Source organism: Capra hircus, chromosome 2 (assembly GCF_001704415.2).
Source record: "Capra hircus breed San Clemente chromosome 2, ASM170441v1, whole genome shotgun sequence".
NCBI lineage: Eukaryota > Metazoa > Chordata > Mammalia > Artiodactyla > Bovidae > Capra > Capra hircus.
Genome location: NC_030809.1, coordinates 3456845 through 3526159, shown reverse-complemented (window position 1 = coordinate 3526159; position 69315 = coordinate 3456845). Strand labels below are relative to the sequence as shown.

General features: G+C 52.9%; 3 protein-coding genes across 5 annotated transcripts; 1 reads left to right on the top strand and 2 right to left on the bottom strand.

The window, feature by feature from the left end:
* UBXN10 (UBX domain protein 10) lies at window positions 13202-19181 on the bottom strand. The gene is made up of 2 exons (XM_018054989.1): window positions 19116-19181; window positions 13202-14452 (listed from the first exon to the last, which is right to left on the bottom strand). Exon 2 carries the CDS (start codon window positions 14435-14437, stop codon window positions 13592-13594), a length of 846 nt encoding a protein of 281 aa, XP_017910478.1. The 5' UTR covers window positions 14438-14452; window positions 19116-19181; the 3' UTR covers window positions 13202-13591.
* Window positions 18500-44948, top strand: PLA2G2C (phospholipase A2 group IIC). 2 transcript variants are annotated; one of them, XM_005676905.3, is made up of 5 exons: window positions 18500-18886; window positions 29191-29306; window positions 32153-32297; window positions 34201-34304; window positions 44147-44948. In XM_005676905.3, exons 1-5 carry the CDS (start codon window positions 18651-18653, stop codon window positions 44311-44313), a joined length of 768 nt encoding a protein of 255 aa, XP_005676962.2. In that variant the 5' UTR covers window positions 18500-18650; the 3' UTR covers window positions 44314-44948. The 2 variants fall into 2 exon arrangements, with proteins under 2 accessions (XP_005676962.2, XP_005676963.1); XM_005676906.3 differs by lacking the exon at window positions 29191-29306 and having other exon boundaries at window positions 18729-18886.
* Window positions 56137-68895, bottom strand: PLA2G2F (phospholipase A2 group IIF). Of its 2 annotated transcripts, XM_018054978.1 has the most exons (6): window positions 68664-68895; window positions 67953-68005; window positions 64621-64765; window positions 63083-63192; window positions 59866-60038; window positions 56137-58558 (listed from the first exon to the last, which is right to left on the bottom strand). In XM_018054978.1, the coding sequence occupies exons 1-5, from the start codon at window positions 68771-68773 to the stop codon at window positions 59866-59868; spliced, it is 591 nt and encodes a 196-aa protein (XP_017910467.1). In that variant the 5' UTR covers window positions 68774-68895; the 3' UTR covers window positions 56137-58558. The 2 variants fall into 2 exon arrangements, with proteins under 2 accessions (XP_017910467.1, XP_013827873.2); XM_013972419.2 differs by having other exon boundaries at window positions 56137-60038.

Here is a 69315-nt window from a genome sequence, read left to right as displayed (position 1 = left end):
CAATTCTAGGTGCTTTGTGTGAATGTGTGTGTTAGCCATTCAGTCGTGTCTGACTCTTTGCGACCCCATGAACTGTAACCTGCCAGCCTCCTCTGCCCATGGGATTCTCCAGGCAGGAATGCTGGAGTGGGTTGCCGTGCCCTCCTCCAGGGGGATCTTCCCGACCCAGGGGTCCAATCCAGGTCTCCTGCATTGCAGGTGGACTCTTTACCATCTGAGCCACCAGGGGAGCTTCATGTGTGTTACCTGGCAATTCTCACAACCCTGGGAGCTAAGCACACAAACCACCCCAACGAGAAACACTGGCAGCTGAAGCACAGAGAGGCGAAATATTGCCCAGGTGACCTGGCCATAGGTGGGAGGCAGAGAACTGAGCTCGGGTGGCCTGACCTCCTCACAGAAAGAACTGACTTTGCTCAACAGCTTAGATACTTTTCAGGTTACCTGCAGTGGCTTGAGGGTAAAGCAGCAGCCCTGGCCTAGAGAAGAAACCACAGGAGGCTGAAGATTCCACCTCCTCGTGGATGACGGGCCTTTAGGTTGCCATTTTCAAGAAGCCCAAACCCAGTGTGCCTGGCATGTGCTCTTGGCCTGTAGGGCTTGCGTTTGCTTCTTCCCAAAATGTTTACCAGCCAGGCAGTGGGTGCCAGGGGTACAGAGAGGCAAGTTCCCAGTCCTTGTGAACTTTATACTGGGGTTGGGAAAACAGCTAGCAAGCAAATCCATAAATAAGAAAATTTCAGAAAGTAAAAGAAAAAAAAGAAAAGAATAGCAAGTTGGATCTTCCTGGTGGCCCAGATGGTAAAGAATCTGCCTTCAATGCAGGAGACCCAAGTTCAATCACTTTGCCAACAAAGGTCTGTATAGTCAAAGCTATGGTTTTTCCACTAGTTATGTACAGATATGAGAGTTGGACCATAAGGAAGGATGAGTGCCAAAGAATTGATGCTTTCAAATTGTAGTGCTGGAGGAGACTTTTGAGAATCTCTTGAACAGCAAAGAGATCAAACCTGTCAATCTTAAAGGAAATCAATCCTGAATATGCATTGGAAGGGCTGATGCTGAAGCTGAAAATCCAATACTTTGGCCACCTGATGCAAATAGCTGCCTCCTTGGAAAGACTGTCATGCTGGGAAAGATTGAGGGCAGGAGGAGAAGGGGATGACAGAGGATGAGATAGTTGAATGGCAATGGACGTGAAAGTGTGTTAGTCGCTCAGTTGTGTCCAACTCTTTGTGACCCCGTGAACTGTAGCCCGCCAGGCTCCTCTGTCCATTGGATTTCCCAGGCAAGAATACTGGAGTGGGTTGCCATTTCCTTCTCCAGGGTATCTTCTCAACCCAGGGATCGAACCCAGGTCTCCTGCACTGCAGGTGGATTCTTTACTCTGGGACATGAATTTGAGCACACTTCAGGAGTTGGTGATGGACAGGGCAGCCTGAAGTGCTGCCGTCCACGCGGTCGCAGAGTCAGACATAACTGAGCAACTGAACAACACAGCAGGTTAGTGGGATGGAGATTGAACAGTGGCTGGAGGAGGGGGAGGGGAAATAGAGTGATCAGGTCAGTGCAGTAAGATCGTCCTGCATGAAGTCTGCACCGCAGATTTTCAAGCTCTGTGATCTCCTTCCGGAGGAGGAAAGGTCATCTGACTTGGACAGCACCCTCGTATAACCACCTCTCCTGGCATAACATCAGTTTAGGCACAGGTTAAACAAGGGAAGACTTGTTTTCCAAGTGCCAGAGGTTCTGGAGCTCGGGCAGGCCGTCTGCGCACCTCACTTGCTCACCTGGCCCCAGGTGTAAATGGCGCAGAAACGCAGGCCATTTGGGCTGGGGAGCTGGCCGGGTCAGAGGGCTCTGTGGTAGTTGTTGAAGTTGAACCTCAGTTTTGAGCATTTTGCCGGAAGGAGCCTGTTCATGCTTACAGCTTGGCAGGAGTTCTCACTCTCAGCCAAATTTCCAGCTATGAGCAATAAAGATCCAGCCCCTGCGGGCTGCAGAACCAAAGAACTGAAGGACGAGTGAGAGACTGCCCAGCCTCTGCCTTCAGACAGGGAAGGTGGAAACCCTCCTGGTCCCAAGGCACTATTTCTCTTCTTGAATGTATCTAAGGGCAGAGGTCATAGAGGGCCCCCAAATGCAGTCACCCCCACCCCCCACCCCTGCCCCCGTGTCCTCAGGGTCACACTCTGTCTCCGGTTCCAGTGTTTCCATTCAGAAATGTGCTCTCCAAAAGGAACCTGAGCAAAGGTCATTAAGTACTGGATTCCTTATCTGATATCCAGCGGCTATCTCCCCTGCAGACTGAGCTTCTGTTCTTGTGAAAATGGGAAGCATTTTGAGAACAGGAACCTCCCTGTCTTCACCGCTAAGAATGTATTATCTTGATTAAGGTAATGAAGGACGTGCTCTGAAATACGTGGATGCGGGCCAAAGCAGATGGACGGAATTGATCTGTGTTTGCCAGCTCTCGCCAGCACACTGCAGGGATTTTGCAGGCCACGCCAAGCTCCTGGGGGATGGCACAATGGAGACGTGTCACTGGGAAGAGGCTGAAGGGCTTGGGTGACCCAATGACCTGAGCCAGTTCTATGCCTTTGCTGCTGAATACGTGTTTTGTTTCGAAGGCAAGATCTTTTAAGGCAGTTTCATTTCCGAGATGTTGACAGCTACCATGGGCAGCTCCATTGCTAAGCACACAGAGGAACACAGGATGTAAGCTTTGTGGGCCAGTTTTCTTTTCAACATACTTTTTTGTATCGGGGTATAGCCAATTAACAATGTTGTGATGGTTTCAGTTGAATAGCAAGAGGACTGAGCTGCTCATATCCATGTATCCACTCTCCCCCAAACTCCCATCCAGGCTGCCACATATCATTGAGCAGAGTTGCCTGTGCTATAGAGTAGGACCTTGTTGGTCATCTGTTTTAAATATAGCAGGGTGTACACGTCCACCAGTCATGGGCCAGTTTCTAAGTCAGAGAGCCCAGCTGTGCACTGGTTCTGGAACATTGCTCCTCCCTTGGCTGGTTCTCTCCTTCCGGGCCCTTGGAGCCTCCAGAAGCTTTCCCCACCCTCCATCTGTGATTCCATCGTGTCCTTCAGTGCATTCATTAACCCCCGCAAGTGCTTCCTGAGTGCCTACTGTGTGCCAGGCGCTGCTTAGATGGTCATGCTAATCCGGTGATTCGACAGTTTTTTGTGCATCGATTGGCCTTCCTCAGTGCAGCGTTGGGGGGGGGTTGGGTGGGCAGCTTCCTGAGGACTGCGAGCACATCTTCATTCTTGGGTCCCCCAGTCCCTGGAACAAAGCCGCGGCTCCGTAAATGTCTGTGGAGCAAATGAAGAGAGAAATGGCAACAGTATAAGAGGGGTACGTCCTAAAACAGAAATGAGCATTTATCTCTATTTTTATGGGTGTCAAAACATTCTCAATAAACGCTGCTTCATCTGATTCTTCACCACAGCCCCTTGAGATGCACTTGTCTTCATCTGCGGCAGGAAGGCGGCAGCTCGGGTGGAGTGTGAGCGTCTCAGCAGGAGGGGACTTTAGGTGTCAGATCCTGTGGTCTTTCTACCCCTTATGGGAGTGCTGGGGGGAGGGGAATACGGAGAGATCGCTCCCCACGGAGAACTGCAGAGAGGGCTGGGTCCAAGGCTGCAGGGGGAGGGAGGAGGAAGCCCCCTGCCAAGGTTAGGCGGCTAGTCACTGAGTCCCTGGTCTGGCCCACGGAGATGGCGCTGAAGAGAATCAGAGACCACAGGTGTTGGGAGGCACCTTGGAATGACCCAGCCAAGCAGCTTGCAGCCTGGGGACCCTTACCATTCCCTGGGGCTGCTTCTAAAAGTGTCCTTACCAGGCTGCATCCCCAGAAGATCTGGGGCTGCTGGGACCCCCTTTAAAAGTCCGTTCGCCTACTGGGCACAGCCGTAGAGTTCAAAGCCGCTTGGGAGGTGGCTGGCTGTGCTGAGTCAAAGGCTCGTTGGGGGTGGTCTGAACCGTGCCCAGACCCTGCAGCCTCTCCCAGCTGCACACCCCCTTACTCTTGGACGCACTGGGCCTCCCTCTCTTCAGACACCCAGGGGCAGGTTGCCTCTGAGTCTGTATGTCGATTTGGTCTCTCTTGAGCACTGAGCTCACCCCTGAACTTCCTGGAGGCGGAACTGAGGAATCTAGACAGGCTGGTGCCAGATGCCGTGGCTGGTGGGGTATTGAGGGGAGGATGGCAGGGGCGTAGCCCAGCATGCCCAGCCAGGACTGCATCCGGGAGCATTTCCGGCTAGTTCCTGGACTGTCCCCTCCATGGCCCCTCTCCAGGATAGACGGCAGTGGGGGCAAATGGGAGCTGGTTTCCTGCGCTCCCACACTGGCCTTTGCTGCCTCCACCCTCTTTCTAAAACCCAGATTAAAAGGAGTTAGACGACTGTGGCAGGGTGGTCACTCATGCTTTTGGCCAGGCTCCTGGGCAGCTGAACAGGGAGACCTCCTTGCAAGTGCATTAGTCACAGAATCAACAGGGATGTTTTTTGCCACTCTGGTGCTTAGTTGGTTTCAGACCACAGTCAAAGGAGATAAATGACAGGTATGATACTTACCACATGTGGTTCTTAAAAATCTACATGCCTCTTCCCACTAGGCTGGAAATTCCCTAAGAGCAAAGACACGCCTGATCCACCTCTGCGCTCCATGTCTGCTGTGTCTACATGTCCGGTCTGTTGGCTCAATGAGAAGACATGCATTTAACCAAGATTTGAGTCATAAAAACCCAACATGAATGTAGTTTAGGTCACGACTCTCTCTCCATATATAGAAAAGTACAATGTTTCTGTCATCAAAAATGCACGTATCAACAAATATGAATATTAAGAACAAATTTCTCTCTCAGACCTCCCCAATCAGTCCACACTTTCCCTGGCTGGAAGGAAGTATTGGAATAGGGAATAGTGTCCCAGATTATGACATCAAATTAACTGCACCTTGAATTTTAATTTTAACATTAAAAATATTTTGAAGGACACGTAAAAGCTGCTGCTGCTGCTGCTGCTGCTGAGTCGCTTCAGTTGTGTCTGACTCTGTGCGACCCCACAGACGGCAGCCCACCAGGCTCCCCTGTCCCTGGGATTCTCCAGGCAAGAGCACTGGAGTGGGTTGCCCTTTCCTTCTCCAATGCATGAAAGTGAAAAGTGAAAGTGAAGTCACTCAGTCGTGTCCGACTCTTAGCGACCCCATGGACTGCAGCCCACCAGGCCCCTCCGTCCATGGGATTTTCCAGGCAAGAGTCCTGGAGTGGGGTGCCATTTCTTTCTCTGGTAAAAGGTGTTAAGACTAATCAAAGACATGAAAAATATGTTTTAAAAACTTTTAGGTTCTATTTTCAGCAAAAGTAAATTCGAAAAATCAGTAACTTCAAAACTAAAGAAGCCGCAGTGAAACTGTTAGGTCCTTGTTATATAACCCTTCAAAAAGCAAAGCAGAAAAATGAAGGGTTTTTTTTGCGTATATATAACTGCATCAACCTATCCTATTCCTATCAGAGTGGCAGAAGCCTACCTATCAGGGCTTCCCTGACAGCTCAGTTGGTAAAGAATCTGCCTGCAATGCAGGAGGCCCCAGTTCGATTCCTGGGTCGGGAAGATCTGCTGGTGATGGGAAAGGCTACCCACTCCAGTGTTCTTGCGCTTTCCTGGTAGCTCAGCTGGTAAAGAATCAGCAGGTAAAGAATCTGCCCGCAATGCAGGAGACCTGGGTTTGATTCCTGGGTTGGGAAGATCCCCTGGAGAAGGGAATAGCTACCCACTCTAGTATTCTGGCCTGGAGAATTCCATGGACTGTATAGTCCATGGGGTCACAAAGAGTCAGACACGACTGAGCAATTTTCACCTTCACATCCTATTCCTGCAAATCTGTCCTAAAGAAATAATTCAAAAGCTGCAAAAAGCTACACAAAAGAAGATTCCAGCCTTGACTTCTGGATCAAAAACAAAAAAATCTGGCAAAGTGCAAATGTTCCCCCAAAAGGAAATACTTAATAATTTACAGTAGACCAACACATTGAAATCTTATTCAATCTTATAATAATTATGAAGACTATAGAAATTTGGAAAAGGAACATAGTTCTGCTGGTTTTGCTGGGTTTACAAATGTTAAAAATATGCCTGTGTGCCTACCGGCAAGAACATAATGTGCAAAATAATGTAATCTTTGAGAATGAGATAACATATACCAAAATATTAACAATGGGTATCTCTGACTGAAAGGGTGATGGATGCTTTTCAGTTTTTCCCTTCAAGTTTCCTATGTGTTTTGTTTTGGAGGGAGAGTATAATGGATTCCGGAGTCAGCCTTTTCAGCCTGGAAAAATCATTTATGGTGATGATACACTCTGAGGGTTAGCATTTACTCTACTACTATCCCGACAATAAAATCAAGTATCACCTCTTTAAAAAGTAAGCGGATTAGATACCCAGAAGCTGATTGCTTCTCACGACATCTGTGGCTACCTCTCTGGTCTCCAACGCGCACCTGGATTGTGGCCGTAACAGCTGCCACTTGATTTCCCGTCTTTTGCTCTTGTCTGGTCTCAGCACAGCAGCTGGAGCGCTGGTCTGAGTGCACACGTCAGGTCGACCCTCCCACAGCGCCCTGCGGGGACTCCCGTTGTACCCGGAGGTGCAGCGCCCTAAAGGTCCCATGGGCTCTGTCTCCCCACCCCCAGCTCTGAAAGCTCTACCCACTCCTCCCTCCGGCCACACTGACTGTCCTTCCCTCCAGCAGGCTAGAAACGTTTCCTCCTTGGGACCTGGGCATCCCCCCTGCCGCGAGCAGGCTCCCCGTCCCTGGAGTCCTCACCCCCATCCCCTGCTCCCAGGAGCATGGCTGATTCATCTCAGGTTTTCTGTTGCTCAGGCGTTGCTTTGTCTGTGAGGTCTGCCTGGACCAACCATCTCCCCCCATGCTCTCCAGATCCCCCTCACCTTGCTCTGCCTTCCATTTTCCATCACCTGTATCCTTATCTGTCACACTGCTCTATATATTATTTACTATATATATTGTTTCTTTTCTGTCTCAGGCATTAGAATGCAACCTCCCTCAAGGAAGGAAACTTGGGTTTGCTCTGTTTCCCTCATAGATTTAATACATGCCTTACAGGTGCCTATAAATATATTCTGAACTACAGCTAATTTAAATAAGATGAGTTCCTGTTAGGAGCTTCATTAAGAAGGGAAAAAGCAGACATCCCTGGTGGGACAGCATGTGAGAGTCTGCCTGCCAATGCAGGGGACGCAGGTTCGACACCTGGTCCAGGAAGATTCCACGTGCCGCAGAGCAGCTAAGCCCGTGGCCACAGCTACCCAAGCCTGCGTGCCTGGGGCCGGTGCCAGCAACGAGAAGCCGCTGCAGTGAGGCGCCTGCGCACTGGAGGGAAGAGTGGCCCCCCCGCTCGGTGCAACTGGAGAAGGGCCGCGCGGCAACAAAGACCCAGGGCAGCAGGAAACAAACAATTTAAAAAAAAAAAAAACGGCGGATAAAACCGAGCTGAGGTCCAGGCCTGAGCTGGAGAAGCTAACAAAGTCTACAGGGTTTGGATCCAGAGTCTTCAGGACAGGGCCCATGGAAGTCGGGTCTGGGTTGACCCTGCAGTATCCCTGGGCTGGAGAACAACCCTGACCAGAAGCCAATGTGCACAGGAAGGAAATGCATGAAGTTTTTTGGATAAAGTGTGTAGAGAATCTCAAAGCTATTAATTGTGTTAATTAAGAGATGCAACTAAAATGTTCGCTTCACTTAATGTACAGTTTAACTCAATTACCATCTAACTCTAGGGGTGTGATTACCGGCCAAGGTTACTTTATAAGAAATCCTTGTTTCCGTTAAATAATACATTGTTTATCTAGACCTCTTCCATGCCTCCCTCCCTTGCCTGTGTTCATTCCATTCATCCAAATCCAACGTCCGATTTGGGGTGCATTTCCTCTCAAGAGGGCAGATAAAACTACTGTCCTTGGTGCAATTAACAAAGCTCCTTGTTTCATAATTTCCACGCCCACCTGTTCTTCTGTTCTTTGCAATGAGGAGATCTGTGCTGTAAGGCCTTGGGCCAGCTGATAGCTGCCCCTCTCTGACGTCACCCTCTAGCAGAGAGGTGGGACCGTGTATCTGCTCTGGCTGGTGGGTACCACCAACAGACATCCTGCGTCTGCTCCGGCCCCAGCCCACTGTTAACAGGTGTGCCCAACCAGTTGCAGGCAGACTATTCAAAAAACAAGCATCATGGCATCTGGTCCCAACATGTCATGGAAATAGATGGGGAAACAATGGAGACAGTGACAGATTTTGTTTTCTTGGGCTCCAAAATCACTGCAGATGGTGACTGCAGCCATGAAATTAAAAGACACTTGCTCCTTGAAAGAAAAGCTATGACCAACCTAGACAGCATATTAAAAAGCAGAGACATTACTTTGCCAACATTAGTCAAAACTATGGTTTTTCCAGTAGTCATGTATGGATGTGAGACTTGGACCACAAAGAAGGCTGAGTACTGAGGAACTGATGCTTTTGAACTATGGTGTTGGAGAAGACTCTTGAGAGTCCCATGGATAGCAAGGAGATCCAACCAGTCCATCCTAAAGGAAATCAGTCCTGAATATTCATTGGAAGGACTGATGCTGAAGCTGAAGCTCCAATACTTTGGTCACCTGATGTGAAGAGCTAACTCATTAGAAATGACCCTGACGCTGGGTAAGACTGAGGGCAGGAGGAGATGGGGGTGACAGAGGATGAGATGGTTAGATGGCAACACTGACTCAATGGACATGAGTTTGAGCAAGCTCTGGGAGTTGGTGAAGGACAGGAAACCCTGGTGTGCTAAAGTCCATGGGGTTGCAAAGAAGTGGACACGACTGAGCGACTGAACAATAACAAAGTCCACTCAGGTAAATCCCAACTTGTCAAACTATCTTGTCTTTTAAGAAAATGGATTATGTATCCAGAATCCGACCATCTCTCATCAAGTCTATAACTACCACCCTGGCCCAAGCCACCACCATCTCGTCCCTGATTACTAACAACGTCCGGGAGTTGGTCTCTCCTCTTCCACCCCGATCCCTACAGTCTGCTCAACTCCACTGGACCGTGGGACTGAGGCTCGCTCCGTTGAACCTATTGGAAGCTGTCATATCAGCTGTTCACCTTCTTGAGATGAGATCTAAGTGTGTCCAAAAATACTTCCAGAGACCTGGGCCGGTGCATCAGCTGTTCAGGGTGGCTGCTGTTTCCTCAAGCGTTTGAAGACAGGGGCACACAGAGGGATGTCAGCCAGGGCTGGTGGAAACGGCCCTCATCAGGAGAGGAAAATGTCGCATCGCCAGCGTGGACACAAAATAAAACACCCAGCTTCACGTTTGTACTGTGAGCGACCGTCCTGTGCATTGATGAGCGAGTCACCAAGAGGCTGCTCCTCTCGGGTGCTAACTCCTCCGCAGTGGCCCCCCGCCCTCTCTGCTTCTCTGCTGGAGTTTGGTCGGTTCTGGTTTCAGAGCGAGGGTAAACATGCTCAAAGTCTTAACTTTATCGTGGGGTGTTGCCCCGGTGGGACTAAGAAAACAGATATGCCTGTAATTCTCAGAATGATCTCCAAACTAACGCTGAAGCAAAGTGATCTAGTTTTCTTTGAAATTCTGTTTAAGAGGCATAAAAGTAGATCCACCGACTATATAAAAGGCTCATCTTAAGTATACCTGAACCACAGAGAACTGTGCACCCTTTTATCTCAACTTATGATGAAACCCTTAGTTTAAAAATGCGTAAAGAGAAATTCTTTTGCTTCTTGGGGCAAGGTGGCTTTCTTTGCCATCAGACAAAAGGTTGTAGAGTGTGAACAAAAGCAAAGTCTAGTGTGTGGGAGGCCTTGCTTTTGTCATGCCTGGTAGTGAGAGAGATCCATCACTAGTCTTGGAAGTTTTGCACTGGAATCAAGCCTTGTTGTATTTTTTGGTGTGTGTAGGGGGTGCTCTTGCCTGGAGAATCCCAGGGACAGAGGAGCCTAGTGGGCTGCTGTCTGTGGGGTTGCACAGAGTCGGACACGACTGAAGCGACTTAGCAGCAGCAGCAGCAGCAGCAGCAGCAGCAGGGGTGGCTGCTGGCCTATGGTCGCGCTCACCTTGCCTCTTCAGCAGGACTGCCCTGGATTTGTGGCTGTGGGCTGGGTCCCTGGGTACTTTCAGGGCAAGGACTGTTGTGTCAGAACCACCTGCCATCTGTTGGTGAAAATTTTTTGGATTCTACAGGATGAGTCACTTCTTTCTCCTGCTGTTCCTTCTGCTGCCAGGATGAATTTACCTACTGGACTTTATCAGGGGATGTGCTGGAGTGGCTTGGCATGCAATGCTTTGTCCTGTGCGAAGTTCAGGTCCTTGATGAGCAATCGTCCCAGGGCCAGTGCTAGAAGAGGTGGGGAGGAGGCTCCCCTGAGTTTCAACAAGACGGAGAGATGACCAGACGCCATCCAGCCTGGCCCTCACCCCAGGGCCCTCCCAGATAGCGTGACAGCTGTTGCCTTCACCTGGCTAGAGTCCACAGTCTAAGGTGGTTCCACATTTTCTTGCCAATGCTGTCATGCTAGGGTGCCATCGTTGGCCAGCAAGCACAGCACAGGGCAAGCCCTGGGTGACTGTTGGTTAAACAAGTAACTCAGGTCTGCCAATGAGGGGGTCAACTTCAGACCTACCAGGGCCACCAAGAGTTGGGTCCTGGGCTCGGCTTAGCCCGTGGGGACAGGGCACCTGATGGGCAGTACCACCTACAGAGCCAAGAACTCTGAAATTCTGATGCAGTCTGTTCTTGACAACCTCAAGAGGAGAGTGAGTACTGGAATGGTCTGGGGGAGAAATTCAGAAGTCTCTTTCCATACAAACAAGCTTAATGCTTTGATAGGTTTCCCTGCTGGCGTAGTTGGTAAAGAATCTGCCTGCAATGCAAGAGACCCCCTGCAATGCAGGAGATCACGTATGATCCCTGGGTTGGGAAGAGCCCCTGTGGAGAAGGAAATGGCAACCAACTCCATTATTCTTGCCTGGTAAATCCCTTGGACAGAGGCACTGCGGGCTACAGTTCATGGGGTCGCAAAGAGTTGGACACGACTTAGCGGCTAAACCACCACAGTGCTCTGCCATGAGCTGAGATCAGCAGCTTCGGGAAGGGTAGACATCTGGAGTGCCTGGGAAAGAAGACTTGGAACTCACAGTAGAGCCAAGTGCTTTGCCAAGGAGAACACTGCAGACCGGGTCCAGGCAGCTGTCTGTTCGCGAGCCAAGTGTGGTGGCCGAAGTCTTGGGCTGAAACAAGAAGACGCACGTCTCCGCCAACTCATCTTCATGTGAACTGACTTTTATTGTTAGTACTGTCATGTCCTGTCCCCTCTCACACACACAAAAAGCTCATTAAGGAGTTTCAAATCTAGCTTTATTAACAGATCCCCAAATATACTAAAATATTTCTATGCTTTATATGTTCCAATTTTTTTCCCACCACCCCAAAATTCTAAGCTAGTAGCAGCAGCAAATCCCTAAGTGCACAACATTCTAACTCCTTTAAGCATGCTCCATTTCACTGCAGTTTGCTAAAGATTTCCTGCCTGGAGAAATTACCAAGTCCCAGGTGGGTGGGATTTTATTCTTACCACAGAGTAGGTGTGATTTCGTGGGAGGCTCTTCCTCCTATCTTCCTCGGAGATCAGAGGCAGAGTTCTGTGCTCCAGTCCCAGGTGGGAGGCGAAACTCCTGGACTGTGAGTACCAGGCACAAGTAACCTGGCCCCTGGCCCCCCTGCAGGGTCAGCGGCTGGAGGATGGGGCCAGTGGCGGGGGCCTGACCAAGGCACTGCCCGCCCTGGCTGACCTTTGCAATCAGAGGAGTGGCTAACCAAAATGGCATTAAGAAATGTTGCAAAACATTCCAAAATGGCCTATTCTAGAATGATCTGGGTGGCGTGGGATGCAGTTTGGGACAAGGCAAGCCTTCTTCAGAGAAATGATGCTGGTGTTAATCTCCGGGGCTGTGTTATTGATTTGCTGGAAGTAACATTTCCAACTGCAGGCCTTATCTACACGCAAGATGCACCTGTTTTTGGTTTTGGTTTTGCTTTTTTGGCAGCGTGTGGGATCTTAGTCCCCTGACCAGGGATTGAACCCACGCTCCCTGCATTGGAAGCCTGCAGTCTTATCTGTTGGACCACCAGAGAAGTGCTGACATGCACTTGCTGCGATACTTCTAGAAGCCCTGCCTTCTCTGTGTACCTAGCAAGCGGGGGTGCTTATCAGTACTCAGGGCTTCCTGACAGCACAGCTCTGGGAGGACAAGTGTTCCCCACTCTGAAGGGCGATTTGGCCATAAAGGGGGTCCAGATGCGACATGGGAGCCTTGCTGAGCTCACCATATGAGGAAACTTTGGCAGATTTCCACGTCAGCACTTCAGAGCTGGAAAAACAAGGCTCGGGGGTCTGCCACACAGCTGCAGGCATCATGCTGATTGACCGGACATTTACTTGGGCACGTGGTCTCAGCACAGGTGCAGCAAAGCAACACCAAACCCAGGCGCCCTCTCCCTCCAGGGGATTCTAATTCAGAGACCGCGGGCACCTGTGTTACCTCCAGGGCGCCTCTGCGCTTGAAGTTGGGAGACCCTGAAACTGGGGGATAAAACAGCGTATCCACACCTAGATCAGCCAAGGGGGCCTTTCCTACAAACTTGTGCAGACTTGTGGGCTTTTGTGTCATTTAAAAGCAAACGATACCACCACTGGCAAATGCCAAGGATGGCAGATGCTGCTGGCTTTTCTCAGTTTGGGGAAAATCTTGTGCACAGAGAGCAGCTTCCAAAAATTGTAAACCTGGTCAGACTCTGTCAAAAATATAAAGTGGCCCCTGGCTACTCGCTGCTTATGGAAGGGATTTATTTTCCAGCTCTTGGACTCTCTCAGAAATGTTGGTGTGCTGGGGGATCTGTATTAGCAAAAGACCTATTCTTTCCCCTGAAACCACCTCACACAAACGGTAATCCCCGAGAAGTCGGGCCACCCGAGACTGGCAGAGGGGCTGCTCCCCAAACAAAGTCAACTGCCTGCTTCTTAAAGATGCCTGCAAGGAACACAAATGCCGGTGCAGTACTTCCTCAACCCTGGTTATTTAACAGACCAGAATCCTCTCTGGGAAGTGTTTAATCCTGCATCAAATACAGAAAGGCGAACCGCTGGCTTCCAGCGAGTGCAAGTTCATTGCAAAGGCAACCAGGTGCTCCAGGAAGGACCTGAGCAGCAAAGGAGGGCTGGGCTCTTCAGGGAGCAGCCTCGGTCACTCGCCAGTTCACTCCAGCGCTGGAGAGAACTGAACAACAGGAAGAGAATCTTCTCAACGCATTTGGTGCGTGTGTAGATTTCACGGCTGTGAAGAAGATGCTTGGAGGGTGGGCATCCCAAGAGCCACAGGTGCAGCAGGTCTATATGGCACTTGGAAGCAAGCTGCTGGGGAGGCCGTGGCACCCATGCATGCACCTCGCTGAGACACCCAGGACCCCAGTCCGATGGCTGCAGACTCAGGACCAACCTTCCCCCTCTTCCTGGGAGATGCCCAGCACCGACTTGTTGGGGATTCCACAGTCCTGCAGAGACTTGCTGAGGTCAGAGAAACGTCTCCTGGGCACCTCCATCGTCTCAACGGCACAGTGTTGGTAGGTGGCCTTGTTCTTGTGTTCGGCCACGGCCACGACGGTCTGCAAGTCATCAGTTGGCCGGAAGTGGCGGATGAACCTTCGGCCTGAGGGTGAGCGGATGGCGAGCAGCAGCCTTGGCTCTTCATCTGATGGCTCTTTCAGGTCTCCGGCCCTGGAGGAGGTCTGTCTCTCGGTCTGCACGAGGACTCTCCTCTCTGGGGAACAGGTTTGAGCCTGGGGATCTTTTTCACCCATCTTTGTGGTGCAGGCCTCCTCCTGGGAAAGAGCCTGGGCGCTGCTGAGCTGCAGGGAGCCAGCCTTCTTAGCGACAGTCTCCAGGGCGCCCTCCTCCAGGGTCCTCCTGTTGATGGAAGGGAGGACTGGGTATTTATTGAGGGAAGAGGACGCCCCAAAGGGCGCCTGCTGCAGCAGCTCTGGGATCTCACTGGGGGCTCCCTGATCTGGAGATCTGGGGGTGCAGGCTCCAGGTTTCTGGCTGCTCGGCGACTCGCAGGGAATGGCCGGAGGTAGAGAAGCTGGGGTGCGGCCAGAACAACCCTCTGTGCCCAGGTGCTTGTACAGCCTTGGCCGAGTACGTCCCTTGGCAGACTTGGGCCTCGTGACATGCATGTTTAGTGAGTCTGGCTGCCAAAGGAAGCTGTCGGTCGCCGTGCTGCCAACAGGGCTGCATTCAGCGGGGGCTATAGTCACAGGGGCTTCGGTGGCCATAGCTTCTCAACAGCCCTAAGGAAGCAGGAGAAAAGAGGAGGCCATGGGTTAAATGTTCTGGGACTTCTGGACCTGAGCTGTCCCACTCCGCACGGGCCAGCATAAGGACCAGCCACAGTGGGGGCGGGGGAGGGGTGGTGCAGAGCAGCTTCTCTCTAGAAGCTGCAAGTCACTCATTCATTCACTCCAGGCATTGGAACGTATCAGTGAACCCAAGTCCTTGCAGCTCAAAATATTACAGTGAGAAGAGGCCTGGAAGGCCTGCAGGAGACTGCCTATGAAGCAGGAGTGCCCAGATGCTCAGCCACGTCTCACTCTCCAATCCCAGGGCCTGCAGCCGGCCAGGCTCCTCTGCCCATGGGATTCTCCAGGCAAGAATGCTGGAGTGGGCTGCCGTGCCCTTCTCCGGGGGATCTTCCCCACCCAGGGACAGAACCCAGGTCTCCCACATTGCGGGTGGATTCTTGACTGTCTGAGCCACCAGGGGCTCCCTTTGTTCCAAAGAGGGCAAGGAATCCTGTTCGGTTGCCCAGCCGGGAAACCACGCTCAGCTTCACTTAAGATTTGAAAGCTAGACCCACAAGTGGCGTGCACTCCTTACAGAGGAGGGGCCCAGTCCTCGCTGAGGAAGAGCCCCTCTCTGCCACCCCGGTTTTCCCTCCCTTTATCCTTTCCTCCCTCTTTTCCCATCTCCTCAGAGCTTCTTTTCATTCAACCTTGTGTGGCTCAGTGCACCTCACTTCATGCAATGACCCTCTGCTGCCCTCAGTCACCAGGCTAGGGGAGGAGAGGAGACCCCACTGCAGGTCCACTCACTAGCCAGAACTCAGGGAGGACTCGGCTTCCAGACCGGGGCCGGCAGTCCCTTTCCCTAAATGGCCGGAGAGTAAATATTTTCGGCTCTGTGGGCCACAGTCTGTCGCGGCTACACATCTCTGCCCGTGTAGTGTGAAAGCCACCATCGACAGTGTGGAAATGAACGGGAGTGGCTTTGCTCCAAGAAAACTGCCTTTCTGGACACTGGCATTTGAATTTCGTACCCTTTTTCATGTGGCACGGAAGAGTCTTCTATTTTTCTCAACCATTAAACATGGTTGTTAGCTCATGCTCAGTCGTGTCCGACTCTGTGCAGCCCCACGGACTGCAGGCCCGTCGTGCTCCTCTGTCCGTGGGGATTCTCCAGGCGAGGATACTGGAGTGGGCTGCCTTGCCCTCCTCCAAGGGATCTTCTCGACCCAGAACAAACTCAGGTCTCCCGCCTTGCAGGCAGATTTGTTACCGTCTGAGCCACCAGGGAAGCCCTGTTAGTTCGTGAGCCACACAGAGTGTGGGGACTCTCCCTGGTGGTCCAGTGATTACAAATCCACCTTGCAATGCAGGGGACGTGGGTTTCACCCCTGCTTGGGGATCCGTGGAGCAACTAAGCCTGCGTGCTGTAACCAGTCTGTGCACTGCATCAAAGGTCCCACGTGATGCAACTGAGACCAGACACAGCCAGATAAGTAAACAAATATTTAAAAAAACAGAAAGGAAGAGTGCTGCCCCAAGGCCATCAAGCAGCCTGAGAAACAGAACCCAGGTCCGTAACACCCAATTCTCAAGGGCCAAGCTTGGCCTCTCCCCCACCACTGATCATGTTCTGTTTTTTCAGTAGCTGTTGACATTTCTGGTACATTGCTTTCTTCATCTATAGAAGTAGCTGCATGACCTTGAAAACATTATGTAACTAGCTCTAAACCTCAGTCTCTTTGTCTGCAACAGGAGGACAGTAATATGAAGCAGAGTAGGTAAGGCCATAAAAACCAGACTTGTAAAAGCTTAGGCTTTTCTGCTTTTGGTTTCCTCTTTGTTTAGTGCTTTCAATTATTTAAGGTCCAAAAGTCTTACCAGCTGCCTCAGAGTTCTTTTCCAGGGGGTCCTGCGGTGGGTCCACTCCCAGTCACCTCTAACTAGCTGGGTGACTCACAAGCCCCATGTCTACCCCCTTCACTGCTCAGAAATGCCAGAAGGTGGACTCCAACGAGCTACTGCTTATGAAACTGTCTCCAAAAAGTGTTCTAATGTGTCCCTTCTTCTCCCACATTTTATTTATTTATTTGTGGGCATGCCACAAGGTGTGTGGGATCCTAGTTCTCTGACCACAGATCGAACCTGGGCCCTCAGCAGTGAAAGCACAGTGTCTTAACCGCTGGGCCATCAAGACGTCCTCCCAGTCCCACACTTTAATCATATACTTACCTTTCATTGACTTCCGCTAAGCTACCTTCATCACACAACCCTGAGTGATTCCCATTCTGTGCATATTACGATCCCTGCCTAATCTGAGGGTGTATGGCCTTCCTCGCTACTAAAACCACAGCTAAAACAAACATGCAACATTCCTATGTATTCCTTAAGTCCTACTCAGCTCAAAGTCTGCTCTGTCTGAACTGCAAGGCCCTGTGCGTACTCCACTCTGCTCACAGCCTGAGCCTTTCCACACTCCCAAGTTCCCACTTCGTCTTTCACACTCAATCTGGCTGCTGGGGAGTTTGGGAGCCTTCTCGGCATTTAAAAAAAAAAAAAAAAGCCTGCCCAACTTCTTGTTAATTTAATCTATTTTCTGATCAACTGTGAAGAATGTGGGGTTTTTTCCCCTTTAATTTTAAAGCCTTTCACTTGTAATTAAGCAGCTCTGCACCTGAAGTCAGGGCGGCATGGGAAGGTCAGAATTGCCCAACTGTTCTGCCAAAGAGAAGCTCAACTGGGAAGCCGACTCCCCCTCTCTGCCCACCCTCCCCCCCTCGAGGAAGGGCTATTAATTCGCCACAGCTTCTACAGAATTATCACAGACTTGGCTTCTAACTCCCACACATGCCTGGGGAAGGTTTAACTGTCAGTAAGTTTGGTAACTTAGAAACCTCTTCCTTAACAACTTTGGCGAGGAAAGTCATGTGTTCTCGCAGGCTCTCTGCTGGATTATTTTTAACAGGAAAACTTGACTGTGTGCATGCACTTTCTACACCTTTTGGTGCTATATAATTATCCATGTTCAGGGGGTGTCACAGTCAAGACACCCTGGTCATAAGATAACATGACTTTGAGCTATCTCAGAGGGGAAAAAATCCTCAATTATGACTAATTCCTCTAAGCCCACTCATGGTTATTTAGAGATTAACACCTCCTTCAGGTAAAAGCGTTCCATCGAACCTGCTTTCATAACCCTCTGCCTCCTCGCGAGTGCAGGGACCATCTGCTACGTGGAGGGAACACCAACTCTCCCCAGCTTCTCCTGCAGGGAGAGGGGAGGTGGGGGAAACAGGTGTCTGGGGACCTGGGCCAGCGGTGCCTTTCGATTCTCACCTTGGGTCTCACGCTCTACCTGGGAGGCTTCTGCCACAGCCATCGTCAACCCTGCTAGGCTCAGCTCACCACCTCTAGGCCTGGCACACTCTCAACCACAAAGTGATTTTTGACAGGATCTAGGCGTAGGCTTCTGTCAAGCTGCCAGCTGAATAGGCAAGTGGCCTGTTTACTTAAAACATAATAGCTGTACCCAGAGGCCTGCTAGGAGTAGAAAACAAACACTGATAACTGTTCCCAAGGAACCACCAAAGGACAGGTGCCCATTTCTTAGGATTAATTACCAAATCAGCTGGAAAGAAGGAGAATTTTGACTGGAGAAGCTAAAGTCATATTCCTGCTTTCCAAAGGCTCTGACCTCCCCACAGTGGGTCAAACCACCCTATATCACTCACAACCCAAATCTAAGCCTACGATAAATGCAAGAAAATAATAGCACCCACATACCATCTGCTGGTATATACCAAGGATACATACATTTGTTTTGAATTGGTCTTCTAAAAATGTTTATCAGTTAATACTCTCCCTTGCCAACCCCCACCCCTCCTTGTGAGGCTTTCAGGATGAAAACACTCAGAAGAAGCAGGAGAGGACAGCTGGCCTGAAAATGAGAACTCTTTGGTACCATTCCCAGTTCTGCCGGGGACTAATGATTAGAATACACTGTCCTGCACAGAGAGCCAAGTTCAAAAGGGGGGCGTGGAGAAACTGGACCACAAGGCCACCAAGTGATCAAAGATTTGGAAAAGGAATTGGGGATGATTCCAACAGCAGTGAGGAGCGGTGATCAGGGGTTGGTGGAGGGGAAGAGCTCAATTCTTTTCCAAATACAGGCAGCTCCAGAAGGAAGCAAGCTTGGGCAGCAGGAGCAATGTGGGAGGAGGGGCAAGAAAGAGCCTCTAGAAAGTGCCAATTGACTTGGGTGAAAGAGCACTGGTCTGGGGGAGGCTCAGAGCTGGTTCCGGCCTCTGCCAGAGTCACAGGACGTTCGCCTGTCCCTCTCAGTCTGCGTCCGGTCTGTACTGCCCAGCCAGGAGGACATGGCCCAACGGTTTCCAAGGCCCCTCGGCTTCAGCAGAGCCCGGGAACCGTCCCATTCCGGCAACGGTGAGCTCTGGCCAGCTGGGCTGGCTTTGCCCCTGGGGAGTAGCCCCTTCTCTCCTGGAACCCCAGCCTGTCTCCCGGGGTTCACCCTTGGGCTCTGCTCTGGGGAGGCCTTCCCCGGGGTGGGGGAACCGACGAGCCCTGCGGGGCTCGAGTCTGGCCCCTCCAGGCCCCCGGGGAGGCAGAGGACAGACCCTGGGGCCCGCCCAGCGGCCCAGCCGGCCGCGCTCACCTCCCCGCGCGGCTCCATCTGCTGTCGGTGGCAGGGCCCAGCCCGCGGGTAAACAGCCCGGGTCTCCGGGGCAACCACGCGGGTGGGCGGCCACGTGCTTCCGGTCTGACCGGAACAGCCAGAGCGGGTGGGGAGGGGTTGGGCGCGGTGGCGGTGAGGGGGTTGTCCCTGGGAGACTAGGGGCTGGGACCCGTGCCTGGCCTCCCCTGCCTCCTCTCTTCACTCGTCGCTTGCCTGGCTGCTCATCTCCTGCGGGGAGAGGGCACCAGGCGAGGGGAGCCCTGGCCTAGGGCTGGGAGCGGCCTCCTGCCTGCCTCAAACCCTTTTTGTGAGCAGTGGCTTAGGCCCGGACCCTCCTCAGTGTCCCGGGTTTTCAGATGAAGCTGCTGAACTGGCTGATTCTTGGGAACCCGCGAATCCCAGCCGCTGTTGTAAGGCCCTCTGTTTGGGTCTGGTGCCGCTTGTCCGCCTAATGTATGCGCCTTATCTCAGCGCAGCCTGCCAACAGCTGCCTCTTGACCTCCTTTCCCTATCAGCCTGCCACTCCCAGGCCACATCCAAAACCCTCCTGTAACTACATCTGCAGCCGGCTGACCCTCCTGACCGCTCCTTCTGCTTTGGTTAACTCCAGCCACTTCGACCATGCTTGTCTTCCAACACCTTACAGAGGCCGGTTCATCGCCTTTTCTGCTTTCTCCCCTTCAACCTGCGTCTTCCCTACCCTGTCGAATCCAAGCTCCATTGCCTCAGCTGTTCCCTCGCCAGAGCCCGCGCCCTGTGCTGCGGTCTTTCCATCGCTCCCACCGGATGAAATCCCAGCCAGTCCACCCACACCAAGGTCCTGAAGAAATCCGGACGGGGGGTGATGTCACGGACATGTGCGGCCTCCAACCTCACCCGGACCCTCAGCCTTACCACAGAAATCCTTCCAGCTCAGCTCTGACTCCGTTCTTCTCACTGGCTGTTTCAAACCTTGTCCTCTCTCCTGGAGTCTCTCACCTCTCCCTGTTCCTCCTCCTGCTCAGAAGATAACCTTTCTCCCTCTTCAGAGAGAAAATAGAAGCCGTCAGACGGAAGCTTCCTCAGCTCTCTGCCCTCAGAGCCGCAGACTCGCCTACTTCTGTCTCCTTGCTTTTCTCTCTCCCTCCGGTTCCAGTGAGAGGGGACCCATCCTCTGATTCTAAGACCAACGGCTGCTCCAGGGCTGCCCTGAAGCCTGCACCCTGTCCACGGGGCCCCACCCATCCGCAGCCTCCCCACACTCCAGACCTTCGCTCCTGCTGTCTCCTCTGCCTGGAACGTTCTTCTCCACTCTCCGCAACCCTTCATCCCCTTCCTTTGCCTCGTGCCCACCTATTCTTCAAATCCCAACTTAATAGATGAACGTATTCTTCCAAGATAGCACTAAGGGAGCCTCAGAAGGAATCCTCCCTGGACTCTAGTCTGCCAGGCCCTGTTCTAGGCTCTTGAAATTCCAAAGGAGTGACTAGCGACTGTATCATCCGAGGACTTGGTGGCTCAGACAGTAAAGAATCTGTTCGCAATGCAGGTGACCCGGGTTCGATCCCAGAGTTGGGAAGATCCCCTGGAGGAGGGCTTGGCAACCCACCCCAGTATTCTTGCCTGGGGAATTCCATGGACAGAGAAACCTGGTGGGTTACAAGCCACAGGATCACAAGGAGTCGGATACAACTGAGCAACTAACACTTTCACACAGATTGCTAGAAGATCGTGTTAGGAGACATTCAAGAGCCGTATATCATCAGAAGAAGGAGTTCAGATTCACTGTGTAGCCTGATGGCAATACATTTGCTACTGTGGCTAGCTCAGATACGTGGACCCAGGACTCTAATGGAGCACGGCCCTGACCCTCTGGCAAGGTGTTCACACTTGGCTGAGAAGACAAGTCACATAGCCATAAGGAGTTACAAAGCAGATCCTTCTCGGCACAGTCTGAGCCAAGGCTGGAAGAGCAGCGCGGGCCGATCGTGATTATGAGACAAGTGACTGGCAGGGACGGGAGGTTCTCCGGGGGCCTGAGGAAGGGGGTTGTTTCACCAGAGCTGTCTCTTCCCATCTCAGAAAAGAAGCACCTGTTCTGCGGGAGCAGCTGGAGAGGGGCCTAGGCTGGGCAGGCTTCCTGCGCGGGTCACCCCCTCACCTGCCCTGCACACCCAAGGAGGCACCTGAGGACCCACAAGGGTGCAGAAGGTGGAGGTTTTTGGAGCTGATGGTTCTGCAGCTCTGTGCTGCTGGCTTGTTTCTTGTAAATGATTCTGTCAGAAAATATCTAAGCCAGGCTCTTCAGCCCTTCAACGCCCACCCCAAAAAAGATGAAAGTGGATTCTTCATCAGCTATTTTAATATCACCTAAGGATTATGCAATCCTTTGGAAAATCAAATTGGCTTCTCACCCCGTTTGTGTGTGTGAGTGAGTGTGTTTGTGGGTGTGGATGTATCCCCATGTGGGCACACAGGGAAATGGTGCTTATGCCTGGGGTCTGTTTCATCTTTAGCGGCCTGTGCCTTTTGCTCCAAGGGGCTGTGGAATGCACAGCTCGGGGGGTGGGGTGGGGGGGGGCGGGGGAGGCTGCAGGGAAGGGAAGCAGAGGAGGCCGGCCAGCCAGTTGCTGTGTCTGCCTGCTTTTTAAAGAGAAGGCTGACTCTGTGCCTTTGTCTCGCCTCCTTCTTTGAAGAGGATGCCTTTAAAGGATGAACCCTGTAATTCCGGGTCTCTGGCACACATACAAGGTGGATTCTCAGTAAACAGGGCCATGGATCACTGCCCTGTGGGGTGCCTGTGGACTCACCTCCTTTCCAGCCCGGGGTCTCTCTGCTCCCCAGCCCTCTTCCTGGGCTCCAGCCAGCTTGTTCCCCAAATGCACCCTCAGCTTTTTCATCTTCAGAGTCTTCATGCCTGCCTGCCCGGACCTTGGTCCCTTCCTTGAAGTTAATCCAAATTCACTGATCCTTTGAGACTCTTCTTAAAAATCACCACTTTCTTGAAGCCTTTCGTGACCATACCTGCCCCCCACACAGTCCTGTGCTTTCTCTAATCCCTTTCAGTCCAGTGGAACCTGCCAGAGATGGCACTGTGGACTTTACTAGGTCAGCTCTTCTGATCTTCATCACTCTCCTCCTTACCAATGTAGTTGCAAAAAACAATTGAGCCTCAGCGCCGGACCCCCCCCCCCCGCCCCACCCAAGCTAATGATTGGCAGAGAAGTGTTAGAACCCCAGTCTGGCTGATTCCAAAGCCCACTGTGTACCCTGCAGCCTCTTCTCACTCCTGGCGTCCCACCTGGAACTCGCCTTGTACCCACCTCTTGTGCTGGAAGAGAGGTGGCAGGTGTGACCTCTGGGGTCAAGGCTTGAGTCTGAATTCCAGCTCCACCACTTGCTAGCTGGCCACCTTGGGTAAATGCTTTAATTTCTGTGGACCTCAGTTTCACATCTTAGAGTGAGATGATAAGAATTGGATTGTTGTGAGGCTGAGATGAGATAATGCGTGTACAGGTCTTAGCACAGTGTGTGGCCGGTAGTAAATGCTCGGTGAGGGTTAAGTCCATTGCGCTGTTGTTCTCGGTTCACAGGGCACCTCCCCTTCAGGCGGTTATGAGCTCCCTGTGGGCAGGAAGTTGCCTGTGTCTGTGTCCCCTGCTTTGTGGTGGGTGCATAGCAAATGAGAATTAGGGTAAGGGCAGTGGTGATGTTGATTGCACAGCTGACTTTTCTATGAGAGATCCTGCACGCTGCCCATTGGTATCCCCCCTGAGGGTATGTGGCTTGAAGTGGAAATAACCTCTCCCAGGGCTGGGCTGAAGTCAGGAGCTTCAGTTTCTTAGCAGCTTGTCCCCAGAGACCAATTGGCCTTTTCCTCTGTTTGTTTTTCAATTAGAGACTTGTGGATTTTGGCGTCTGTGCCCCCGTGGCCCAGTCTGTCTATCCTCAGTCTCATTCGACATGTCTACTGAGGTCACAGCCTTGAAGCAGAAGGTCAGCTGGCCGGGTCGTTTGGTAAACAGGCCAAGAGACTGGCACAGTTAGTCGTGCCTCCTGATGAATCAGCTTCCTGAGGGCACTGCAAGAGAAGTTTCTAGAGAATGAAATTTGCCCCTTGAAGTACTGTAGCTGGTGTTTTTTAAAAATATTATTTCTGCCATATGGTTGGAAAATATCCAAAAATGTATCGCCTACTTCCCAGTGTTCTCCAGCAAAGCATACCAGACATGGTAACTCACCTTGGCTACTGTTGACCAAGTGCTTTCACCATCGGGAGCTTGCTGAGTCTTGCCGGCAGTCCGTGGGGGGCCAACTTATTGTCTCCGCCCCACAGATGAAGACGCTGAGGCTCGGGGGAGCTTCAGCGGCTCTGCCAAGAAGTGGCCGACTCTGCACAATGCAACGTTTTCCCGGGGCTTGGAAGGCATTAACTACACCCCAGGTGAAACACTGTTGACGTGACTTCAGCCATCTGCCCCGCGCTCACAGCCCTAGGTTCATGGGCTCGGTCAGTTATCCTTTTAATCATTCCTTCGTCTCCCCTGCCTCCTGCTAAGAGCGGCCGCTCCTTTTGTCATGCCCGTCCTACTTCTGGGTCTGAGAAAAAGAGGCTGATTCTCCTGCCAGAATTTTGTCGACCGTAAGAGCCTTGTGCCATGTGCTTGGATGCTCAGGGCTGTCTTCAGTTTTGTTTTCTCAGCCGTGTTTTGGATAGTTAGAGGGCTTGGCTCAGTGACCCGCGGGTCAGCAAGACAACTGCTAAGGGGGTTCGGGGTGCTGAGTTTGGAGTCAGACACACCTGGGGACTTCCCTGATGATCAGATGCGGGGGCCGTGGGGTCGATCCCTGGCTGGGGAACTAAGAGCCCATAAGCCTCATGATGTGGCAAACAAAAGATAGCAGACTGAGACGCCCTTGGATTAAGCCCTGGCTCTGCCAGTGTGCAGGGCAACAACCTAACCTCTGCCAGTCTCTGTCCCATCGCCCATACACTGCGGTGGACCATCTGCCCAGGCTTAGCCCCATTCTGGCCCTCCATGGTTGCAGCTTTGCTTTTATTTATGAGACATGAAGCATGGCAGGACTCGGACCGTTCATTCATTCGATCCTCAAATATTGATTACTGCACATCTCTCCACGTCTAGTTTTCTTTATCAGAAAAACAAAGATAATGGCAGTACTTATCTAGCTGAGGACTAGATATGAGGACTTAATGTGTAAATAGATGTGAAGTGCTCAGAATTGTGCCACGTAGAAAGTAAACGTGATCCACACTTAGCCATCTTTTTTAGTACTAGCTGGTGCCAGGCACAGGGCTAGCTGGACTCCAGGTGAACAGCATAATGGTGACCCTTACGGACCTTGCAGGCTCCTTCCTCCTTCTGTTCTCCATGGGGAGGAAAAACCGAGCAATGTTTTATCACTGTCCACGGAAGATGAATTGATGGGTTGGAGAGAGTCGCTCTTAGGGACCCGCCTGCCCATGGCTCCCTCTGTCTCCCCCGTCATCAAGTCTCTACGCCTCTGATCCTGTGCTCTTGGCTTTGGTTCAAATCCCCCGTAAACAATTAGTCAAAGGGAGAGGACCACGTCCGTCTTGCCTAAGTTGTAGCTGTGGAGGTCAGTGTCTGTGGGAAAGCTCTGTAGCCTTCAAAGGGCCTCACGGGCAAGAGGTCTAGGCAGTGGGCGCCCAGCGAGGTGGAAGGAGCCCTGGATTTGGAGTTGGGACGTAGCCTTGTCCTGCCCCACCCCCCGCACCCCGCACCCCGCAACTTGGTAAGCCGCGTGGGTCTCTTTCAGGCCATGTCTCCCCTCTGAGTTGGCTTCTCAACTGTCAAGTGAAGAAGTGATAGGTCCTGAAAGGGTTGCAGTGAGGAGTAAACAGATGCAGAAAACAGACGAGGTCATTCAAGGCCCCCCTAAATGCCTCCTTCCTTTCGGAGTTGAGTCCAGGGCTCCCTTCTCTGAGCTCGAAGGCATTTATTTACTCAGCCACTAGAGGGCACACACATCACTCTCGTAGACTGGCCTCCCTGGACCCAGGCTCAGGCGGAGGGGTGCAGCCCCGGGAGGCTCCCGGGAGAGAACACCTGTGCAAAAGTGGACGCCGCAGAGTTGGGGAGCGGGAGAAGCTGACACCTGGAGACAGCTGCTGAGGCCACAAGTGGTCCCCCAGGGCGCTCAGGGCCTGGGCTGGCCTTTCAGAGATGTCCGGGAGGAGACAAGGGGGCTGCCCTTTATTTATTTTTTTATTGAAGTATAGTTGACATACAGTATCATGTTAATTTCAGTAGCCCACCGTCGTGGCTGATGAAACACGCTGTGCAATGGTGACCGTGATAAAGTCTGTTAACCATCTGTCACCACACGAAATTATCACAGCGTTATTAACTATAGTCCTTATGCTGTGTGTTACATCCCCCTGCCATTTGATAACTGGAAGTCCATGCCTCTCAATGCCCTCAGCTCCTTGGCCCAACCCCACCTCCCTTCCCTGTGGAAACCACCTGTCTGTTCTCTGTATCTATGACTGTTTCTGTTCTAGTTGTTCATTTGTTTTGTGTTTCAGATACCACATACAGCTGGAATCATATGGCACTTGTCTTTCTCTGTATGACATTTCACTTGGCCTAATATCCTCTAGGCCCATCCATGTTGTTGCAAATGGCAAACAATTTAGTTTTTTATGGCTGGGTAGTGTTTCATTCTGGAGAAGGAAATGGCAACCCACTCCAGTACTCTCGCTTGGAAAACCCTATGGACAGAGGAGCCTGGAGGGCCTCAGTGCATAGGGTTGCAAAGAGTTGGACATGACGTAGCAACTGAACAATATTTCATTATATATACATGTTAAGGAATGCTTAGGTTGCTTCATATCTTGGCTATTGTAAATAATGCTGCAGTGGAGATAAAGGTCATATGTCTTTTCAGATTAGTGTTTCTGTTTTCTTTGGATAACTACCCAGAAGTGGAGTAGTTGGATCGTATGGTAGTGAGGCAAGGAGATCCAATCAGTCCATCCTAAAGGAAATCAGTCCTGAATATTCATTGGAAGGACTGATGCTGAAGCTGTAACTCCAATACTTTGGCCACCTGATGCGAAGAACTGACTCATTGGAAAAGACCCCAATGATGGGAAAGGTTGAAGGCGGGAGGAGAAGGGGACGAAAGAGGATGAGATGGTTGGATGGCATCACCAACTCAATGGACATGAGTTTGAATAAACTCCGGGAGTCGGTGATAGACAGGGAAGCTTGGCGTGTTGCAGTCCGTGGGGTCAAAAAGAGTCAGACATGACTGAGACTCGATTGAGATTGGTTGAGATTGAGACACGACTGAACTGAACTGAACTGATGGTAGTTCTATTTTTAACATTTTGAGAAACCTCCACACTGTTTGGCTACACCAATTTACGTTCCCGTCAGCAGTGCCCAAGAATTCCCTTTTCTCAACGTCCTGGGTACTTGGTCCTTTAAATCATCACCTCCAGGGGCTACTCCTTCCATCATGGCCGAGTAGGGTCACAACCTTGGAGCAGACAGGGGCAGATCCCAGTGAGTGAGTGAGAGTGTCAGAGCAGCTGATATCCCATCCCTAAAGAGGCGCCTGCCAGAGACTGTGCCAAGCATTCAGGAAGCAATGGAGTGGAGAGCCAAGCAGACTCTCTTCCCATGGGGTGCTTTTGATCCAGATATGGTCTGTAAGTGTACTTACCTATTTGGTTTCCAACCAGCTTGGAGGCCCTCCTGGGGCCACAATCTTGTCTCCTTAGAAGAAGGCATGTGTGTGCTAAGTTGCTTCAGTCGTGTCCGACTCTGAGACCCCATGGACTATAGCCCTCCAGGCTCCTCTGTCCATGGGATTCTCCAGGCGAGGATACTGGAGTGGGTTGCCATTTCCTCCTCCAGGGGATCTTCCTGACCCAGAGATCAAAACCAGGCCTCCTACATTGCAGGCGGATTCTTTACCGCTGAGCCACCAGGGAATAGTTGATGCTTATTAAGAGCCTGTACTATCTCATCGCCAGAAATGCACCCAGGTCCCTTTCTTCTTCTCACCAAAGTGTCATCACTCGCTCTTTTGAAAAATATGAGTCCCTTCATCATGGGCTAAACCATCACACAGTTATTTTTTTTTCATACTCAAAGGAAACAAAGGAAGTCAGCCTGTAAGATGGAACCTAATTTAAAAACATCCCTTGCAGCGTCTGAAATGAAGGCTGGCTGGGACCAGGCCCGGTCAGGGCCCAGCCTCTCATCATCTACCAGAATCTTGCCAGTGAGGGCAAAAGTAGCAAATTCTCCCAGGATGCTCGAGCAGGACACTTGGTTTTGAAATTTTCTTGGGAAACTTTGCCGCAGGACTCCATGTGAGGACATGGGACCCTGAGCCCACATCCTGCTCTGTCATCCTTGGAGACATGTGCTGGTTATGGCTACCATTACCATTGCTAATGACCTTCCCAGGTGGCTCAGAGGTGAAGAATCTGCCTGCCAATGCATGAGATGCAGGTTCGACCCCTAGGTCTGGGAGACCCCCCTGGGAGTGGGGATGGCAACCCACTCCGGTATTCTAACCAGGAAAATCCCGTGGACAGAGGAGATTGGCAGGCTACAGTCCATGGGGTTGCTGAGTCATGCATGACTGAGCAGGTACGCATGCACCGTTGCTAATAGTAACAAGAAGGGTGTGGTCACCTGGTACAGCATTTTACAGTGCCAATCTGTTTTACTTGCTTTATTTAGTTGATCTGCACAAGTCTATGCAGTAGGGGGCTTTGTGAGCAGGAGGAAGTTGTCCAAACTCACTGGGCCTCAGTTTCTGCATCTCGAAACTGATAATAGAGTTTCTCAGGTTATTGCGAGGATTAAATAATGTAACACATCTGAAGCCCTTAAGGAAAATAGCACCTGGCATCTACTAGTTTCTTTTTATTTCTTCTGTACAAAGAATTTACCTTATTGGAAATAAATAGGTGTGATAAGTGATCTGCGAAGTGTTTTTTCTTTTTTTTATTGAGGTATAATTCATTTACAATGCTGTGTTAGTTTCAGGTGACGGCAGAATGACCTGGGTATGTGTTAGTCGCTCAGTCGTGTCCGACTCTGTGTGACCCCATGGACTGTAGCAACCCCAGGCTCCTCTGTCCATGGGATTCTCCAGGCAAGAATCCTGGAGTGGGTAGCCATTCCCTTGTGCAGGGCATCTTCCCGACCCAGGGATTGAACCTGGGTCTCCTGCACTGCAGGCAGACGCTTTACCGTCTGAGCCGCCAGGGAAGCCCCGTCTAGTTAGGCATCTATCTGTTCTTTTTCAGATTCTTCCCCCAGGTAGGTCGTTAGAGTGCTGAGTAGAGTTCCCTGTGGCGTGTGGTAGGGCCTTGTTGGTTAGCTATTTTATTTACAATAGTGTGTGCCTCTTAATCCCAAACTCCTGATTTGTCCATCCACCCCCCACTTCCCTCTTTGGTAGTCTTTAGTTTGTTTCCTATGAATATGAGTCTATTTCTGTTTTGCAAATAAGTTCATTTGTATAATTTTTTTAAGATTCCAACTAATTTCTTAATAAATGTTTGAAATGATTGATAGGCAATTTTAGTCTCTTTAGGAGAGGAAACTGGGATTCAGAGGGGCTAAGTTTATGGATAAGTTACTTGGTCATCAAGGAAGGAAAACCCAGGGGGACTGCCATGTAAATGGGGCCAGACTTTCCCACACTGGGCCAGACTTTCCCACACTGGATTTCCATCACAAGCCGTATAGCATTGCCTGTCAACTTGGCACCACAGGAAATACTGACTCTTCAAAAGAAAACTAAACAAGGGTGAAGGCTTAGTGTTACCAGAGAAAGAAATAAAAAAAAAGAAAACTTGGACTTTTCAAACAATTGAACCATTCTTATCTTTATATTTAGGTCTAAATACCTGAGGGGGAATCATATTCAGAGGTGATTAGGTTTAAAAAGGTCTCTTTGCTTGGAGCCCCCCACTGAGGGCTTTTGAAGACCTGCGCTGTAGTTGTGGGTTTCAGTACCACGTGGCGTCCCTCATTTTGGTCATTTTCTCCCCAAATAGGACTTCAGCGGGCAGAGCCCTCGGAAACAGAGGACGGTGTGGTTGTGGCGCCTTGGGCCGCCTGAGCTCCTCGGGAATGAAGGTCTTCGGGGTTATCGTGGTCTTTGCTTCCTGCTGTAAGTAGTTACAGCGGGGCGAGCTCCAAGGTGTTACCCCCTGTCTGTGTCTGTGTCTGGGGCGACCCCTCCTCAGGTGGCGTCAGGTGAGGGGAATCAAGCGTCGCTCAAAGGGGAATCCGGAGTGAAGTGGGCCCCCACCGAAGTCCTCCTTCTGCGGCTTCTGCACAAAGCACTCAGCCCAGTGCTGGGATCTCACAGAACATTTAGCAAATCAAAGGTTGCTAACCTTTTGCTAAGAAAGAGGGCATCCGGCCACTGCTGTACCACACACATACCTTTCAGGAGTCTTTGGGTGCTGGTTGCCCTTGTTTACTTATGTTTAAATTAACTTTTATTGGCGTATAGTTGATTTACGGTGCTGTGTTGGTTTCCCTGCATAGCATGTGACTATGCATGCATGTACACGTGTCATACCGCATGTACACATGTCCCTGCTCTTGCAGATTCCTTCCCACCCAGGCCGTTGCCGAGTGTGGAGTGGAGTCCCCTGTGCTAGAGTAAGCTCTTTTTAGGCATGTGTTTTATATGCAGTGGCGTGTCTGCGTCAGCCCCAGTCTCCCAATTTATCCCTCTCCTCCGGCCTCCCTGGTAACCCTAGTTTGTTTTCTGCATCTTAAGTTGCCTTCATTTAAAGCCGTATGGATTCCACAACAAAAGCGTGGATATATATCTAGCTAGTTTCAGTTCAGTTCAGTGGCTCAGTCATGTCCGACTCTTTGCGACCGCATGAATTGCAGCACGCCAGGCCTCCCTGTCCATCACCAACTCCCGGAGTTCACTCAGACTCACGTCCATCGAGTCAGGGATGCCATCCAGCCATCTCATCTAGCTAGTTTAGGAATGATTAATTCTCCTCAGAAAGGCATTCTTATGGTGACCTATGGAATAATGGGTAATTACAAGTCATTGCTTCCAGGAGATCAGATTACAGATCTCTGCAAAGTGAAAGAGAACTTACTGGGAAACAGTGTTGGGTTTGCTGGAAAACTCTCTGGCGTGTTGCTTTGATTAGATGAGTGGAGATTTACCCAAATCCATTTTTCTATCCGTTCCAGCTGTGAAACAATCGCTTTTGGGTTCCCAAATCAAAATGTCAAAAATGGGGTCCTGGTTCACTTAGTCAGTGGTGGAAGGCAGTTTTCAAGATCATGATGCTAGAGGCAGGGGATCTGTGTGCAGGAAGGACCACTGCTGCCCCCCGCCCCCGCCCCCCGCTCCGTGCACCCCAGGAGCAGAGTCTCAGCATGGTCCTACCCTCTCTCCAGGTGCTGCTCCGGCAGCAGAGCCTGCCCCTAGGCTTGGGCCCTCGCCGCAGTGTGTGGGATCACAAGGCATCCAAAGTCACAGAAAGAGGTGGGAGGGCTCCTGGGAAAATCTCCCTGAACCTCCCATTTTGGGTTTTCTTCTTCATGTTGTTATTTTTATTGTAAAACTAAGATTCATTTGTAATTACAATGTGAAATACGTTAGTGTGGAGTAACAAGATAAAATCCCTTCTCATCTTTCACAGACCCTTATCCATTTCGATGTAAACAGTCTTCAGAGTTTGATATACATCCTTTTAGGCCTGTCTGGGCTTCCCAGGTGGGGCAGTGGTAAAGAATCCACCTGGAAACGAAAGAGGAAACGAAAGAGGCGAAGATTTGACCCCTGAGTCCGGAAAATCCCCTGGGATAGGAGACATGGGTTTGACCGCTGGGTCAGGAAGATCCCCTGGAGGAGGAAGTGGCAACCCAGTCCAGTATTCTTACCTAAAGAATCCCATGGACTGGTGGGCTACAGTCCATGGGGTCCCAAAGAGTCAGACATGACTGAGAGATTGACATACACTCAGGCCTTTGAATACATATGTTGCCAACATTTCAATAGAAAATAATATAGGCTTGTTGTAAAAGATATATATAATCAGGCAGCATAAAAGTATTTAAGATAAATGTTGCCTGTTTTTTTCTCCACCTACTTCCTCAGTCCCACTGCCTAGTGATACTGCTATTAAAAGTAGTATGTTTTCAAGACGTCATTTAGTTATTATCTCCCTGTCAGTAGGCATGTGGGTAGTCTCCAGTTTTTTGATATCACAAATAATGCTGCAGCAAACATTCCTCTCTCTCTTTCCATATATATATATATATATATATATATATATATATATATACACACACTCCTCACTTTCCTGAGCATTTTGTAGAAGTAAAAATTGCTAAGTTCTTGTGTGTGTGTGTGTGTGTGTGTGTGTGTGTGTGCGCGCGCGTGCTCATTCATGTCCGACTCTTTGTGACCCCATGGACTGTGGGCCGCCAGGCTCTTGTGCCCGTGGAATCTTCCAGGCAAGAACACTGCAGTGGGTTGCCATTCCCTCCTCCAGGGGACCTTCTCTACCGGGACGGAATCTTGCATCTCCGGTGCTGGCAGGGGGATTCTTTACCACTGTGCCGCCTGTATTTGCTGTTGAAAAAATGAATTGAGGACAGCTTTTTCTGCCTCTTAAGTATTCTGTTTCTCCTGTGAGATTGTAAAAGCCGTGGCGATTTTTGCAGGGACTGGCATTTCTGGCTTTGAACCTTTCTTGTTAATGATTAACATCAGACCTGAGGGTGTTTCTGCACGGGATGGTGGTCTTTTACTGTGGGGAGAAGACTGTAGTTGGCAGCATTGTCCCAAACGTCCTGGAAACTGGGTTCTCCTCCTGGGTTAGCAAGAAACTAGCTGTGTGATGCGGCCGACTGATCCTCTCTCGTCCCCATTAAAGGGGCTGGTGTCCAGTTTAGGGGACTCCGGCTAGGGGATGTGAAAGCAATCTTTCTCATCACGTCTTCCCTTCTTCCATTTTTGCTTCTTGGCAGTGATGGCCCCCATGCACAGCAGCTTCTGGCAGTTTCAAAGGATGGTCAAGCACATCACAGGGCGGAGTGCCTTCTTCTCATATTATGGATATGGCTGCTACTGCGGGCTTGGGGGCAAGGGGACCCCCGTGGATAACACTGACAGGTGGGTGCAGAGGCTCTGAGGCTTTCTGTCATTTGATTCGCATCGAAATCCTTTCTTAAAGAGAGAGAGGATGTTCGGACTTGCAAATTGCAAGGAACAAACCAATTCAGGTGAGCCTGAGCAGAAGAACAAAACTGAATGGGACTGGGAGGGAGGTCTTGGGAAGCCGGGGCTGGGGCCAGCTTCCTGCAGTCTGGGGCCTGCAGGAGGTTCTCTGCTCTGCTGCCACCATCTTGAGATGCTGGACGGTGTTTGAATAAGGGGCCCTCTCGTTTTCATGTTGCACCAGGCTTTGCAGATCATATGGTCAGCCCTGCCCAGAGCTCTAGAAACATGTGGGCAACCCAGAGCTCTCAGTCCTCATGGCAAATGCCGTCTTTTCTTGGGCCCTCACGTTTTAGGATTAGCAGCGCAGCAGGACTGACCTGCTGTCGCCCATCCTGAGTCCATTCTGCAGGAAGGAGAGAGAATCTGAATGGCCCAGTTTGGAGAAGTTGTCCATCTGGGTGAGGACACGTGGCACAGACCCGTCTGCCAGGCCTACTTCTCAGGACGGAGAAGGGGGGTGTGAGTTCCCAGAAAAGGTGGAGGTTGGTGTTATCTGGGGAGGGAACAGGGAAGTAGGAAACAGAACGGTCTGTGCATCTTTTTATTTGAAGAAATAAGAAGCAAAATGTTCCTGGCCACGCTTACCGCAGTGTGGATGAATATAGCCCCACGGAAGGGCCTGAATATCACCCCTGGAACTTGAGTCCTCTGGGCTGGGCTCATGAGACCACAGACTGTTCCAGCCAGGAAGACCCCAGAGCCCCGGAGGAAGCCCGACACTGACGAAATGCCCAGCATGCGCTGAGCCCTGGGACTGGCGGTCTGCGCCCAGGGCCCGGCTGACTCCTCCTAGCGCATGGTCGAGGCCAGGCCACCATCTCCATTTCACAGGGGACAGTGGTGAGGAGCCCACTGAACAAAGCCGCAGAGCCGGGAGACCTTCAGCCCCTTGAGCGGCGGAGTCAGGATTTGCACCCGAGTTTCCTTGTTTCAACGTCCAGGCCCTTTAATGCTCTGTGCGTCCCCTTCCAAGTCCTAAGGCTGATGAGCATTCCAACACTGTTAGCCAAAGATGACAACCAGGAGCCCACGTGTGGATGCAGATGGTGACGGCGGAAGACTGAGCGTCCAGCCCAGCGGATCGGCCAGTCGCCGTCTCTGCATTCCTGCCGCTCTGACTTGGCTGGGGAGGCGGGCGGGGGCCATCCCCCGCTGTTTTCTCTCCTCCAGTGTTGCCCCCGCTCCATCTACCCCATTGCCGCTGCCCCGGCTCTCAGCCTCAAGAGAGCAGAGACCGAAGGACGACATCTGACCTGCTGACCTCTGTCTGCTAAGAGCCTCTCCCAGGGCCGGGCACGTAGTTGGCGCTCAGTTATTAACTGAAGGCGAAAGGAGAAGAGAGCGGCAGAGCGTGAGGTGGGTGGACGGCATCACTGACTCGATGGTCATGAACTTGGGCAAACTCCAGGAGTTGGTGATGGACAGGGAAGCCTGGCATGCTGCGGTCCGCAGGGTCGCAAAGAGTCAGACGCGACGTAGTGACTGAACAACAACGGCGAGTCATTAAATGAATGAATACGTCACGGGAGCCTAGATTTTGGGGAAATTCACCTCTGAACCTTATTTCCTCCCACACAGAATGGGAACAAGGAATGCACCCCTAGGGTCACTATGAGGAGCTCATGAGCCAGCAGTAGGTAGAGAAGGGTTCTTTCTCTGATTTTTAACACCGCCAGGAAGTCACCTCCCTGCCTTCCGCATATTGTCATCCGGGAAGGAGGCAGGTGAGTCCTTTCCCGCCTTCTCCCAGAGCCGTCCTCAGGAAAGCCCTCGTCTCCCTCCGTCTGGCCCGCAGGTGCTGCCTGGCCCATGACTGCTGCTACGAGAGGGCGAAGCACCTTGGCTGCCAGCCCGTGTTGAATGGCTACCAGTTCCGTGTGGTCAACGGGACCGTGGTCTGTGAGTAGTCCTCTCTGCACAGAATGTCCTTGAACCTGGGCCTTTCTTAAAGTTCAGCCTCGTAGACCCAGAGAACTTTGGGAAAAGGAGCTTTTTTTTCCCCCCAAGTGCTTTGGGATGGAGAGTGGCAATTCTGAGCATCTGTGCTTCCTGAGAGCGCAGCCCTGGTCCTCCTGGTCCCCCCACCTCGTCCCTGCTCACAGCTGTGCCCCCAGCTCCCTCCCCTGGAGTGCGGGTTTCAACCCACAGTCCCCGCCACCCACCCAGGGTCCCTCCTGGGCTCGATAAGTAGTTGTTGACTGAAGATTACACTGAATCTTGCGGCTGCGCTTGGCAGCTGTTGCTATTGAGAAGCTTCTTCCCAATGTCTGTTGTGTGTTAACAAAGCGGCTCGGCTGTCTTTCAGTTGAACAAATATTTGTGAAGAGGGTTGCGTGCCAAGCTCTGGGGTAGGTGCCGTGAATGGGGGGGCAGGGTAGGGAGCCCACCTGGCCTCGAGGCCGTTCAGGGAAGAGGACAAAGGACAGTGTGGGCCAGCGCTGAGTGTCCAGCACGCGGGGAGGAGCTCCAATTTCTCAGAGCTCGATCCGGGGCGGCTGGGGGTGGGTAGGGCAGGCTGGATCTAAAGTGCAAGCTCACTTGCAGGCAGCAGGCCACAGGCTGGTCTCACATGCCGTTCAGTTCGGCAGGGCAGGTGGTCTGAACGTCCCTTCGAGTGTGTGACTCACCTTCTGCTCGGCCCTGTGGAGTCGTGGGAACCACTGTCCTCCCTTGCGTGTTTACTCAGAGCTGTAAATGTGTCTTGGAGATCACCTGTCCCCTCCCGAGGCGGGGACACCACCTCCCTTGCCTTCATGTCCCAGTGCCCCTCACCCAGAGCTCAGGCTCCAGACGCACGGAGTCAGGCTGGCGGGGTCGGCCCGGTTCTGCTACCGGGAAGCCGGAAGCGAGTGGGAGGCCCAGCCTCAGCGGAGTCTGCTGTTCCGCTCTCCCTTCTTCCGGCTGATTGTCAAGGGGGAAGGGACGCCGTTTTTCCCATGTGAGCCCAAGAAGCCTTCCTGACCACCCTCCAGCCTAAAGCAAAGTGTCTCCACTGTGAGGCCCCTACGGGGGCGGGATCACCGTCTGGGGCATGGGGGGTGAGGGGGGACCAGAGGAGGAGGATCTCAGAGATGGCTTGGTTCCCCAAGTGGTGGCAACGAGTTTCTTGTCCCTCCTGACCCCACATGTTGGGGGCGGAGGGGGTGGGAAAGGGGGCGAGCCCGTCTGTTGCTTGGTGGGAAAGGGGCACACAGAAAAGCTGCCCTGACTCCTCTCCGTCTGGCTGGTGGTCTTGCCTTCACGTGGTTTCTTCTCTTTTCACCTTGACCTTGACCTCTGTCATGTCAGGTGTCACCTTAGGGTGTTGAAAAGGCATCCCTTACAGAGAAGATACTCTCTAAGAGCTCTTTCCCACGTAAATCACAGGGACTGAGGAGGGAGGGGAACAGAGCTCTGAAGAGGGAAGCAGGTTTTCAGTAGGTACAAAGGCCCTTCCTGCACTGTGGTCCCATGCCCCAGACCAAGCCCTCTGCTCCTGTGGGCCTGGGTCCTCTGCACCCGGAGCAGCTTCTTTAGCAACCCTCCTCACCTTCCACCGTGGGGACCGGAGCCACATCCAGGGGCCCCGGGAGATGGAGGAAGGTGACCCGGGAGCCGAGGCTGGAGCCCCAGCAGGTGGCACGAGAAGTGTTGCCTGCTTGGCACATCACGCTGGGGGGTGGTGGGGGGTGAAGGCAGGGTCTCGGAGCTGGACTGGAATGTTTGTGGCCTGGGCTGTGCTTTCCACAGATGCTGGCCCCTGCCAAGCAGCAGTGGCCAATTGCGCTTGAAGCTTGGCCAGGGATCCCGGAGTCCAGCACCTGTCTAAGAGAGTCAGCGAGGAGGGACATTTACCCATCCTCACCAGGGCACTAGCAACCCCTTCTGCAGCTGACCTACCCAGTGAGTACCAGGCTGATCCCCTGTTGTTCCCACCCCCACCTTTGTTCAGGCGCTCAGTCTTGTCCGACTCTTTGCGACCCCATGGACTGCAGCACGCCAGGCCTCCCTGTCCTTCATCATCTCCCAGAGTTTAGTCAAATTCATGTCCATCGAGCCAGTGATGCCATCCAACCATCTCATCCTATGTCGTCCCCTTCTCCTCCCATCTGCAATCTTGCCCAGCATCAGCGTCTTTTCCAGTGAGTTGGCTCTTTGCATCAGGTGGCCAGAGTATTGGAGCTTCAGCTTGCCAAGTCCCTATTTCCAGGAACAGGGCTGGAAGCTGGACGACCTGGCTCCTAATCCTGGGTCTGTTGCTGGTGTGCTGAGACCCCGAGTGAACCCCAAGCATATCCATTCCCTTGCCTAGTATTAACTGAGTACCCACGGGGTGCCCATGCAGGGCCGGTGCTGTGCCAGGGCCAGGGGTACAGAGTGAGGCAGCCCGGGGCCCTGCTGCCAGTGCTCTTGGAGGCCAGCCCAACCAACCCCTCGCTGCGGTGATGGGGAGCCTGAGGCCCAGAGGCCGGGAAGGGCTGACCCAGGCTCCAGGAAAACTCAGTCTCATGTGTCTTGAGACTGGTGCTTGGGAACACACTGCTGGGTGGAGTCTTCTGGGCCTGAGTTTCTGCGTCCATCAAGCAGGTGCACTCACCATAGCTGCAGTCCATCAGCAGCTGAAGGAGGCTTGGCACTCAGCTCTTTGAATCCACAGGAAGCCTCTGAGGTGGGCACTGTCCTCCCCGTTATCGAGGAAGACCCTGAGGCTCAGACAGGTGAAGTGAGATGGCCAAGGCCACACAGCCGGGGAAAGAACCGCTGGGACTCAGACCAGGTCGTCCGACCCCAGCTGGTGCTCCTGCCTCTCGCCGCCCTCCCTGCTGGCACGAGACTGCTGGGAGGGCTGGCCTGGGGGCTCACACAGATGCAAGCCTTGTTGTCCAATGCTGCCATGAGGCTGCTGGAAGGGCTGGCCTGGGGGGCTCACACAGATGCAAGCCTTGTTGTCCAATGCTGCCATGAGGCTGCTGGGAGGGCTGGCCTGGGGGCTCACACAGATGCAAGCCTTGTTGTCCAATGCTGCCATGAGACTGCTGGAAGGGCTGGCCTGGGGGGCTCACACAGATGCAAGTCTTGTTGTCCAAAGCACGCCTCTCAGAATGTTCTGCTCCGGCCCAGGGGGCAAAGGAAAGCTGAAGGAGCTTGACCTCTGCAGTGCCCCAGATCTTCCTGTTCCAGTTCCGTGCACCTCGCTGCAAGGCCCAGAGACAGCAAATAGTTTGGAGTCAGGCAGAGCTGGGCCTGAATCCCAGCTTCCCCTTTTCCAGCTGGATTAATTGCACGACCACCCTGGGCCTTAGTCTCCTCCTCTGTAAATTATTAATCAGTACTTCCTAAGGTCTCTAAGGTCACTGGAGAAGGCAACGGCAACCCACTCCAGTAATCTTGCCTGGAAAATTCCATGGATATAGGAGCCTGGCAGGTACAGTCCATGGGGTCGCAAAGAGTCAGACACGACTGAGTGACGTCACCAAGGTCACTAAAGAACTGACTGAAGTAACCCAACACAGGGACCTCCCAGATGGCGCCGATGGGAAGTCACCCACCTGCCAGGTCAGGAGATACAAGAGCCTTCCCCTTCCTGGGGAAGATCCCCTGGAGAAGGGAATGGCAACCTGCTCCAGGATTCCTGCCTGGAAAATTCTATGGGCAGAGGAGCCTGGCAGGCTACAGTCCATGGGGTCACAAGAGACTGACCACTCCCCAACTCAGAGGTCTGACCCAGAGCGGGTGCGTAATTAACACCTTCCCTTTTAGAAGCTGAGATTTCTTCTGATTTTTTTAACCCTAGTTTCCTTTTCCCCTTTACTTCGTAGGAGAGCACTGGGATTTTCTTTATTACCGTTGAGAGTTTTCTTGGAAGCATCTCCTCTGCATTGGTCTCCCCCTGAACTAATATCATTAACCCCTTATAGGATGAAAGCTCTCCCTCCCACCCCCACCACGATTCCCAGTTACACTGCAGTTCAAAGAACTGCCCTGCAAGGGTTAATCACCTCCCAAGCCTCCCAGTTCTGAAATCTGGCACCCAGGCCTAGTTCCAGGTTGCTTAGCAACCAGCGGCTGCTCCTGGATGTGGTTGGTGTGAGCAGGGAAGGGAAAGGAGAAAAACAGCCTGGTCTGTCCATGTCTCAAAATGTCAGTGGGAGAGCAGTGCAGAGAAAGGCCTGGAACCCAAGCCCTGGGGCCAACTTGCCGAGTGGTGACGGCTGCCCTCAGGCGACCGGGAAGGTCGTTAGTGCTCTGTTGAGTGGGCTTGCGTAAGCACTTGGAATTCGCGAGGGATTTTAAGTGGTGATGCCCCCCACCTCCACCCATGTGTGCCCACATCTGTTGGGCAGGGAGGGGCCCGGCCGTGGTTCCAGAGCCAGAGTTCCAGCCCGAGGCCCCTCTGTCACCTCCATCTCTGAGCCTGTGACTCTGCCCTCTGCCCAAGGCGGAGGGCGAACCAGGTAACCACTGGAGTTTGTATTTGCAAAGATCTTTCTCCTTTGTTGAGTTTACTGCTCACAACACCACCTCCACTCACTGACGCATCACCCTTTTCCTTTCCTAGAATCTGGCTCAACCTGCCATCATCTCATCTTGCTCAGTTATTTGTTTACTTATGGATCAACTCTCCCCTCAACTGGAGTCTGAGCCCCAGGAGACTGGGGAGCAGTTGTTGGGGGTGGGGGTGGGGTGCATGCATGCTCAGTCGCGTCTGACTCTTTTGCGACCCCATGGACTGTAGCCGCCCCCAGGCTCCTCTGTCCCTTGAATTTCCCAGGCAAGAATACTGGAGTTGCCATTTCCTCCTCCAGGGGATCTTCTAGACTCAGGGATCAAACCCATGTCTTCTGCGTTGCAGGTAGATTCTTTACCTCTGAGCCCCCTGGGGAGCCCCAGGGAGGGGGTGGGTGCTCAGTCTCATGTGCAGTTGTGGAGTCCACTCGTTCAGACCTGTCCCCCTGCTCCCTGGACGAAGGCCAGGCATGTGTTAGAAACTCAGTATCTGTTTGATGATCGAATGAGTAAAGACATTCATGAAATAGTCTGTACATGAACCTGTACCCTCATTTGAAAGCCTAGGGAAGAGATTCAGAGAGCAACAACTTCAGTGAGATGCCAGAGCTTGCAAGCGACAGATCTGGACCCAGAGCCTGACTCCCCATTTCTTGGGATGGGGGCTCTGTTTACCGCCCTGCAGGCCGTGTCTGAGTCCAGCCAGTGAGGCGGCAGGGTACAGTGATGGAGCCCTTACCGCATGTTTGGCGCTGAAGATCTGCAAGAAAGAGACAAACTCCATGACTGGAAGGAGCTTGTGTGCAGGCAGGGAGATAGTCCATGAAATATTCAGAAAGAAAGATACACTCGGGTAGCGACAAGTGCTGTTACACCTCTAAAATAAGGCCACTCACTACGGAATGAGGGCGGCAGTGGGGGGTGGATGGCTCCTTCAGGTGTGGAGGAAGGCCTCTCAGGGGGTGGCATCTAGCCGGAGGAGGGTAGGGGGTGCCTGTCCCACGGGAAACGAGTCTGGTAAGGCCCGGCCATGGGGAGAGGGGCTCCCCTGCTCCTTTAGCTGCAGGGGGGAGCCTTCAAGCAGACGGTGATCAGCTCACATTTTCCTTTAGAAAGAAGACTCTGGCCCCTGCCCAGAGAAGCTGGGGAGCAAGGGAAGAGAGAGGGGCAGCCGCTGGTGGGCTGTTTCCGTCACACTGGGGAGAAGTGGCCGTCGTGTGGCTCGGGAGCTGGGGCAGAGTGTCAGATGCTGGGCATGCTTGGGAGGTGAACTGACAGAACCTGCTGTCGGGGTCGGTGTGAGGCTTGGAGGCGAGGGAGGCTGACTCTGACATCGTGGGTCTGAGCATCGGTGAGTAACCGTGTGTCTACGAGCTTGTGCGCATAGAGGCGCACAGACTGTGGTCACAGCAAGAGCCTGGATGAGCCGTGCTGGGTTTGAGATGCACATTGGACTCTCAGGGGCAGGGGGAGGGGGTGCGGTCACGTGAACACACGCGTATTGGTGTCTGGAGCTCAAAGGGCTGCAGGGGGAACTGGGGAGTCTCTGCGGGGAGAAGTGAGGAGTGGGCAGTGCTCAGGCGGTATTTAGAGCCCTGAGCTTTAAAACAGGAGCACCCAAGGAGAGAGGTTAGAGACCAGGGCAGAGGTGCAGACAGGGAGCGGCCTGGCAGGCAGCCTAGGTTAGCCCACGCAGGAGCGCAGACCTTCCCGTCTCGTGGGTGGAAGTGTGTGCTCGCGTGCGTGCTAGGTTGCTTCAGCCGTGTCCGACTCTTTGCAACCCATGGCTGTAGCCGCCCGGGCTCCTCTGTCCATGGGATTCTCCAGGCAAGAATACTGGGGTGCCCCCCATGCCCCCCACCAGGACATCTTCCCAACTCAGGGATGGAACCCACGCCTCTGATGTCTCCTGCACTGGCACACGGGTTCTTTACCACTAGCGCCGCCGAGAAGCCCGGGTGGAAGTATTTCAGTCTGTTTCATGGAAATGAGAAAGCATTATCAGTTCCGTTCTTAATGTCTCGGTTTCTCCATCAACAAACGGAAGGAGCAGGGTCTGGATTTGGGCCTGTTGTTGAAAGATGATTTGCATGGCATTTCTTGGCCCAGGGCTGCCTCTCTAGCCAGTGACAGGCCTGACTCTACTACGGCTGTGGGATGCCCACAGCGATAGACCGCTGCTCTGTGTCAGTCAGTCATTAGACATAGAGCTGATCGTCAGGAGAAAATTTACGCTTCGTGCTTTGGAAAGGACCAGAAGACAAAGCAAGAAAGGGACGTGGTGAGAAAGGAAGAGGGAGGCTTGTTGAAAGGAGACGGAAGAAAGAAGAGACGGGAAAGAAAAGGAGACCAAGAGAGAAACAGAGAGAGAGAAGGGGGAGAAAGAGGAACGCGTGGGAAACGTGACTCCCTTCTGGTTTCCAGAGAGGCAGCACCCGGGTGATTGGCACCTCGAGGCACTAGGCCCTTTGGGAGGAAAGCAAGGTTGGATGGGCTGGAGCCCTGTGCCCAAGTAGCCCCACTGCGTGCAGCAGCCACACGACCCAGGGGCCCCTACCCGGTGGCTGCCTGGGGAGGGAATCCAGGGGGCAGCTGGGCGCAGCAGAGGTGGGAGACCTGGACATGGAGGGGATGGGGGCTCTCGGGGAGACCCAGGGGAGTTGGGGCCCTGTGGGTGTTGTAGAATTGTCACACATGTGCGAGGGCAAAGGTGATCCAGGCACCAGGAGCAGCAAGAACGGCAGGAACCATCCCTGGTGCATTTTCTGAGGGTGAGTGGAGAGCTACCGAGGCGTGGGCTGGGTGTCGGCATGTCTTGAGAAGCCCAGGCTCCGTCGAGCTGGGGGAGGACAGCTGCCTGCAGGAATCGTGGACTTCAGAGAGGGAGAAGGAAAGCAAACAGACTATAGCCAGCACTGGCCCAGCTTCAGAGGGGCCTTCCTCTTCCAACATGTGCGGCATCGTCATAATGACAGCGTCAGTAGAGGCCTCTGTGTTCCGGGCGAATCCAGACCTCTCCGTCTGTAAGAACAATGAAAATCCTCACGATGCCTGAAGTAGATGGCATTGTTTATTTTTGACGCTACTGTTTTTATCACCATCTTATAAATGATACTGAAACTAACTTGCCCAAGGCCAACACATCAGGAGATCTGGCTGCCTCACTTCCTCACCCCAAGCCGTCAAAAAAGAATGGAGTTATCTAGAAGGAGGCTGCCTTAGATATCCCCCATGCCAGGGGTCCTCCACCTCCAGGATCTAATAATGCCTGATGATCTGAGGTGGAGCTGATGTAATAGGAATGGAAATAAAGTGCGCAACAAGTGTGATGTCCTCGAATCATCCTGAAACCATCCCTTCCTCCCCCACCCCCAGTCCGTGGAAAAATTGTCTTCCATAAAACTGGTCTCTGGTGCCAAAGAGATTGGGAATCGTAGTCATGTATGGATGTGAGAGTTGGACTATAAGGAAAACTGAGCGCCAAAGAATTGATGCTTTGAACTGGGGTGTTGGAGAAGGCTCTTGAGAATCCCTTGGACTGCAAGAAGATCCAACCAGTCCATCCTAAAGGAAATCAGTCCTGGGTGTTCATTGGAAGGACTGATGCTGAAGCTGAAACTCCAGTCCTTTGGCCACCTGATGAACTTGGACTCATTTGAAAAGACCGTGATGCTGGGAAAGATTGAAGGTGAGAGGAGAAGGGGACGACGGAGGATGAGATGGAATCACCTACACGATGGACGTGAGTTTGAGTAAGCTCTGGGGGTTGGTGATGGACAGGGAAGCCTGGCATGCTGCTGTCCATGGGTTCACACAAAGTCAGACATCATTGAGCGACTGAACTGAATGCCACACACACACACACACACACACACGCACACACACACACACACACACACACACACACACACACACAGCACCACAGCTCAGATATCTCTGACTACTAAATAAAAGATCCCCACCTAGTGGTCATTTGGCCACAGTGCAGACACTCCATCCCAAAGGCCCATTAACACTTCCTTCATTCACTGAAGGATTGTTAGTTGAGCACGTACTCTATGCCAGCATTTGTTCTGCATCCTGGGGACACTGGGAGGGACGAGACAGAAAAAGCCTCAGTCTCACATAGCTTACACTTTGTCAAGGAGAGACAGACACAAACAAGTAACAAGAGGAGTGAGAGATGTGAAGAGTACGGGGTATCAAACAGACGGGGATGCGAGGGAGAGTGGCTGGAGAGGTTTAGCTGGAGTGGTCCGGGGGAGCCTCTCTGAAGAGAGGAAATCTGACCAAGACCCAGAGGTGGGATGCCTCCAGCCACTCGAAGATCTTGGAGAGAAGTGTTTCAGACAAAGAAACTAGCAAGTGTAATTGCAAAGGCCTGGGACAAGACCAACCAGAGCACGTGACCCAGAGAGGCCAGCGTTCCTGGAGCAGAGGGAAGGTGAGAGTGCAGGGCTGTGGGGGTGGAGAGGTGGGCAGCGGCCCCATTATGGCAAGCTCATGGCAAGGACTTGGGAAGTCTTGGTTCAAATAGAAACCACAGCAGGGCTTTCAGCAAGAGAGTGAACCTCGTCCATTCCGAGACAGTCCTTGTTTACTTCCTTCCATTAGGGCGGGAGAGCTCGTGATGGCAGGGACTGGGGTCATGGCCAAGAAGATGGGGAGAAGAGGGCAGAGCATGAAATATTTTAACGCAGAGACATCCATGGAACTTTGGGTGGATGGAACGTGGAAGTGAAAGGAAGGCAGGAACCAAGGTTGGCTGCTAGCTTTCTGGCTTGGGTTGGAGGTGGTACCACTTCTTAAGCTGAGAGTATGGGTGGAGGGCCAGATCAGTGGGTAGGGCAGGGGCACTTACTTCAAGGGCTTCCTTTGGGGCATCTTATACTGGAGATGCTACTGATTTCCACGTGAGATGCCAGGTAGGCTGCTGGAAATAGGAGCTGAGTTCTGGGAAGGTGGGCTCTGTGTCCTTGCCCTGGGAGCTGCTTGGGGGCACTAACTCAGTGCTCCCCCCACCCACGTGCAGCCCACACCTGCCCTTTCTCCTGTTTCTTTCCAGGTGTCTCTTCAGGGCCTGTCCAGCTGTGATGGTGGAAGGGCTTGAGATGAAGGAGAAGGACTCCCAGTTCCTTTTTCCTTTCAATTTTCAACCCTTGACCCCTTGCCGCGAGCTCCCAGTTCTCCCCAACCTTAGAACCACACCCTGGGGGTGGCTGGAAGCCCCCCGGTGACCCTCTGTCTCCCTGCAGGTGAATGTTCCCTTGGTCCTGGCGTCAGCTGCCTCTGTGGGCTGCGGGCCTGCGAGTGTGACACTCAGTCTGCCTACTGCTTCAAAGAGAACCTGCCCACCTACGAGAAGAACTTCAAGCAGCTCTCCAGCCGGCCCCACTGCGGCAAGCACAAACTCCAGTGCTAGCGAGGCCACAGGGTCCTTGGTCAGGCCCAGGGTGCTCCTTTGTCACTCGGCATCAGAGGGCTGGAGATCAAAAGTGCAAAAGACAGAATCTGGGCCTTCAACTGAGGGAGACAGACCATAAATATAAATAAACGATATGTTCCAACCACAGTAAGTGCTAAGAAGCTATAAAACAAAGTGACGAGGTAGAGAGATGTCCCGTACCCCCATCCCAGGAAGATTCCAAAAGGGGAGATGGCCCTGGCATCTGCCTTAAGCGCCCCCTTCATCCCCACCCCAAGATCGGGATGCTGGGCAGACTTGGGTACCAGACCCACCTCCCAGATCCAGCTGGAGCCAAGGTCTTGGGCACATGCCAAGGCCCCTAGAGGTGCACCTGGACTCTTTTCTCATTTTGCTGGAGTTCTGCCTTCTGAAAACCTCAAGGTAGGAAAACCTCGGTGCCATTCTCACCTCTCAGGAGACAGAGCCTGGGAACATCCACGCCCACGGCTGCCACCGGATGTCATGGCCAGGAAGACTCCAGAGCAATGGAGAGAGAGTGGGGGCAGGCGAGCCAGGGGTATCCAAGGTTGCTGGTCACGTTTAGAAGCCCCTGGTCACGAGGCATAAATTCTAATAAATATTAAAGCGAACCAGTCTGGGCGGACTCTGATCATTCTGACACCCAGCTTGTAGGGGAGGTTGCAAAAATGACCACAACTGGAGATTTCCCCAGGATCCAGTGGTTAAGACTCTGCCTCTCAATGTGGGGAATGTGGGTTCGATCCCTGGTCAGGGAACAAAGATCCCAGAAGCCACAGGGTAATTAAGCCCGTGTGCCGCAACTAAGACCGGAGGAAGCCCAATCGTTAAAAAATAATAATAAAGACGACTCTGGTTAAAAAAAAGCCACCGCTGTTCTCACCTCTCTGTATCCTCACCTCTCTGTCTGTTGTTCAATTGCTTAGTTACCTCCGACTCTCTGTGACCCCATGGGGTGCAGCGTGCCAGGCTTCTTTGTCCTAACGCTCAGCTTTTCCCATCAAGAGGTAGAGTCTGTTTCCCCCGCACTGTGAATCGGAACTCTGAACTGATCTTGTGACTTAGTATGGTCCATAAAACATGATGAAAGCGGTGGTCCTCCAGTTCCCCCTCGAGGACTCAGGAGGCCCAGTACACACCCTCTTTCGGAACTCTGCCGCTGCCGAGAGAAAAAGCCCAGGGAAGCCTGCAGGAGGAGGGAGGTCAGGGTCAGGGTCATCCACCCAGCTGTCTGGGCTGAGACCTCAGACCTGTGAGAGCGCTCGGCAAGGATCAGCAAAGCCAGCTCACAGATGACCACAGACCCAGAGAACCTCAGTGAAGCCAAAAGAACCGCCCAGCTGAGCTCTGGCGAAGCCACCACCTTGCGGAAGTGCAAGCTAAATAAAGGCCCTGTTTACATTAAGTTTCGGTGTGGTTTGTCATGCGGTCTAACTCACTGATGTACTTGGTCCTCAGTCCCCGAGGCTCAGCACTGTGACACGCCTGGAGGCACCAGTAACAGCGTGGCGTGCCCCTGCCCCTTACCTGAGGCCTTGGGAGGAGAAGGGCAGGTGCTGACTGATGGGGAGACAGTGGCAGACTTTATCTTGGGGGCTCCAAAGTCACTGCAGATGCTGACTGCAGCCATGAAATTAAAAGACGCTTGCTCCTTGGAAGGAAAGCTATGACCAACCTAGACAGCATATTAGAAAGCAGAGACATTACGTTGCTGACAAAGGTCCGTCTAGTCAAGGCTATGGTTTTTCCAGTGGTCGTGTATGGTTGTGAGAGTTGGACTATAAAGAAAGCTGAGCACCGAAGAATTGATGCTTTTGAACTGTGGTGTTGGAGAAGACTCTTGAGAGTCCCTTGGACTGCAAGGAGATCCAACCAGTCCATCCTAAAGGAAATCAGTCCTAAGTGTTCATTGGAAGGACTGATGCTGAACTTGAAACTCCAATACTTTGGCCACCTGATGCGAAGAACTGACTCATTTGAAAAGACCGTGATGCTGGAAAAGATTGAGGGTGGGAGGAGAAGGGGACAACAGAGGATGAGATGGTTAGATGGCATCACCGACTCAGTGGACATGAGTTTGAGTAAACTCCAGGAGCTGGTGATGGACAGGGGGGCCTGGCGTGCTGCAGTCCGTGGGGTCACGGAGAGTCGGACACGACTGAGCGACTGAACTGAACTGAACTGAAAAATCCCCAATTGACCGAGGCTCAAGGCCGCACAGGTAACACGTGGAAGGACAGTGACTTGAGCCCAGCTGACTCTTCTCGCCCTAAGGTTCCCGCCGCAGGCTCATCCCAGAAAGAATCCAGTTCCGGAGAGACCGGGGGAAGAGTGCTGGAGGAGGCTGCTCCGGGATTTATACTCTTGCCCTGGAGGGAAGCCAGGCTTCTGGTTTTGGTTATTGTTTGTTTTCAGTCGCTAAGTCGTGTCCAACTCTTTGCGACTCCATGGACTGTATAGCCTGCCAGGCTCCCCTGTCCCTGGGGTTTCCCAGGAAAGAATACTGAGTGGGTTGCCATTTCCTCCTCCCAGAGATCTTCCTGACCCAGGGATTGAACCCACGTCAACTGCATTGCAGACGGATTCTTTACCGCTGAGCCACCAGGGATCAAGCCGCTAAGTTACTGTGTGGTTTCATTCATTCACGCACTCACTCAATGCCCAAGTGTCCAGTGTGCCAAGTGAGACAGGGCTGGATGCTGGGGGTTCAGTGGGAATAGGAGGCCTCCCTCCCCGACACCTGAAGCTCGCAGCTGAGCTGGAGAGGTGAAGAGTGGGGCACCCAGATGCAGGCACACCTGCGGGTACCCCATCCAGACCTGCTGGTGAGCAGAGACTTCTAGACCTGAACGTGAGTTGGGAGTAGGCCAGGCAAGGCAGAGAGAAGGGAGAGGGCATGAGGCAGAGGGAATGAGCAAAAGCCGGAAGGAGATAAGCGGGGAGGCTGAGGCCGGGAGGCCAGGGGTGAAGATGGAGGCAGGAGTGGAGATGGAGGGGTGGGAGGCAGTGAGCGAGGGGGCTAGGGAGAGGGCCAGGGTCTCCTGTGAAGGGCCCTGGAGTGAGGACCATCACACACAAGCCCCCTTCCTCTTTCTGGGCCCCAGGCTCCTTATCATAATGAAGAACCAGCATTTGTGCACACCTGACCCTTCCCGAAGCCCCTTTTCACCTGTCCTCGTGTTGCCGGTCAGCAGCAGAATCTCAGGACATATTCATCCCCGTTTCATAGATGGAAACAGAGGGTCTGAGCCAGCACGTGGGGCTGAAATGGGAACCCATGTCTTCTGATTCTAACTTTCTTGTTCCCCATCCCCTTTCTCACAATGAGGGGGTTGTCAACGGGTTGCTCTCTGAGGCTGAGGTTCTGGAGCTGGGGTTCAAACCCTGCTTCTGTTGCATGACCTTGAGCAACTAACTTGGCTTCTCTGGGCCTGTTTCCTCCTTCTAGAAACAGAGCTATGAATGGCCCCCACCTCATAGGGTTGCGAGATTTAGCTGAGTTGGCACACACAGAGCTCTGAGCCCAGTGCCAGCTGGAGTAAGTGCTTAGTACACTTTGATCTGCTCCCTGGGCCCCAGCATCCTGAGACCCCAAACTGCCAGCCTGGGGCCGAGAGTGCAGCAGGGTTCCAAGCTGATGCACACACCCCTGCCTCCCCATGAGCAGCGTTGCTGGTTGTCACAGCTGGTGGCATCAGCTGCTCGTTAGAAGCGTAGCCAGGGAAGCTGACAGCAGTGTTGCTGTGCCACCCTCCGGGGAGGACAGGGCCGCCTCCCTGCGTTCACGGCGGGCCCTGAGCATGGAGAGCTGGGCAGGCTGGGTCAGGTCAGAGATGGGCAGGCGTTGGGTGCCTGGCCGTGGATCCAGGGTGCCAAGCTACCTCCTTCCTTTTCCTGCTGCCTCTCCCTCATCCTTCCCCTCCCCGACCCCCAGCAGCCCTGTGCAGAGAGCCAGGTTTTCTGGCTAAACCACAGCTTTGCTCTGCAGGTTTCCATTTGCCAGAGAAGGTCACAGGCCATCCATCCGCACCAGCATCTTCCTTCCTTCCACCTGCCGCCCTTTGCTGACCTGGCCATCAGGACCTCTGTCCCAACACGCAGCCCAGAGCCCGTCTCCAGCACTGCCTTTCCAGTCTCGACACCAGGCCTTGTGCTGGGAGCATTCACCTCCGTGGCCTCGTGCGGTTCTCAGACCCCACGATGCTCGTCATTATTACCCTCATTTTACAGAAAGGGGGGATGGAGGCTGGGAGGGTGGGTGACTAGCCCAAGGCCAAGTGGCCCTTGAACGGCAGAGCCCGCGTCGAGCCTGGCCCGCTCCTCGTGAGATGTGGTGGTGATGGCGATGATGAGGTGCAGCAGCAGTGACGATTTCCTAGTGCTCTCTTGGGCACTGCCAGCCTGGGCAGCGTCTCTCACTTTGGGTTCAGACCCAGAGGGGCAACAGGTGTGGAGCAAAGCCTACAAGGTAACCGATCGCGATCCAGTGTCTTCCCTGGTGGCTCAGATGGTAAAGAATCCAGCTGCAAGGCAGGAACCCCGGGTTCAGACCCTGGGTATCAGGAAGATCCCCTGGAGAAGGGAATGGCTACCTACGGCAGTATTCATGCCTGGAGAATTCCGCGGACAGAGGAGCCTGGCGGGTAACAGTGCATCGGGTCATAGTCTGACCCAACTGAGCTATTAACGTCATCATCTATCATGACCACCAGGTGTCACCCAAGCTCTAGAAAAGCCTTGACGGCCACTCCCCCGGAAGGGTCTGAAGAACGGGAGTGAAAACGGAAGGCTGACCCAGCTCCGGGCAGAGATGATGTAGAAAATCGGACGAAAGTTAAAGTTCTGAAAGTAGATTTTGTTAACTATCGCAACAAGGGGAGACAGTATAGAACTGGGCTCAGCTTTTCTTCTTCTTCTTTTCCCATTTATTTGGCTGTACAGGCCTTAGCTGCGGCAGGCAGGAGCTGCAGTCTCAGCTGGGCATATAGGGCTCTTTAGCTGTGGCATGTGGGATCTAGTTCTCCATCCAGGGGTCGAACCCAGGCCCCCTGCGTTGGGACCGTGAAGTCTTAGCCACTGGACCACCGGTGGAAGTCCCTGGGCTCAGTTATTAACAGAACAAAGAAAAAGTGGGGATTTCTAACTAAGGAGAAGGGTGGGGGGAATCAGTGGATAGAAACTTGCTAAGAGAGTAGGGGGATTTTACTAAACTGACCTAGCAAGATTCTTGCTAAAGACAGGTCATGGTCATCAGATATCACCTGTTAGCTGAGTGGGGGGTGGGGGGGGAAGGGGAGGTCGGGTGAGAAGTTTGATCAGATATTGAGGAAAAGCGGGAATCTTCACTAAACTGATATAGCACGATTCTTGCTAAAACCCTCTCAAGTATTCCTGCCTGGACAATGCCTTGGACAGAGGAGCCTGGTGGGCTATAATCCATAGGATCGCACAGAGTCGGACATGACTGAAGAGACTTACCTTGCATGCATCGCTAAGACACAGGAATGATGCAGAGATGGACGCAGAAGCCCGCAGGTGGAGGGCGAGTTGAGAAAAGGTCTCAGAGGAGCTTGACTGAAGTTTGCTTGAGGAGAGAGTCTTTGCCATTCCCTCCTCTTGTTCAGGGAAGGAGGAGATCTTTCTCCTGAACCGTATGAGTTCTGAGAAATGGAATATTTCCTGCCAGATCAGTAAACAAAGGATGTCTGCCGGGGTCCAGCCCCAGTGGATCCATGGTGATTTAAAGGGGAGACAGATAGGCAAGGAAAACGTATGTATTTAGAAAATATAAGATTAGACTAGGAAGAAATAGTATAGTAGGAAATTTAGGTGGAGAAAAAGAGGCTGAATAACTTGGTTTATGGGGAAAACCAATAAAACCTCGAGACAAGAGGTTTGCACCATCTACGTTAGGCCACCGGCGCCCACTTGAATATCGAAGGGTGCCTCGCCTTAGGCTCCCTTTCGCGTGGATCTTAGCAGCCAGGGCAAGTAAGTAGACGTGGTGAGCCTCCCTGCTCCAGATGGGAATTCAGCTGAAAAAAGGGAGAAAAGAACGACATGGGGAAGCCCAGCATCGGTGCAAGACTCCAAAAATGTTATTTTTCATAGTCAGCTTATATACTCCAAGTTGTACATAAAGAAATAGTGGAATATGCAGAGTTATGCAGGGGCAGCAGTCCTGACCCTCACTGAGACAAACAAGGCTTTCTTTTGGCATACCCTCCTGTATACAAAAGGTCTCACGTGGTTTTACATTATCTTCTGGCCAAGAGGCCTGTTAACATTTTTATGGCTCTCTTCCTGGATAATTGTCAAGAAAACTCCTTTTCCCTGGAAGTGTTTTTTCTTTACTCTGTATCACCCTCAAAGTACTAAATAAAGTTACATTCTTGTAGAACAAAGGTGCAGTGGGTTATAACAAAGAAAGTACTTAACTCAAAGATCTAATGTTGCTAATACCAGGTCTACTACCTGTTTTTCTATATACCAACTATATCTACAAATAAAAGATGTGAAAATTTGGCAGCAAGTATTGGCTCAACAAATGAAACCTTTAATCAGTCCTCTTCTAAAGATTTTGACTCCTCGGAAGCCCCTACATTCCTAGGATGTTTTAAGCTTCCTGTGCCTCCCGTGGTGGAGAGGCCTCAAACAATGACATGCACAGCTGTACACGAGTTCTGCAGGCAGGCTAGAAAGCCATCAGAGGGGTTTTTGGATTGAAACACCCTTTCAAATGCAGAAGACTAAAGCCCTGAGATGACTTTTTCCAGAGTGTGTCAGAAGAGTGGAAAAGCAGAGTACAAAGGCTGACAGACTTCCGTTTTGGGGATACATGCTCAGGAAATACCAGGGGGAAAACCTGAGACCTGACTCGCCTTGCCCATCAGATCTCTGTCACATGACCTTGTCACGAATGGGATTCCTCACGCTGGCTCCCGGCAGATGGCACAGTCATTGGTGACTGCAGCCCCCGAGGATGGTGAGCCGGTGAGCCCTAAGGGAACACTGAAGCAAAGAATCCCTGCCATCAGGCAACCATCAGACTGCAGCCACTCCCTGAGGGGAGCCCTGGGGAGACTCAGGGTCTGAAAACACAAGACGCTAGACCCAGATAGGTGAGGGACACATGGAAGGAATGATTTCAGTGTGCCCAGACTCTGGCATCTCTGCATACATAGAAAGGCACTAATTCCTTAACTTGGGATACCTGGTTTTCATTCATTTACGAGTGATGTTCCCCACTACCTGCCCTTTGTTGCAAAACTTTGATACAGTCCTAGCTCCTCTCCTGGCATTCTCAGAGCAGATTCTCAAAGCTGGATGAAGCGCTGTCTCTCACTGCAGTTCTCAGTTCAGGTCAGTTCAGTTGCTCAGTCGTGCCTGACTCTTTGAGACCCCATGAACTGCAGCACTCCAGGCCTCCTGGTCCATCACCAGCTCCCAGAGTTCACTCAGACTCACTTCCACTGAGTCAGTGATGCCATCCAGCCATCTCATCCTCTGTCGTCCCGTTCTCCTGCCCCCAACCCTTCCCAGCATCAGAGTCTTTTCCAATGAGTCAACTCTTTGCATGAGGTGCCCAAAGTATTGGAGTTTCAGCTTTAGTATCAGTCCTTCCAAAGGACACCCAGGACTGATCTCACAAGAAACTGTGGAAAATTCTGAAAGAGATGGGAATACCTGACCACCTGACCTGCCTCTTGAGAAATCTGTATGCAGGTCAGGAAGCAACAGTTAGAACTGGACACGGAACAACAGACTGGTTCCAAATAGGAAAAGGAGTTTGTCAAGGCTGTATATTGTCACCCTGCTTATTTAACTTATATGCAGAATACATCTTGAGAAACACTGGGCTGGAGGAAGCACAAGCTGGAATCAAGACTGCTGGGAGAAATATCAATAACCTCAGATATGCAGATGACACCACTCTTATGGCAGAAAGTGAAGAGAAGCTAAAAAGCCTCTTGATGAAAGTGAAAGAGGAGAGTCAAAAAGTTGGCCTAAAGCTCAACATTCAGAAAACGAAGATCATGGCATCCAGTCCCATCACTTCATGGAAAATAGATGGGGAAACAGTGGAAACAGTGGCAGACTTTATTTTTTTGGGCTCCCAAATCACTGCAGATGGTGACTGCAGCCATGAAATTAGAAGACGCTTACTCCTTGGAAAAAAAGTTATGACCAACCTAGATAGCATACTGAAAAGCAGAGACATTACTTTGCCGACTAAGGTCCGTTTAGTCAAGGCTATGGTTTTTTCTGTGGTCATGTACGGATGTGAGAGTTGGACTGTGAAGAAGGCTGAGTGCTGAAGAATTGATGGTTTTGAACTGTGGTGTTGGAGAAGACTCCTGAGAGTCCCTTGGACTGCAAGGAGATCCAACCAGTCCATTCTGAAGGAGGTCAGCCCTGGGATTTCCTTGGAAGGACTGATGCTAAAGCTGAAACTCCAATACTTTGGCCACCTCATGCAAAGAGTTGACTCATTGAAAAAAACTCTGATGCTGGGAGGCATTGGGGGCAGGAGGAGAAGGGGACGACAGAGGATGAGATGGCTGGATGGCATCACGGACTCGATGGACATAAGTCTGAGTGAAGTCCGGGAGATGGTGATGAACCGGGAGGCCTGGTGTGCTGTGATTCATGGGGTCACAAAGAGTCGGACACGACTGAGCGACTGAACTGAACTGAAGATCTTTTTTGTACAGTTTTTCTGTGTATTCTTGCCACCTCTTTTTAATATCTTCTGCTTCTGTTAGGTACCTACCAGTTCTGTCCTTTATGGAGCCCATCTTTGCATGAAATATTCCCTTGGTATCTCTAATTTTCTTGAAGAGATCTCTAGTCTTTCCCATTCTATTGTTTTCCTCTATTTCTTTGCATTGATCACTGAGGAAGGCTTTCTCATCTCTCCTTGCTGTTCTTTGGAACTCTGCTTTCAAATGGGTATATCTTTCCTTTTCTCCATTGCTTTTTGCTTCCCTTCCTTTCACAGCAATTTGTAAGCCCTCCTCAGACAGCCATTTTGCTTTTTTGCATTTCTTTTTCTTGGGGATGGCCTTGATTCTTGTCTCCTGTACAGGGTCACGGACCTCTGTCCATAGTGTATCAGGCACTCTGTCTATCAGATCTAGTCCCTTAATTCTATTTCTCACTTCCACTGTATAGTCATAAGGGATTTGATTAAGGTCATACCTGAATGGTCTAGTGGTTTTCTCCACTTTCTTCAATTTCAGTCTGAATTTGGCAATAAAGAGTTCAAAATCTGAGCCAAGTCAGTTCCTGGTCTTGTTTTTGCTGACTCTATAGAGCTTCTCCATCTTTGGCTGCACAGATTCTGATTTCAGGGTTGACTGTCTGGTAATATCCATGTGTAGAGTCTTCTCTTGTGTTGTTGGAAGAGGGTGTTTGCTATGAACAGTGCATTCTCTTGGCACTGTGAGGCAGCTGCAATGGTGCAGAAGCATGGCTGAAAGGAGCTACCCCATGTCCAAGGTCAGGGGCAGCGACTGTGCTATGCTGGAGCAGCCATGAGGAAATACCCCACGTTGAAGGTAAGGGAAACCCAAGTAAGACAATGGGGACTGAGAGAGGGCATCAGAGGGCAGATAGTCTGAAACCACAGTCACAGACAACAGGCCAATCTGATCACACGGACCACAGCCTTGTCTAACTCAATGAAACCAAGCCATGCCGTGTGGGGCCACCCAAGACAGGTGGGTCATGGTGGAGAGGTCTGACAGAATGTGGTCCACTGGAGAAGGGAATGGCAAACCACTTCAGTATTTTTGCCTTGAGAACCCCATGAACAGTATGAAAAGGCAAAAAGATAGGACACTGAAAGACGAACTCCCCAGGTTGGTGGAGATCAGTGAAGAAGTAACTCCAGAAAGAATCAAGGGATGGAGGCAAAGCAAAAGTAACACCCAGCTGTGGATGGGGCTGGTGATGGAAGCAGGGTCCGACGCTGTAAAGAGCAATATTGCAGAGGAACCTGGAATGTCAGGCCCATGAATCAAGGCAAATTGGAAGAGGTCAAACAGGAGATGGCAAGGGTGAACGTCGACATTCTAGGAATCAGCAAACTAAGATGGACTGGAATGGGTGAATTTAACTCAGATGACCATTATATCTACTACTGCGGGCAGGAATCCCTCAGAAGAAATGGAGTAGCCATCATGGTCAACAAAAGAGTCCAAAATGCAGTACTTGGATGCAATCTCAAAAATGACAGAATGATCTCTGTTCATTTCCAAGGGAAACCATTCAATATCACGGTAATCCAAGCCGATGCCCCGACCAGTAACACTGAAGAAGCTGAAGTTGAACAGTTCTATGAAGACCTACAAGACCTTCTAGAACTAATACCCAAGAAAGATGTCCTTTTCATTATAGGGACTGGAATGCAAAAGTAGGAAGTCAAGAAACACCTGGAGTAACAGGCAAATTTGGGCTTGGAGTACAGAATGAAGCAGGGCAAGGACTCATAGAGTTCTGCCAAGAGAACGCACTGGTCATAGCAAACTTTTTTCAGCAGTTCATTTATCAAATGATCATTTTTTGTTCATTAGTGACCAGTGGAACCATCTGTTGAGACTTGGCAGTAAAGGGTATTTTCTGGATGGTGTGAACGAACCATCAAACATTTAAACGAGGGGTGATTTCTATTAAAAAAAAGAGAGAAAAGAAAAACAGAGATTAATGAGTAGAGCAATTAAACTTAGTTTCTAAGTCCAGAGGGCAGCCAACTGAGATGCTGGACTTGAAGCATCTCTAGATGGTGAAGTGAGGAGGCAGTGGCAACCCGTTGATCTTCCTGGTTTGCAGTTTGAAGCATCTTTGTTGATGGCACAGACAATAGTGTCACGGTCACGTTTGTGTCTTGAGCATGGATGCATCCAGCTTCAGGTCACAAGGCTTCTTTAGAAAGTTCCTATAAGTTTCTGGACAGTTGGGTTTAGTTCCCAGTGACTCCAAGTCAAGAGGGACGAGACAAAAATTGGAAACATTCATTTGAAGAGTTGTAGCCACATTTTTGGAGAAAACTAGAAGAATTAATAAAGTGTGCAGGATGGCAGAACCTGTTTGGGTTTAAAGGCAGATAACAAAGCATAAAGGCAAATGGAGTCTAATCAAGAAGGGAAAAATGGCTCAAAGACCATGAATAGGACTTTGATATAATAACCCAGGAGGCTGTACTATGCTTTCCCACTGAAAGGGAGAGGTGTCGAATTTTTTAAAAGGCACAGTGTGAGAGATGCGAGTTAAGTTTTATTGGGGGTGAAATGCGAACTGTAGCGTCTGAAATAGTGCTGAGGAAATGCTCCAAAGAGTTAAAGAGGGAAGGCGTCAGAATATATGTGATTTTGGTGAAGGGAGTTATGCACCATCAAGCATACATTTTAACAAATGTTCCTGTTAGTCAAGAAGGTTGCTGTTTAGTTATGAGGCGCAGGCGTGTCCATAAGTGATTTTAGCGCTTTTCTAGATATGAGAAGATGCTAGAAATTGGGCTCGTAAAATCTTCTCCTGAAAATATCTAGCTATCTGAAGACCTGTTCTGCCACTTTTTCCCAGAGCACAGAAAGCCTCATTCCTGAGGCTCATTTCCACCCTAAATTCCTTTCAGGGAGTGTTGAAAGTCTGCAGCTGTGGTGTCTAGTGACTTCCTTCTTATGGAAGCACATGGCAAGTGACAGCTTTTAGTTGGCAGAGATCCCAGGGTCCAGTGGTGAATCTGACTCCTCCATGTGAGTCACAGCTCCTAGCAAACCAGAGATGGACTGTAATGCGGCCAAAACAGATTTTTATTCAAAAACTCTTGCAACAGGAGACAGTATAGATTTGGGCTCAATTCCAAATACGATTTCGAATCTTCAGTTTCCTGTCTATTTCTCACTGGAGTATAGTTGCTTTACAATCTTGTGTTAGTTTCTGCTCTGCAGTGCTGTGAAATCCTGCGTTTTCTAAAGTGGGGATTTATAGCAGGAGTTGGAGGGAGGGATGGAAAATTGCTGAGAGGGTAGGAAATTCCTGCTGAACTGACCAAACAGGATTCGTGGAGAAGGAGGGTGGGGGTGATCTGATATCACTGGTGGGGGGAAGGGTGGAGGAGGAGAGATTTGATCAGATACCAGGGGTGGGTGGGGGTGCTCAATGAACTGACGTAGCAGGATTCTTGCTAAAACGGGGCAACGGAAACCCGCATGTGGAGCCCTGGTTGAGAAAAGATCTCGCGAGAGCCTGCCCAAATTGTGGCCAAGGAGAGCATCTGTCAGTGGCCGCCCTCAGACCAGCGAAAGGAAGTCCTGCACCCTCCTCAAGCCTTAGCATCAAAGGCCTCACTAACTTGAGGAGAGAAAGACCACCCAGACTGGGTTAAGCAGAGTCCTTCCTCAAAATCCATGGCCCTGTTCTCCTTCCCCACCTCCAGGGGCATCTAATACACTGTTCCAGCTCCACCTCACCCACTTCCGGGACTGGCAGAGACAGGCTTGGGCTCCATCCTGACACCACCTGGCCCCATATGTCAAGGATGTCGGTCCACGTGTCTGCCTCCCCTTCCCAGACTGTGGGCTTCCTGTGGGCAGGAGCTGTGTCTGATCAGTGGTGTCTACTGTGAAGCCCAGCCTGGTCCATAGGAGAACACCAGGACAGACAGGTTCACTAAATGAATGATTGAACCAAGCAATGGATGACCACGTCCAGGGCTTTTCGATCTTTTGGCCCAAGAGTGCCTTTTCTCCTTGCAGTAGCTCTTGTGAAGGGGCAGTAAGAATTGCAGGAAAAGCAGGGTTGCTCGTGGAACGATGAGTAGGAGGCCTCTGACCCCTGTCTCCTCAGCCTCCCCTTCCCCAGAGGTCACCCCTGGGTGTCACAGGAAAATCCGCAGCTTTGGGGAGCCTCTGAAACAGCTGCTCTGGTCTCTCTGTACTTGGGGAAACCGGTGCCCCTCATAGGCAAGGGTCAAGCCAGGACCCAGGACCTGGCACCCTGCTGGGCTCTTAGTCACTTGTCCCACTGGCCCCAGCAGCCCGAGTCCTCGTTAAGAAGGTGCAAGGAGGTGACATGAAAAGTCAGAGGCTGAGATTCAGAGCCCAGCACCATCACTAATGGCCTGGGTGACTTTGGGCAAGTCCCCTGCCCTCTCTGGGCCTCGGTTCTCCAACAGAAAAAAAGGTGGGATGCACCGTGGAGTGGACGCCGGGCAAGCTCTCAGCCCACTGGTTGCTTGCATTGTCCGATCGCTGGACCGCAGCCCTACTTTCCAACCCTCCCAACACTTGCACCTCTGCTGGAGGGCGGCTGCTCCTGTCAGGCCAGGGGCAGGGAGGGGGCAGGCCATGCTCGCCACTAGGCACCAGGGAACCCATTTTCCCCAGAGCTGGAGACCCGAGAGGGAACCACTGTGCTTTCCCCTGGTGCCTGGCCAGTGGGTGCCGTGCCAAGGAGGATCCAGCGGCGAGGAGTTGAGGAAGGAGGCCTTTAATAAGTTTGAGGAGGGGATGTGGAGTCCTGGGAACAGTCTCTTGGGGTCACAGCACCTGGGAGAGTCTGGGGTGAGGTGGGGGGGCAGACAGGACTCCTTAGCAGCAGAATTGCCTCCCAACACCCAGACTTTAGGAGGTGAGGGTGTGTTTGTGTGTGGGGGGCACAGCCAGGGCTTCCATGGGCAACGGACACAGGCCTCTGCGGTCCCCACCTCTGGGGGGGGCGACCCATCCTGACTCCATCCCTGCCTGGGTTGGGAGGGGGGGCGGCAGGGGTGGAGATTCAGCTCAGAGAAGTCGGGGGTCAGCCTGGGACAGCGAGGAAAAGGTGGGCTTCCCGGAGGATCTTGGCGACTGGGCAGGTGGGGTCAGGGCACACAGGGGACCACAGCCATCAACCCCTGTGGCCAGTAGGACAGCAGGGGTGAGCGGTGGTCCCACACTGGGTGAGTGCTGACCCCAGCCCCCAGGGCAGGCGTCCTAGAAGCTGCAGCTTGGCAGGGCTCCGTCCAGTCCTGTCGTGGTCTTCTATAGACATTCTCGCCACTCCCAAAGGGCCGAGATTCCTGGTGGATGTTCTGAGCATCCCTGGGGTCACACCGCTGCACCACTGGGCCCTTGGGGTTGATGCCAGACGAAGACAGAAGGCAGGATGCGGTGGGGTGCCCTGGGCACCCAGAGGCCACTGACGCCTGCGGTCAGCAGGGCAGGAGAGGAAGGCGATCCTGGGAAGACATCAGTGCTGGTGCCCGTCGGGGGTTGGCCTGGCCACCCCCACCCCCCGGCCGGCAGCCCCCTGGGCCTGAGGGGCCCCGTCCCCAAGACTCCTCCACCCCCTTCTCCTGCCAAGACCGCTCTGGTCTGGAGTCTGCCCACCCCGTGTCTCCCCGCTCCCCCTCCCTTCCCTGTCCTCATCCAGTTCCCTGTCTACCCCTTCCTGAGTCTTCCCCATGGCCCCCTGCCTGGCCCTGGTCCCTCCTGCCTCTGTCTCCTCTTCCCCAAGCTGGGTTCCAGCTCTCCGCGCCCTCCTCATGCAGCGGAATTCTGAGTTGAGGCTGCAGCCTTGTCCCTCCTTGTCCAGGAAGAGAGGCTTCTGGCCCATTCCACCCCCTGGCCTGGCTGCTGCATGGGGGGAGGCGCGGGGGAGGGCCTGGCTGTCTAGGCCGTGAGCCTCTGGCCTGTGTGTTTGTCACAGACCCGGGATGCTGGGGTTGGGGCCCCCTCAGAGCTGCTCAGGGCTGCAGAGCCGTGGCCAGGCTGTTCCTCTGACCTGAGTGGGTCAGTGGGAGAGGCAGGAAGGCCTGCCCAGGGGGGCACATTTGTGTGTGACCCCATCTGGGTCCCTGTGGACCTGGAGTTGGGGGGATGCACGTGGGTTCTGTCAGGGCCCAGGAGCCTGCTCGGAAGCTCTTTGGGTCACTGAGGCTGGACTTTGGGGCTGGGATGCAAGCCCTGTGACCATCCGATCTGGGCCGGGACTCGTGTGCCAATGATGAAGGCCAGGATGGGGCCACCTGCTCTTTAATGGGGCTCTGGAGGCCTCCAAAGCATGGATTACCCTGACTCGTCCTGTGGGAGCAGCCGAGGGGCCCCAGAACCCAGACCTGTGACCAGCACTCCGTCTGCCTGGGAGCCTGCTCCTAGGACATCCCAAGCTCTGGGCCTGTGCTGGCTGCTGCAGGCCTGGGTCTCGAAGACCCTGGGATCCACCCTTTCATGCCTGGCTTAGTCAGCGAGAGGCCCCTCTCAGAGGCCCCCGATCTCTTCCACACTTGGGGGAGACCCCAACAAGGCACACGCCACCCCCTTGCTGCATCCAGGACGAAGCCACACCCAGGGCTGGGCTGGAGGAGCCTGGTGGCCAGGGCCAGGGCCCAGACCTTTCCGAGTCCTCTGGACTACCAGAGGGTTCCCGGGGGCGGCGGCCAGACGCACCGGGGGCTCCCGACCCACCCCCACCTCCGCCTGCTCCATCCGCCTGGCCCCCAGAGCCAGAGCCTCCTCCCAGCCCCTCCAGCAGCCCCCAGGGCACCTAGGGAGGCGCGGCGGGCGGCTCGTAGACGCTGCAGCGGGGCGTGGGGCCCTGGCAGTAGATGTTGAGATAGTTGCGGTGCTCCTCCCTGTACATCTGCTGCTGGAAGCACAGCGCCACGCTCCTGTCACACTCGCACGTTTGCTTGTCACACTCGGTCTGGTTGAGCTCGCCTGTGGAGAGTGGAGCGCGTGGACCCCGAGGTCACAGGGGGCCTCCGAGAGTGGCCCTGGGCCGGCAGCACCATCGTCCGGGGGGCCCGCCCTGGGCTTGCAGGCGCAGGAGGTCAGGGCCGGGGCCCAGCCTCTTGCATTCCCAGCCCTCCAGGCGCCCCTGACGTGTGGGAAGCACACAACCACGAAAGCCCAACAGGACAGTGTTGAGCCGGGGAAACTGAGGCTCAGGATGGGGTGCGGTTTGCCTAAGTCACCCAGATAACCTGGGGCTGAGCTGGGGTAGAAACTCAGGTGTCGGGAACTAACCTCCTTCTCCACCCCGCCCCTTCCCCACTTTCTACCATCACAGGCTTCCTCTCTTCAAGCCCAGAATCCCAGCACCCCCACTCTGGAGGGCGCTACGGTGAGGATGGAGGGAGCAAAACGCTTGTGAAGAGCTTAGCTCAGTGCCTCCCACGGAGCAAATGTTGTTGTTACTACTGGCCTTCAGAAATCATCTTCCCCTAAGTTCTCAGTCTCAGGTGAGCTTTAGGATCAGCTGCTTGTCTTTGGTCTGCCACTAAATCGTGTCTGACTCTGTGACTCCACGGACAGCAGCACGCCAGGCTTCCTTGCCTTTCACTATCTCCAGGAGTTTGCTCAAATTCACGTCTGTTGAGTCAGTGATGCCAGTCAGTCATCTCATCCTCTGTCACCCTCTTCTCTTGCCCTTAATCTTTCCCAGCATCAGGGTTTTTCTAATGAGTCAGCTCTTCACATCAGGTGGCCAAAGTATTGGAGCTTCAGGCACGGCATCAGTCCTTCCAATGTATATTCAGGGTTGATTTCCTTTGGGATTGACTGGTTTGATCTCCTTGCAGTACCAGGGACTCTCAAGAGTCTTTTATAGCACCCCAGTTAGAGAGCATAAATTCTTTGGTGCTCGGCCTTCTTGATGGTCCAACTTTGGATGTGACTACTGGAAAAACCATAGCTTTGACTATATGGACCTTCTGTCAACAAAGTGATGTCTCTGCTTTTTAATATGCTATCTAGGTTTACCATAGCTTTCCTTCCAAAGAGCAAGTGCCTTTTAATTTCATGGCTGCGGTCACCATCTGCAATGATTTTGGAGCCCAAGAAAAAGAAATCTGTTTGGAGGGCTCTTAAAAACAAAGGCTGCCCCACCCCACTCCTAGAGATTCAGATTCAGTGAGTCTGGGGTGGGGGCCTGATAACTGCATTTCTAACAAGCGATGCTGATGCTGAGGTTCAGGGAATCCCTTTCAAGAACCACCCACTAGCCCAATGGTTTGCAAACTTGCAAACTTTCCAACAGCAGAATCCTTTCTCTGACGTGAAACTCTACCAAAGACGAATATTTCAAGCAGCTGAAAGAGAAGCCACTTGAGCTACAAAATATATCAAAGAGCCAGCTGGACCACTCAGGGATACCTCCCCATCACTGCTCACAGCAGCTGACCTGCTGGTCCCAGAAATCCCCAGAACCCAGTGTGAAAACCACAGCTCAGGTTGGTCCACAGTCTTAGGGGTTGAGGAGGGAGATTTGATCTGCTTACTGGGCTCCTGCTCAAGCAGCGCCTCCACTCTACATCTGAACGGCAGCATCTGAGGACCACTCAGCCCTGGGCTGCCAAGGGGCGCCAGAAGTGCTCGGGTCCCCACCAGACTCTTTCCCAGAGAGCAGGAGTCTTGAGCTGTTTTTGTTTGTTTGTTTGTTTGTTTTTTGGAAAACTGACATTGCTCATGAGTTCTTAGCAAGGCATGACGCATAGCCTGGTTAATATAAGGGGACACCTGCCCAGGGGACACCTGCTGGCCCAGGCAGGACTGCTAAGGGGAGGCGCCACAGGCGGGACTCCTGGGCTGACAGCTTAGATGCTGCGCCCCTTGGGTGGGGAATGACTGTGGAGAGTCTATGGCAAAGTGAGGGAACCTGCCAGGCCTGGCTCCAGCATCTCAAATCCCTAGAAACACTGGGTGTCCTAGCATGGGGCCACCTCATCTACTGGGGTCCCAGTGAGAGAAGTAGAAGGGAAGGGGTCTGCTCAGATCCAAACCCCTCAGTGTACCCATGGAGAGACTGAAGCGAGGTGGGGAAGGACCCTGCCCAGGGCCACATGGGAATGAGATGCTGGCCAAACCTCGGTGTCAACACAGGACTCCCGACTCCCTGGCCAGCCTGCTACAAAGTCTCAGAATCACCTGAAGATCTGGTTAAAAACAGAGAGAACTGGGACCCTCTAAACTTAACCCACTGAATCAAGATCGCTGTCTAAGTTCTCCAAAGCTGAAGTGGGGACTGAAGAATCAGGGTGCCCATTCAGGTGGGGGCCTCAGAGTGCTTCAAGGGGATATGCCAGAGACTATTAGATTCAGCAAGCAAGCAAACAAAAGCAAGGTGCCCAGTGAAATCTGAATTTCAGACAAAAGTGTTTTAGCATAAGTATATCCCAAATATTATGTGGGATATACTTATATTACTTCTTTATTTTATACTAATACTAATTAATTTTCTGCTAAGGTTTAGTATAAGTATGTTACATGCACTATTTGGGCTTCCCAGGCGAACCCGCCTGCAATGCAGGAGACATAAGGGATGCAGGTTCCATCCCTGGCTCAAGAAGACCCCCTGGAGGAGGGCATGGTAACCCACTCCAGTATTCTTGCCTGGAGAGTCCCATGGACAGAGGCTATAGTCCATCAAGCCAAATAGAGTTGGACACTAGTGAAGCAACTTAGCGTGCACACACACACACACGCACACAATATTTAGGATATTTGTTGTTGTCTGACTCTTTGTGACCCCATGGACTGCAGCACGCCGGGCTTCCTGTCCTTCACTATCTCCTGGAGTTTACTCAAACTCATGTCCATTGAGTCAGTGTAAACTTACATGCAAACACTTTTCATTGTTTATCTGGAATTCAGAGTTATTGGGACATCCTGCATTTCACTGGCAGCCCTGCCCACTGGCACAGGCTCGGGGGTGGCTGGCGGTTCACGCTTTTCCTGGGGAAGGGGTGACTGGGGGCACTCACTGCAGACGATGGTAGTGCTGTTCTCAATGGTGTAGTCATAGTGGTCCACATAGGTGTGGCAGCCCAGGTCAAAGAGCTTCTGATAGCAGCAGTCGTGGGCATGGCAGCACCTAGGGGCCGGGAGGGGAGAGTAGGACGACGTGGCCAGGCTTGGCCCCTCTCCCGCTGGCCGTGAGCCCTGCCATGATCATCTGTTCCCATCCCTCATGAGTAAGGCCTTCAGACCGTGGCCCAGAGAGGGCAGTTACTTGCCTGAAGTCACACAGCCAGAAGGAGTCAGGCTAGTGCCTCAGAATCTTGCCCGTGATCCCCTCTCTCTGTCCTCTCCCCAGAGCTCCAGCTCTCCCTACCCTTGAGCCCTGGCTGCAGCTGTAGGAGGGGCAGGGCGGGGCGGGAGGGAGGGGGGGCGGGAGGGAGGGGGCGGGGCGGGAGGGAGGGGGCGGGGCGGGAGGGAGGGGGCGGGGCGGGAGGGAGGGGGCGGGGCGGGAGGGAGGGGCCTGGGTGAGGTCCACAGGGGAGGAGACCAGCCAGATGCAGGGAGGGACCAAGGTCTGGAGGGGTAAGTGGGGCTCGGGGGTGGGGGACAGAGGGCCACTGCTGGTGTGGCTGTCCCATGCCCTCTGGTGAGAGGCAGGCAATTAGTCAACATGCATTTACGAAGCTCTCAGGGATGCCAGCCTCATGCCGGCTGCTTTGGGTGGGGGAAAGGAGCAGAGGACAAGCCGTGGCTTCCAGGAACCCCCAGCTGATGGAGGCGGCACAGTCCTGCTCTCCAGGGCCTCCTGTCTGAGCAGGCAGGGATCTCAGCCCTTGCTTTGTCCAGCGCAACAGTGTGACTGTTGCACTCATGTGTGTTTGAAAGAAAGTGAAAAGAAAAGTGAAGTCACTCAGTTGTGTCCGACTCTTTGCAACCCCATGGTCTGTAGCCCACCCAGCTCCTCTGTCCATGGAACTTTCCAGGCAAGGGTACTGGAGTGGGTTGCCATTTCCTTCTCCAGGGGATCTTCCTGACCCAGGGATCGAACCCAGGTCTCCAGCATTGCAGGCAGACGCTTTACCATCTGAGCCACCAGGGAAGCCCATGTGTGTTTGGGGACAGGTCAAAGGTTCCGCTGAGAATGGAAATTCTAGACCCTGATGCTGGGAAAGATTGAGGGCAGGAAGAGAAGGGGACGACAGAGGATGAGATGGTTGGATGGCATCACCTACTCAATGGACATGGGTTTGGGTAAACTCCGCGAGTTGGTCATGGACAGGGAAGCCTGGCGTGCTGTGGTTCAAGGGGTTGCAAAGAGTCGGACACGACTGAGTGACTGAACTGAATGCCTCCAAGCCCAAGACCTTGGAAGCAGACAACAGGAAGTGTCCCAGACAGTTGAGGAGCACATAGGTCAAATGTCAGGTTTCTGGTTACAAACTCAGCACACAAGCCTCCTCCTTGGGGTAAGGGCCTTCCCCCACCACTGGGAGATTGGGGATGGTCTGCCCTGGGCTGTGTCTGCCCAGTTCTGAGCGTAGCCCAGCCTTCCGGGACCTACCAGTCCACCTCGTCCATGGGCAGGCCACGGCCCCCCAGCCCGCAGTAGCAGCCGTAGCCCACGAAGGACAAGATGGCATTCCTCCCAGTGACTGTTTCCACCATGGACTTGAGGTTGAGCAGGCTGCTGTGGGCCGCAGGCAGGACTGCAAGAGAGAGCCGAGGGGTGCGGTGAGCTCCCGGCCCCATTCATGGCCGCTCCTGCCTGCCTGGCTGGGCTCAGGGGATGGGAGACAGGGGCAGGGGAGGAGGGCAGGGCCGAAGGAGGCAGTGCTCCACAGGGCGCCCTGTGTGGTGCGCTGCCCACAGCCTCACCCTGAGCCCCACAGCCCCCAGAATGAAGCGATATGGGCTCTGCCCGACGCCCTTCCACGCCCGAATCCATCAGGCACTCACTATAACCCTGTAAAAAACAACCCATTTTACAGATGAGGCGATCGAGGCCCAGAGCATTTAGCAACTGGCCTAAGGAGACATTGTTGAAAATCAGTGGAGCCAGAATTTGGACCCAGACAGGGAGAGCCGAGTGCCTTACACACCCTAAGGGGCTTCCCAGATGCCACGTGCTCTTCTGAACACGGTCCTGGGCCGTGCTGGTTTAGCCTGGCTCCTGGGCTCCCAGCAGGGCCTGGGGCCGGAGCATCTCAGGGTTCCGGAGACAAATGGGTGTTCTGGACACGTAGTGAACACACGTACACACACGCGCGCACACACACACGTGCCCGTGTATACATTTTCCCCCCTTTGTCCTTGTCTCACAGGTAGTGCAACAACCCTTCCGATAGCAGCAGACTCCCGAGGTCAGCTTCCTGGTGCCCTTCAGGCTGCTCACCCCGGGGCTGTCTGTGGCCCTCCTGTCTCCCTGCCTCCTGGGCTCCTGGGCATGCAGGCTCCCGGCTGAGTCAACATCGAGCCTGGTGTTTGGGTTCTTACCTGGGTGAGGCTGCACACCGCAACCCCCACCCCCCCCCCACACACACACAGGCAGTAGGGTTGCTTTTACCCCATTTTATGGATGAGCAGCTGAGGTTCAGAGAGGTGGTTTGCCCCATGCAGCCTGAATGTGGCAGAGCCCAGACCTGGACCCGGGTCTGTGACCCCCCCAGGAGCTGGGATGCTAGCTCACCACCCCTCACCCCTGCTGCCTCCCCTGGGAGGCTCCTCCAGTTGTGCCTGGGGCGAGGCGCCCAGTTCGGCACCTTTCCCCCTGCTCTCAAGTCATGCTTCCCACCCCGCTCTGTGGCCTGATAGAGGAGATGTACTGGGAGAGGGAGGAAGCCAAGAATTTCAGAAACAGAGCCCAGATGGAATCCTAAAGGCTGAAACAACTTGCTTCTGGAGACTTGGCTGTCCAACATCCCTAGTGATGATGGGGGAGCTCACCACCTCAACCTGCCTTGGTGGGAAGGGCACAGACTTTGGAGTCAGACAGATGCCGGCCCAGAACTAAGGCTCCCTAGGCCTTGGTTTTCCCATCTGTAAAGTGGGAATAACAACCCCAGCCTCCAGGGAAGTGCAAGCACCTAGATCGCACCAGACCCTTGCTCTTCCCACAGCATCCCCACTCAGGGCTTACTGGGACCCTCGGCCAGGCCTGCCTTCCCGTCAGAGAGCTGATTTAGGGAATCCCTCTCCACCTGCCTCTTCCAGTCTATCTGCGGGATTTTTGTTGTTACAGAGAATAAGTAGCAAATGAAAGAGGAAACAAAGGCATGGGGAGAAACGGCCACAACCTTAAGAGGGTGGTTTAGAGCCTGTAAATGGTTGTCTGGATCTGGGGCAGGGAGGAAGCGGTCCCTGCGACCTGGGGGCCTATCTCTGATTTGGCCACAATGGAAGAGAGAGGGGGGCTGAGAGGGGTTCCCAGTAACATCAGCTCTCCCCCAGCCCTTTCTGTTCTGCAGGATTCTTGTCACTGGAATCAAATGTGTGTCCAGAAGCCTGGGGGTCAGACGGACCCCCATTTGCAAACAGGCTTCTCCGTTAGTGCTGCGGGGCCAGGGGCAGTGTTCATAAGTAAGACAGACCCTCCCCTCCAGGGCCTGGGACCCACTGCCCTCTGTGAGGTCCTGGCCTCCTGCCCCTAATCCTGTACGTGTTACCCCTGGTGGAGGGCAGCTTCCGTCCCTGGGACCCCTCAACCATCGGTTTTCACCTAAAAGTCACCCATCCACATGCAGGACAGACACAAGTCATACTTTTACACGCAGGCAGATATAAACATACACTCACCTGCTGCACACTCTCCTCCATATATCACACAGTTACACACACACTCACCCACAAATACCTCCTACACACACATGGTCTCACAAACAGACCCACACTCACCTCCCACACCTATACACACACATACACACTCCCACTCTCACACACGTGCAACACCCAGAGTGGCCACGTCCACACTCCGCTTGGAGCAGAAGAAACAAACCCTGTGTTCACTCAGCCTGCAGCCTCTGTGCCCGGCCCCTGGCCTGGGCTGGACACAAGGGGTTATTTTCTAAATAACAGGTCACTTTGCCTGAATTCAACCAACCAAGTCTCATGTCTGGCTGCATTAAACTTCATCCTGTCTCTGGTATTTTCTTTCTTTGTCTCAAACCTGGTTGGGTTCAGGGGGTGCTGAAGAGGTGGACAGAGGCCAGTGGAATACCCAGCCTCTCTTCTGCCTACACAGGGCACCTGCCATCAGGATGCCTGCCCGTGTGTCAGGAGCCTCAGTGATCCTGGGGGTGGTCCCTCCAGAAAGAAGGAAGAGGCCCCCGGACCACCTCCATCATCTTCCGCTACCTCTCACACCCAGACACTGCTCCACACATGCATGTGCAGATGTGTGCGCCCTACATTCACCTACACACTCCAGACACACACGCTGCCCTGAACACGTGCTTACCAATCTTCCAGATGTGTGTTACACACACAGACATCACCGTGTGCTCAGACACACCCCTACACATAGACCTGCGGATACCTGCATGCAAGCTCACTAGTTCCTGTCTGCACATACACGTGTGTACACAAACACGTTTTCCTATGTACACAAGCGCCCCAGTGTCGCTGAGTGCCCTGACGCCCAGCCAGAGCACCGCTTTATGATGCTTGCTCAGCTGTGCGCCCTGGGCCCTGGAGGCTCGTAAATAGTTAATGCTGACCACCTTGGGCGTGTTTACAGGTGGCTGGAGGAGTAAACAGCTGCAGAGAGGAGAGGAAGCCCGGCAGAACCAGGGAGAAGAGACCCAGCAGTGGGTCTGAGAGCCTGTGGCCAACGTCTGAGTCACGGGAGAAAGGCTGGAGTCGAGGTCAGAGGGAGGGTTTCCCAGCACCTTCACTCACCGCTGCTGGCTAGGATGGTGATGGTGATGAAACTCTTCATCCTCAGGCGAGATCTGAGAGGGGAAGAGAGCCCGGTGCTCAGTTTGTCTGTCCCGCCCCGCCGCTTGCGGTTCCTGGCCTGCAGCTCCCTCCTGAGCCTCCTTACATCCACGGTCAACACCACCCCTCGATGCCTGGGTTCCTGTTGCCCTTGCCCTGTGATTAGCTCCTGCAGGGAGATCTGAGCACCTCCTGCCTGCCTGCACCTCCGGGAGCAACAGCCCCCAGCAGTGCAGAGCCGGGAGGCACAGGGAGCCTCCTTCCCTTCCACCCCGAGCCAGACTTCCAAGAGACGGAGAGCCCCCTGTCTCACAGGGTTGGACCTGGTCACACACCAGAACCAGCCCCTTCCATTCGCATACCAGTCACGTGACCCCACCTGGTGGCTGGCTTTTGTATCTGGAGCCAAGAGACCTGAGTCCCTGGGTTCTAGCTGCAACTCTACTTCCAAAATGCTGTGTGACCATCAATAGATCTCTTACCCTCTCTAGGCCTCAAGTGCCTACGAGGACTGATGGATCCCAAGGGCCCTGGTAGTGCAGAAAATGCAATATCTCAGCCGTCATCAAGAGGCTCAGACTTTCTGAAGAAATGGGTTCTAGGAGCCAGCTCTCTGCCCACCTCCCTGCTCATCTCCACCGAGGGCTCCATCCCAGGGAGGCAGGCACGTACCTAGAAGTTCTTGAAGAGGTCCTGATGCTTGGGCCCCTCCTCCCAGGGGGGTGTCTAACCAGCCCCTTCTTCTTGCACCCTTTGGGGTTGGCCGGAGCCCCATCTGGCATCTTCTGGGTTCTGGGGGGCCAGCGACATAGGGCTCGCAAGGTCCGCAATCCACTCCGAAGGCTGCGGGGAACAGGCCCCAGCGTCTCGCTGCTGCACACTGGCAGAGGAGTGGCGGGGCAATGCCCCTGGGCAGAAAGCAGGTGGCACATGGCCTAGAAAAAGGAGGCCCCACCTCCTCCCTCCGCCCCGGCCCCGCCCACAGCTGCCTGGTCAAATCCCACCCCAGGGTGCTCGGGCCTGCGGGGGCGGGGGCTTGATGCACCGGAAGAGGACTTGGCCTTTCCCCAAGCATCTGAAGGGAAATGAGCCCACATTCTCTCCTTTCCCACCTGAAAGGGATGAGGATAAGTTAAAGAAAAACATTCAGTAATACTTGTTAAAGCACAGCCAGGCAGACCATTTATTCAAGGGCGGGGGGGCGGTCGTTGGACCAGGTCTGGAGGGACTGCTAACTCCCAAGAGCCCTCGTAGAGAGAAGTTGAAGGTTGTGAGCCTGGCTGGGAAGAAGTTGCCATCGAACTTCTTTCCAACAAAGGAGCTT

Coding starts and splice junctions, on each gene's coding strand:
- PLA2G2F (XM_013972419.2), bottom strand. CDS start 68,773: ATGCCAGATGGGGCTCCGGCCAACCCCAAAGGGTGCAAGAAGAAGGGG. Junction 63,193..64,620: donor CCCATGGACGAGGTGGACTG/GTAGGTCCCGGA, acceptor CCCGGCCCCTAG/GTGCTGCCATGCCCACGACT. Junction 60,039..63,082: donor CAGCACTACCATCGTCTGCA/GTGAGTGCCCCC, acceptor CACTCTCCACAG/GCGAGCTCAACCAGACCGAG.
- PLA2G2C (XM_005676905.3), top strand. CDS start 18,651: ATGTGGGAGGAGGGGCAAGAAAGAGCCTCTAGAAAGTGCCAATTGACT. Junction 18,887..29,190: donor ACCGTCCCATTCCGGCAACG/GTGAGCTCTGGC, acceptor CTCCCCAAATAG/GACTTCAGCGGGCAGAGCCC. Junction 32,298..34,200: donor CCCGTGGATAACACTGACAG/GTGGGTGCAGAG, acceptor TCTGGCCCGCAG/GTGCTGCCTGGCCCATGACT.
- UBXN10 (XM_018054989.1), bottom strand. CDS start 14,437: ATGGCCACCGAAGCCCCTGTGACTATAGCCCCCGCTGAATGCAGCCCT.